At 36.6% G+C, this 72089-nt stretch overlaps 2 protein-coding genes across 2 annotated transcripts; both read left to right on the plus strand.

Moving 5' to 3' along the window:
• The first annotated feature begins 36978 nt into the window (after positions 1–36978).
• Positions 36979–38908, plus strand: LOC149233016 (caffeoyl-CoA O-methyltransferase-like). The gene is made up of 5 exons (XM_089376630.1): positions 36979–37270; positions 37447–37526; positions 37608–37752; positions 37881–38012; positions 38228–38908. The coding sequence occupies exons 1-5, from the start codon at positions 37217–37219 to the stop codon at positions 38519–38521; spliced, it is 705 nt and encodes a 234-aa protein (XP_089232756.1). The 5' UTR covers positions 36979–37216; the 3' UTR covers positions 38522–38908.
• A 9446-nt stretch (positions 38909–48354) lies between these two features.
• On the plus strand, positions 48355–50247 carry LOC149233017 (caffeoyl-CoA O-methyltransferase-like). The gene is made up of 5 exons (XM_089376631.1): positions 48355–48652; positions 48831–48910; positions 48992–49136; positions 49265–49396; positions 49568–50247. The coding sequence occupies exons 1-5, from the start codon at positions 48599–48601 to the stop codon at positions 49859–49861; spliced, it is 705 nt and encodes a 234-aa protein (XP_089232757.1). The 5' UTR covers positions 48355–48598; the 3' UTR covers positions 49862–50247.
• The last annotated feature ends 21842 nt before the right edge of the window (positions 50248–72089 follow it).

Raw genomic sequence — 72089 nt, forward strand, 5'->3', positions numbered from 1 at the left:
AGATCTTGAAGAAGAGGCTACTCCCCAAGAGCAAGCCGCAACTGCGGAACCAATGGAAGACACAGGAGTTGACATAGAAAGACCCACTAGTACCACGTCCGAGGCTGTTCCACAAGAACCAGCCTCGACTGTGGAGATAGCAAAGCAAATTGATAACATGACAATGACAGAGGAAGTACCACAACAAGCAAGGACAAGAGAAATGGTCGATATTGCAAGGACCTCCTGCCACCGTGGAGCCGATGGAGGAGACAACCCGAATGAAGAAGAGGTCATGACCACCTCGACCATAGAACCAATGGAAGAGGAGGAACCAGGGCAAGAAGAGCTCGGAGCTGGGAAAACTATGGAACCTATGGAGGAAGCTCTGTGGGAACTAGGGCATGAGGTTGACGCTGCCCCACAAGAACCAGCGTCAACCTTGGGACCGAACACTGAAGATCCCTACCAGTTCTCCTTTTTCTCTTCTATCCCAAGAGCAGCAAGGGTATCTCGTTCCCCTTGGCGCACAGAAGAAGATCTCTCCATTCCTCTTGCTTTAAATTTATCACAAAGACCACAACCGGGTGGGACAGATGCTGCCTAGGTAACAAACACTTCGGAGCTTGAAAGGAGAGAAGAGGCAGGGTAACCGGAAGGGGTTCCAGCAGACACATTAACAGAAGAGCATCTCACAAGGGCACCACCAGTGATGGTGAGCACACAACAAAGGGAAGCAGTTGTTGGTGAAGAGGAGGGACCAAGCAAAGCGGTCCTAACAAATGAGCCCGTGGTAAGGCCAGGCAAGAAGACCATGAAGCAAGAAATAATCAAGGAAGAACGGGTAGTGGAGGAAAACCCAACAGTCGACATAGCAGAAGCTGTCCCGATGGATTTACCTCCAGCTGCCGGAACTGAGGAAGTTTTGGTTAAGCAAGAATGGGTGGATTTGTGTAAACAGCAAAGACTCCCTGTAAAACAAAGATACTAGCTGCAATTTAAAGAAACAATGCGACTTAAGATGGAGGTCAGGAAACTAAGGAAACAGGTACACAATTTGCAAAAGCGGATGAAGAAATACAAGCAATAGGCCAAAAATTCCAAGGCAACAGTAGTAGAAGTAGAGACTCGGGTGGACCAGATAGCCACAACTTCTGCTGCCACTCAAACAAACCCAGTCGAGCGACTGTTTGAAGACTGGGAATATGTCCTAACGGCCGAAGTGCAGACTTGGAAATCCATTGTAGCTTGGTATCAAAGCGAGGTCAGAAGAACTCAGGAACGAGCCTCCACAACCATTTTTGAATATGTGGAGCGCATAGATGTCATGAGATTGAGGCATGTGAAGCAATAGCTCAAGATGGAGCAACTGGAAAAGCAAGTGGCAGAGTTGAAAACTGATAAGGAGCAGATGTTTAACTTGGCGCAAGAGGTGATGGCATGTCGTCCCCCTGCTTCTTGTTATTCTTTATTCTTGCATGAACGTTTTATTTTATTCTACATGGAGAGCATCAAGAACGAGATTAGTTATGAAATAAAGGATGGTGTACAATTCCTCCACATAATGAGGAACCATGACGTGCCAACTCAGCATTTGATGTGTGAGTTTTACAAGCATGGGTATTTACCTCGCATGGATAGAGAATTTAACCCGGTCCCATATGTGGGGGACATTCATTTAAGGGCTCTCACCTCTTACACTTTTAATCAGATCAGCTAGTAGAAGGCTTTTAACACATTTGAGTCCAATCAGGTTACAAAGCCAATTACAATAAGAGGAGAACATGAAAGGTCAATCACCATGTTCACTAAACACAACACATTTTTGGGAATTGAGGGAAACAAGGAAAGAATGCTAAGGACACAAAAATGGTGCCTTGATCTTTGTGTCAAACAATTAGTCACATTTCAAGATGAAGCCCTTGATTGTTGTCAAAAAAGGTGGATGATGTCATTTACAGCTGTCCGAAACAGGGAACCGTTTGGAGCACCGAATTTTGCACGAGCACTCACCAGAGTGCCTAGGTATGTGGCATGTGTCCGAACATGCGGGGTTTGGTGGATGGGGATCTAGTTCTAGTTCCCCACTATCTGGTTTCCAGTGGAAAATTACACCCTAGCATATAATGTTCCGGGTTATTTGTGAAAAGAAGTCCTCCTCTCAGATGGTTTTAATGTTCCAGGGACAGATATGGCCGAAGAGTATGATCTCGCTCAGCTCCAGGAAACCAACAATCTGCAAAACCCAGACCTGCGGAGGTGACAAACTACATGAGGACATGCAAAATTCTAGTTGGGGGGAGATGTTGGGCACCAAATCGAGCTATCTTTCTGTTGCATTTCCATCCCTCTTTTTGACCTCTTTGCATTTATTCACCTATGTTTACTATGCTAAATCCGCAAGGTAATTACCCCTTTCCTGTCTATTGGAATATTTTATTAATGAAGTAAAGTTGTGGGGTTTGCCTATTCACATCACTAAAACGTATGTTTGACCGTAGCTTCAAGAGAATAGGTACCAATCTTGTAGCTTCCCGCAACAAATCCGCAATTCACAGCAACGACCAGCCATGAGGAAGCTGAATAGCTAGAGTCGCAGATCCCTGAACCATTCTTGGACCATTTGTTGATCTTGTTTATCTGATGTTGGTGCGGTTCCAAACTAATGTATATTTCTGGGTATACAGTTACCAAGTTTTGGGGAAAGATGTTGTTCTCCCTTGCTGTGTATAAAAGACAGGTTATTCCTGTAATTGGGGGACTCCCCATTGAGATTGTAATAGCTCTTTCCAGATTAATAAAATATCATCTCTTTTGTTGCTCCATTCTTCGTTGTGATTAACGCAGCCCTGATCAGAGAGTTGGGCTCACTATTATAATCAGGTGTTGCGTATTTCTATGTGTGTTGTTATTATTTCATAAGTGTTGTTACAACTTGTTAATTCCTGTAATTGCTTTTCCTGAGTACTATAGCTAGTTCAGTTTTATAGCAATGTTTTGAATATTAATCCCAACCCCTTGGTCGGTAGCGGATGGTAACCTTTCCCCTACATATACCTTGCACATTTCCTTGAAAGGATATGCACCTGGATTGATAAATTAATGTATAAAAAAGGGTGAATAGATTGTTCATACCTGGACACCAATAGGTGACTCATGATGGAGAGAGCAATTGTTATAAGTTCAAAAAGGATGGCATCAAGCACACTCTTGTACCATTAAAAGAGGAAGGTACAGCTAAAACAAGCAACCCAAAAGCATTGCGGCTTAGTGGAAAGGAATTTCTACAATAGATGGAAAAAGAAGAGGTAAGTTATGTAATGGTTTGCAAGCCAAAGGTAGTACTTCTGCACATTGAAATTGTAGATTTACCTATTGAAGTTCAGGAGTTTTTGCATGAGTTGCATGATATTGTAGTCGTTGAATTTCCAAGTGAATTTCCACCCAAAAGAAGCATCAGTCATCACATAGACGATACCAGGATCAAGTCTTCCGAACAAGGCTGCATATCGAATGACACCCAAAGAGAATGAGGAAGTGAGGAAGAAATTCCAAGAATTGTTGGACAAAGGACTAATAAGAGAAAGTTTGAGTCCATGTTCCATATCTACAATACTAAGTCCAAAGAAGGGTGGAGAATGGAGAATGTGCACTAACTCTAAAGAAATCAACAAGATCACCATTCGTTATAGGTTTCGATTGCCACGGATGGATGATATGATAGATTGCTTGGGTGGGGCAACTTACTTCTCAAAGATTGACCTGAAAAGTGGTTATCAACAAATTCAGATCAGAGAGGGAGACGAGTGGAAGACAGCTTTCAAGACCAATGAAGGCTTGTACGAGTGGATGGTCATGCCATTTGGCCTGTCAAATGCACCCAGTACATTTATGCAGCTGATGAATGAATTCTTGAAGGAGTTCATTGGTAAGTTTGTCATTGTTTACTTGGATGACATTTTAATTTTCAGTCAAACTAAAGAAGAGCACTTGAGACATTTGAAGTATGTTTTAGAGAGATTGTAGCAAGAAAAGTTGTTGATTAACATGAAGAAGTGTTCTTTTATGAAGAGTGAGCTTGTATACTTGGGTTTTGTCATTTCTAAGGATGGCTTGAAAATGGATCTGGAGAAGATAGAGGCAATTGTAAATTAGCCCTCACCTAAGAACATTTTTGAGGTGAGAAGTTTTCATGGCTTAGCTAGCTTCTACAGAAAATTTATCAGGAATTTTAGTGGCATTTGTGCACCTATCATTGACACCATCAAGAAGAATAGGAAACCATTTTATTGGACAGTAGCAGCAAAGAAAAAAAAATCAACTATTGAAGAAGAAGATCATTGAGAAGCTGGTGTTGAAGTTGCCAGACTTCAATCAACCCTTTCAAGTGAGATGTGATGCTAGTGGGACAACCATTGGAGCTGTACTGAGCCAAGAAGATAAGCCCATTGCATATTTCAGCAAGAAGCTAAATGAGTCAAAACATAAATACTATTCCTACGACAAAGAATTTTATGAGGTGGTTCAAGCTTTGAAGCATTGGAGGCATTAAATGATTCCTAACGAGTTTTTTCTATACATGGATAATTCTACCTTACAATACAATATGCAGCAACATAAGTTAAATCATAAATATGCAAAGTGGGTGGAGTTCCTTCAAAATTTCACTTTTGTTTTTAAGCACATTATTGGGAAGGAAAATAAAGTTTTCGATGCCTTGAGTAGGAGATGCTTAATCATGCAAGAAAGTCAAACACAAATTTTAGGCTTTGATTATTTGAAGGACTTGTATGACATTAATGCTAATTTTAAAGAATCTTTTGCAGCGTGTAAAAAGCGAGTCAATAGGGACAACAGTCCATGGAAAGAGTTTATTGTTTAGGATGGGCTATTGTTCAAGAACAATCAGCTATGTATTCCCAATTGCTCAATGAGGGAGAACCTGGTCCAAGAAAAGCATAATGACAGGTTGGCTGGACAGTTTGGTGTTGAGAAAACACTTGGACAGCTGAGTCACTTCTATTTTTGGCCTAAGATGAAGGTAGATGTACAAAGGTACGTGAGTAAGTGCAGGGTATGTCAACATGTAAAAGGGAGAAGTCAGAATGTTGGACTATGCATGCCATTACCCATTCCCAACAAAACTTGGGATTCGGTGAGTATGGAATTTTCTCTCGGTTTACCAAGAACTCAACGAGGTAATGATTCAATCCTTGTAGTTCTGGATAGATTTACTAGGATGGCTCATTTACTTCTATGTTCCAAAACTACTAATGCTACCCATGTGGCTAATTTGTTTTTTTATGAGATTATTTGGTTGCATGGTTTGCCAAAAAGTATAATCTCTGACAGGGACACAAGATTCACTGGACATTTATGGAGGACCTTGTGGAAGAAACTTGGCACTAAGATAAATTTTAGCTCAGCTTATCATCCACAGTCTAATGGTCAAACAGAGGTTGTAAACAAGAGTTTGGGTAATTTGTTGAGGAGTTTAGTAGGTGACCAACCAAAGCAATGGGATCATGTGCTAGCCTAGGCTGAGTTTGCATATAATGACTCACCAAATAAGAGCACAGGAAAAATACCATTTCGAAACTTGTATAACATGCATCCAAGGGGAATTTGTGAGCTAAGAGACTTGGGAAATCTTGAGCATAGAAGTGTTGATGGAGAGGATTTTGCAACAACCATGAGTGAGCTACATGAGCAAGTAAAACAAAGATTACAAGATACAAGCAACAACTACAAGCAACGAGCAAATTTACACAAGAAAGAGGTAAACTTTGAAGTGGGAGATGTGGTCCTAGCTCACCTAAGAAAAGAGAGGTTTCCAAGGAGAGAATATAACAAATTGAAAATGAAGAAGATAGGACCTTGTAAGATCCTCCACAAGTTTTCAGCAAATGCCTATGAGTTGGAGTTACCTCCAAGAATTGGCATTTCACCCATTTTTATTGTAGCAGATTTGTATCCCTACACAGTTGGTGACACAGATCAAGCTTCTGGGAATGTTGAACAAGATGAAAGAAAGGAACAACAGTGGTTGAAGCAAATTCCTGTGGAAAAGAATTTAGAGGCTGAACAGATTTTGGATATGTGTGTTGCCAAGAAGACCAAAAAGAAAGAATACTTGGAATATCTTGTGACATAGAAAGACCGTCCGATGGAGGATTCTACTCGGATGGATGAAGCAACACTACAGAAAGAAGGTCATTCTATAGAAGATCTTATGAGCAGGAGCTCATAAATTTTTTTTTTCTTGGGGAGTCTGATGCAGGTGCATTAGGTCGAGCACATAAAAAATGATAAGTTATTAAAGTCAGACCAAGAGCCTAACAATGTGATGGATTGGTCACATGCCAAGGCTAGAACATTTTAAAGTTTATTTGTGAAAAGTTTTTTATATTTAGTTAATATTAGTTAGGAATATCTAGTTAAAAGAAATGATTTTACAGCTAGTAGGTAGTTAGGGCTAAGGGAAATTGGTTCACATCCATGAACTCATTTCTTGGACAGTTTCTTTTAGTTTTTGAGAGAGGAGGAACATTTTGGCTGGAAGTTTTTGGTGTGGGAGAGATGTACGTTGTTTTTTTTCTCTGTGTGAGATTGAACTAAACAACATTTCTTAGACCAGTGGGCTTTTTTATCAGCAAATCAAATTTGTAAGTGTGTGTGAGATAGTTATTTGCATATGCGCTTGTGAGGTTTGTGAACCATAATATTAATATCTGGAGATTGAAATTGGTTTGGTCTTTAAATTGTTGTGTTGAATGAGGAATTCATGCATTGTATTTTCTCTTTTATTTACATTTAAATGAGAACCTGGAGAATCACATTTCAGTTAATATTCTAATCCAGTGTTTTTTCATCCAATATCGTGTATTGGAAAGAGTCATTTACATTACAAATTCGAGAATACAGAGCACTCTCTATCAAGCCAACAAAAGAAAGAAAATTCGTAAGGGAAAATTGTCATCAAATTTGCGGGTTAATTTCTAATCAAAGGAAGATGAAATTCGAAATTTTGGCATCTGGGTTTTGTGCAGAGCAGGGTCTATTTGGTAACTTGCAAGTGATTTTCCAAAAAGATCCTTGGTTGGGGAGTTACAAAGGGATATTTAAACTATGTTTTTACAGACTACGTGGCTGGGAAAAATGACTTGTTGCTCCCTTGCACCAACGCCTGTGTTTGCAGAAGTTGGAACTGGAAAAACAATTTTTGTTCCCTTGTAGCAACACCTGTGTTTGTAGACATTGAAACTGGGGAAAAATGATTTGTTGTTCCCTTGTACCAGCACTATGGTTTGCTGAGATAGCAATGATTTGTTGTTCCCTTGTACCAGCACTGTGGTTTGCTAAGATAGCAACGATTTGTTGTTCCCTTGTACCAACGTTGTGGTTTGTTGAGATAACAACCATAATTTGTGTGGCATTCACAAGGTTGTCCCTTATTGCCTTTTCTTTCTTTACTCATCATTGAAGGGTTGCGTAGATTAATTATGGAGGAAAAATCTCAGGGCAGAATAAAAGGAGTAGACTTTGGTCACGAGATGACAATAAATCACACTTTATTTGTAAATGATGGTTTGTTCTTCGGTTTAGGGACTATTGAGGAATGAAAAAGCTTCAAAGGTATTTCACATTTCTTTTGTGTGGCATTGGGCGTGGAGGTGAATTTGATCCAAGAAATATTTCCACTTAGGTTTGGTTATTTAAATCATGGCTTTAAATGCCTTGGGTTTTTCTTAAATCCTAACAAGTATTGAATCACATATAGGTCTTGGCTTGTTAAAAACGTGGAAAAATTCATTTTTCATTGGTGCAATTGATGCCTTTTCTTTATATGTCATCTAATATTAATCAAATTGGTCTTGGAAAGATTCTCAGTCTTTTGGTTGACTTTAACGAAATTCCTAGAAGTATTTTAGGTGTTATCAAAAATTTATATATTCATTTTCTTTGGAATGGTAAGAAGCAAGGGAGAGGAATGGCTTTGGTGTCTTGGAACAATCTAGCGCTACCGAAGTCTCTAAGGAGTTGGGGCTTACATAATATGGAGAAATTTCCAATAGCACTTGCAGCCAAGGGTTGTTGGTATTTTCTTTTTCACAATAGTTTATGGATTCTGGAAATGAGGATGAAATATTGGAAATCCATGTCAGTTTTAGATTGGTTCAAGTTACTAAGAGGCAAAGTGACTAGGGGAGGTTCTGTGATTTGGATAAATTCGGTAAGTGGTCTGCAAGTTCTGGAGAAATAGATTTTGTGGAATATTTCCCAGAATAGGGTTAAATTTCTTCTTATTCATGACCTGTGGATAAGATGTAATGGTTGTCATAAACTCTCTAATAGGTTGATGGAATTTTAAAATCATTCAGGCTATATTACTATCGTTGATGTTTTTAGGTGGGTAGATGTAGCTTCAAATAGTCAAGAGTGGTTTTCAACTCAAGATTTAGGCCTTTCTCATGTTTATGTAAGTGAATGGAGCTCTTTTGTATTGAATTTGGGTAAAGCTAATATTGTAATTAATAGGGAGGAGGAAGACATCATTAGGTGGTCTAAGAATAAACAAAGTGGAATTATAATAGCTAGATCTTGGATATGATGAGTTGATTCAAGACAATAATCTTGCTTCTTCAAAATGGTGGCACATATTAGTATGGAAGGGACAAGAACCCTTAATGCAGGTTGTTCCTTTGGTTGTTTTTGGAAGGAAAAATATTGACTTGGGATTGTCTTGTTAAGCGAGGATGGATAAGTCCTGGATTTTGTGGTCTATGTCAGATGAATGAGGAGTTTATTGCTCTTTTATTTATTCACTATCTTTTTTGTAATTTCTAATTGGAATGCAGTTTTCTCTTGTTTTAACCTTAATGTTTGGTGGAAAGGAAGCTCAGTTGAAGAGTTTCTTTGTACTTGGAATCAAAGGTTTATTTCCTCTTCCCTTAAATTCCTTCTGATCTTTGTATTGTGGGGAATTTGGCTAGGGTGATATCATTATCTGTTTGAAGATTATGGTTTTCTCTGAAGTTATTGCACATAATGCAAGATTGTATTATCTTGACCAAGTGAAACTGCAAAAAGGGAAGAAGATCGGGCATATCAGACATGTGGAGTTGTCGACTAGTATAGTACTAGGTTTCTATGGTGGGGCCAGTAAGAGGGATGTTTGTGGTGTGGGTATAGTCATTTTCTTCTCCTATAATTTGATGATTAAATGAAAACTAGGTATTGGCCAAGGCACAAATTTTACAGTTGAACTCCTTTCTATGTGATGTGCCATGAGGATATCCCTTTAGAAGTAGATAAAAGTATTCACATTGTATAGGGATTCAAAAGTCCTTGTGAATTGGTTCAATGGAAGAGTTGACTTAAGGTTCTTTCATTTAGAACCATGTCAAAAGAAAATCCATCAGCTATAGGAGCAATATGATGATGTGCAAGTTCTTTATACATACAGGGAAAATAATGCCATGGTGGATATGTTATCCTAGGAAGCTATGATATCGGATGTTGGGTTAGTATCCATCTTAGAGGTGTCTAATGGTAATGTGTTGTCTATTTTGTCCTTTAATTTGTTTGATCCTATTTAATAAGGATTTAGTTAAGCTTAAAAAATGTTTAAGGTCTAATAGTATTTTTCTTACACTTGCACCAGAAAAAGCCAATTTAGAGGACCCTAGTGGTTTTTTACGTATTTCCCTTTGTGACACTATCTACAAATTTATATCTAAAGTCATTGTCAATCGTTTGAAACCCCTTCTTCCATTATTCATCTCTCTACAGAAGATAAACTATGTTGAAGGAAGACAATTTTTGGATGGGATAATAATGGTTTGAGAGCTAGTTCATTCCCTTCATCATTCATAAAAAGCAGATATGCTCATCAAGCTCGATCTGTCTAAGTATTTTGATAAACTTAGTTGGTCTTACATTTCACAAACTCTCAAATTGTTTGGTTTCTTGGAAGTTGGACCTCCTTGATTCCTTCCCCTCATTTCCTCGACCTTCTTGTCTATCTTAGTTAATTGCTCTCCCTCTAAGGCCTTCAACCCTTCTTCAGGAATGCATTAAGGCAAAATCTTCCCCCTTTATCTTCATCATTGTAGCCGAAAGGCTAGGGTGGGACTTATAATAAAGTGTTATAATTAGTGCGATTAAGGGTCTATGTTTCTCCAACTATAATGAGAAATCTTCGCACCATGGATGATACAATGCTCAAGGGTGTTCCAACTATTCGAGAACCATAAGCCTTTTGCAAAGTCCTGAATGGTTTCATGGTTATTTCGGGCATGGACATAATTCTCAAAACTCCGAGATCTTCTTCAATACTCCCCACACCATTTGACGTCAGCTCACTAATCTCTTGGGCTTTAAGAAAAGCACCTCACCCACCACCTAACTAGGTGCCCCTTTAGTTACCAATTCCTTATTTACTAAAATTTGGCCTAAAATCATTCAAAATTTTACCAATCGATTGGATAGTTCGACTTTTTGTTCACTCAATATAGCTAGTAGAACTATCATCCTTAAATTTGTGTTACATGCCTTACCCATGTATATTTTCTCTACCCTTGCTTCCAAAAGCATACCTCATCAAATCAAAGTCCTATGATGAACAATCTTACGAGGAGGAGCGAAAAAAGAGAAAAAATGGACACTCATTTCTTGGGATAAATTATGTCACCCCAAAAAATTGGGAGGTTTAGACCTCTAGGATCCAGAAACTCTAAACATTATCCAAGGAGCCAAACTTTGGTGGTGTTGGCTACAAGAAGGTAAAGACTTATGGAAGAAAATATGGTCTAGTAAATACAACAATCACGTTCTGACGCCAGCCTAAGCCGAATTTACCCACAGTATGATATAAAATGCATAATCTCATTTGTCCCGGGAATTTCAATTACCGTGTCTAGTGAAATCTTCATGAATTAAGATTTAAGGCCCCTTAATTAAATCTCATGCGGAACGATTTGATAACTAACCATAGTTAAACCTTAATCAATCCTTTCCATCGGGACTCCATACACCCTCATAAACTTTCATTAGTCTTTATGCCCGCACATATAAGCGAACCCCACACTTTTAACCTCAGTTATAATTGAACTTACCCCATAAACCTTTAATCGCTTTATTTCTATTATAATCCTTTTATAATAGAAATATTCCACAAAGCATACATAAACTTACCTTTATCGCTATCGCGAGATTCAAGGGACTCTTAAGAACCCGACATTCAGAACTTCCTATCTGTGGGATGCAATTGCTCTTCCTCCATTCCATGACCTCTGTATATTTCCCGACGCTCCACCTTTATCGCTCAAATCACTTCTCTCGTGTTGATAAAATTTTCGGTCTCGCTCAGCATCATACATCGCAAAACTTCTCGATCCGTTCTAGCCCAAGCATTATCGGCCTCAATCTCCATCGTCGATCTTACGTTTAATCTGACGGTTGATGTCTTCCCCAATCAAATAGAGCTGCTTGGTGGTCCTGCACCATAGATCAAAGCCCAATTGATCCGACGGTCCACAACGATATCACAATCGCAAATTGAAATTGCTTAGGGCCAAGGTACATCCACCATGAAATATTGCGATGCGAACTAGTCACCGATCACATCGGACATCACACATCGCATTTTCTTAAGGCCCAAGGTGCATTCACTCACAAAAGAAATATTACGATGCGGTGAAAATCGGCGGTCCTCTACCGTTTGATCAAGCGTGCTTGATCCAATGGTTAGCAATGATATCGCACGTCGCAAAATGCAATCGCTTAAGGCTAGGGTTCACTCATTCCTGAGATATGCGATGCAATTCTAATTGGCTCCATTCTATGTGACTTAATCTTGGCTACTTATCACAAACAATATTGTCCGTTGATCATATAGATCCAACGACTCCTTTGCATCGACACTTCATTCCTTCATCCTTCTCTTTACTTCGGCTTCATGTTGTTCAATATTCTTCTGTGGTTTCAGATTACTTTAGAGTTTCTAGTTCTTTTACTGTTCTGCCACGCAACTCCTCCTGAGCTTAACTCTGCATGCTCTTTAATCACTGTCACTCCTGTACTGTTGGTATGTGTAAAGCCTTAACCCCTCTTTGTTACTCTTCTTTGTATTTTGCCTTCGAATTCTGCACCTGCAACTTATGTTACACAGAATACTCAAGATCATACACAATCTATATCTCAATTACTCAATACAACATATGAACTTAAAATCGAGTTGTTTGTAATAATAAACAAGTATTTACATAAGAGTCTCTCTCTCTTTGGCCTGATCTTCTAATTAGTGGCCTCTGTCTTCCTACCTGCCCGTAGGCTTATAATCAAACCTCTAACTCACACCCTCTAATTAGCTAACTATCTAACTTGACTAACTTGATTAACTCTTTTCTCTGCCTTTTTGGCTTATATTTATACAAAGGGATTCTACAACCAATTTCTGGTTTAGATCCATAAACTTCTCAACAAAATCCTAAAATCTCTTCCTTATCTCTAAGGATCCTCTCTAATCCACAAAATCATGAACTAACTGCTAATCTAAGTTTTACAATTAATTCTCAAATCTCTCAATCTCTCAACTATCCTAAATCTCTCATGTTCTCCTACATTTGAGAACATTTACAAATATGCCTCACTATTCTTAATTAAATCCCTATTCTAGCTTCTCTCATTAAAATCACTCAAAACCCTTAATAATTACATTAATTCAACACTTAGGAAACCAACTTCCTTGAAAACACAAGACCCCCTATGTCTACTAAAATACAATGATTTTTCTTGAGCTGAATGCTCTTGCATCAGACTCCCAAAGTAGAAAATATTCATGATCTCCTAATCATGTGTCTTCATATGTTGATAGAAAACCTCCAAGGTCCCAAACTTTAGTTTGTAACTGTCTTAATGCTCTACACCTTTGATGTTGTTGTATGTTTGTTGTCTTCTGTTTCATCTTCCTCTCCTTGTCAATCAAGTTCAAACTCTGATTGATCATCCTTCCGGTTGTTATCAATCTCCTCCATATGGATTGTTTCATCATTAACTGCCATAATTCTTCAATCTCCATTTCTAGCACATCCTTGGACTAGTCCATACTCTGCCACTTACTTCTACCTCTTTCTCTTTGTTTCAGGTTGTTGTTGTTGTCCACTAACTCTTCAAACTATTGTTCTTCTCTTTGAAGTTGTCGAATTCTATCACTTACTCCTACTCTTTTTTCGCTTATTCTTACTGCCTCCCTTTCATCCTTACTCTCTTTCATGGTTATCTCTTTCTGCATTGAATCCTGACTTTCCAACATTCTCTCCAGCAATTGAACATCTCTATTCCATGGATTAAATTCTTCCACAGAATCCTCTTCTACCATCTTTACTTGGCTGCTCATCTGTGCCAAATTTCCTCCAGCATCTGCAACTAAACCTGCACTCACAAAACAATTATTAAAATAAAAAACATAAGGCCTCAATGCCTCTTCTTCCTTTGGCAACACTTCAATATGCTGCTCTGATTTCTCCTCTTCTATCAGCACATCAGTATGCTTATTCAACTTCTTTAAAGAAATCTCTAAAGAACTCTCTAATGTACTCTCAAAACTATCAGTTAGTCTTCCCTCCACATCACCTGCTCTAATGATGTCTTTCTAATCTTGTCCACTGTAGTGAAATCCTTCCTCTGCAATCACACTTTCATACTTTGAATTTCCCAGCAAATACTCCAACAACTCAATTTCTCTGTGACATTTCATAAGTACTTCATCATTACTTATGATTCCTGCATTTATACACAAATTATCAATTTGAAAATTACAAGGTTCAACAATCTCAACTGTTGCTTCACATATCAGTTCTTCAAACTAAATTTCATCTCCTTTCACAAGAAATTTTTCCTATGTTGTCACAGCTTCAAACATCAATATATTACTAAATTCTTTCTGCTGCAATAATTCACTGCTTTTCTCACTCAAGAGACATTATCCATCATTATTTACTTCAAAGTTTTTATCTTCTGAAAGATACTCTTCCATACTTTTTATAGCTTCAAAATATTTTTCATCCTCTGCAAAAACTGTAATCATATCAAAATTATTAGATTTAACAAAATAAGGTTTTACATTCTCCTGCTGGTCTAAATTTACCCAATAGTTCAAAAAATCATCAATAATTCCATCTTGTTCACCCAGAACTTCACCCCGCTCTGGTTCACAAATGGATACTTCCATTCCCAACTCAACTTCTCTGAGTTTTTCCATCAACCACTTTACTTGCCTCTGTTGTAGCCTTCTCTGTATCTTATGCCACTTCACTGGCTTCTTTTTTAAGACCCAGCCTTGTCTCTGGATTTCCTCTAGTATCCTTCTTAACACATCAAGTTGTTCTTTTATCTCAGTAATCTCTTTATCAATTTCCTCTTGACTCATTCTCTTGCCATTTGCCTTGGCATCCTCCTTCTTCACCTTTCTTCTGTTGTGGTTTTCTTCAAAACCTCTACTATGACTATCAGTAGTCATCTTCTTCTCCATCTCTATGAGTTCTTCACTCACTCACTATGAGTTGCATTAAAGCCTCTGCAATAGCATGTCCTCCCTGCTGCCACTTACCTCACCAAGCTTTCCTCTGTACTTGGTCTTTTGGCAAGCACTTGGTTCTCTATCTCTGGAACCTCTTTTGATCACTTCTCTCTGCTCCTTCTAGGCTTCAACTCATCTGCATCTTCTAAGAACACAACTGTCCTTTTGTATTTCAATCACAATGAAATACTTGGTTCTAACCACCTCTTCTTTCACTTAGAAAGTCTTAATAGTGTCCTTCATTACTTAGCAATTCTACCCACATCCTTTGTGGAATTTCCTTTGTGAACTACAACAATACCTCTGCAGTAACAAGTCTCCTTCTTGCTACATATGCCTCACTAAGCGTCCTTCCTCTTAGCTCAGTTTGTTAGCATTTCTCTAGTTCTTTTCTCTGGAACCAATTGAGCACTCCTTGCTCTAGGTTGCTGCAATCTTCTCACCTTCTTTTGTTGTTACCTGTGCATCAATATAAAAACCACAACTCTCCAATCTTCAAATCAAATTAAAACAAAACATATCATCTCACCTTCAAGATCTCTGCATGATCTTGTTCCACCATTCTCCTGCACTTTGAATGGATTGTCCTCTGTTCCCTTGCATCTACAAGTTCTGCTACACATTATCCTTGTGTGCCTATTGTTTGTCAGATTAGAATCTGATCTCCTCTTGCCTGCATACACATCTTAACACATAACTCTGTTCTAAATTATTTTCAAAGAAATTTTCACACAGAATTTCTTTGTGCTACTTTGATACCAAATGTTTCAACCACAATTCTGCTCAGATACCAAAAATGACTCCAGCCTAAGCCGACTTTACCCATAGTATGATATAAAATGCATAATCTCATTTGTCCCAGGAATTTCAATTACCGTGTCTAGTCAAATCTTCATGAATTAAGGTTTAAGGCCCCCTTAATTAAATCTCATGTGGAACAATTTGGTAACTAACCACAGTTGACCCTTAATCAATCCTTTCCATCAGGACTCTATACACCCTCATAAACTTTCGTTAGTCTTTATGCCTGCACATATAACCGAACCCCACACTTTTAACCTTGGTTATAATTGAACTTACCCCATAAACCTTTAATTGCTTTATTTCTATTAAAACCCTTTTATAATAGAAATATTCCCCAAAGCATACATAAACTTACCTTTATTGCTATCGCAGGATTCAAGGGACTCTTAAGAACCCGGCATTTAGAACCTCCTATCTGCAGGATGTAATTACTCTTCCTCCATTCCACGACCTCTGTATATTTCCCGACACTCCACCTTTATCGCTCAAATCACTTCTCTAATGTTGATAAAATTCTCGGTCCTGCTCAGCATCGTACATCGCAAAACTTCTAGGTCCACTCTGGCCCAAGAATTAGCGACCTCAATCTCCACCATCGATCTTACCTTTAATCCTACAATTAATGTCTTCCCAGATCAAACAGAGCTTCTCGGTGGTCCTGCGCCGTAGATCAAAACCCAATTGATCCGGCGGTCCATAATGATATCGCAATCGCAAATCGCAATTTCTTAGGCCAAGATACATCCACCATGAAATATTGCGATGCGAACAAGTCGCCGATCACATCGGACATCGCACATCGCATTTTCTTAAGGCCCAAGGTGCATTCACTCACAAAAGAAATATTGCGATGCGGGGAAAATCGGCGGTCCTCTACCGTTTGATCAAGCGTGCTTGATCCAATGGTTAGCAACGATATCGTACATCGCAAATCGCAATTTCTTAAGGCTAGGGTTCACTCACTCCTAAGATATGCGATGTGATTCTAATTAGCTCCATTCTATGCGACTTAATCCTGGCCACTTATCACAAACAATCTCGTCTATTGATCATATAGATCCAATGACTCCCATGCATTGACACTTCATTCCTTCATCCTTCTCTTTACTTCGGTTTCATGTCGTTTCTTCAATGTTATTCTGTGGTTTTAGATTACTTCAGGGTCTCTAGTTCTTTCATTGTTCTGTTGCTCAACTCCTCCTGAGCTTAACTCTGCGTGCTCTTTAATCACTGTCACTCATGTACTGTCGATATGTGTAAAGCCTTAATCCCTCTCTGTTACTTTTCTCTGTATTTCGCCTTTGGATTCTACACCTGCAACTTATGTTATGCAGAATACTCAAGATCATACACAATCTATATCTCAATTACTCAATACACACATATGAACTTAAAATCGATTTGTTTGTAATAATAAACAAGTATTTACATAAGAGTCTCTCTCTCTTTGGCCTAATCTTCTAATCAATGGCCTCTGTCTTCCTACCTGCCCGTAGGCTTATAATCAAATCTCTAAATCACACCCTCTAATTAGCTAACCAGCTAACTATCTAACTTGACTAACTTGACTAACTCTTTTCTCTGCCTTTTTGGCTTATATTTATACAAAGGGATTCTACAACCAATTTCTGGTTAAGATCTATAAACTTCTCAACAAAATCCTAAAATCTCTTCCTTATCTCTAAGGATCCTCTCTAATCCACAAAATCATGAACTAACTCCTAATCTAAGTTTTACAATTAATTCTCAAATCTCTCAATCTCTCAACTATCCTAAATCTCTCATGTTCTCCTACATTCGAGAACATTTACAAATATGCCTCACTATTCTTAATTAAATCCCTATTCTAGCTTCTCTCATTAAAATCACTCAAAACCCTTAATAATTACATTAATTCAACACTTAGGAAACCAACTTCCTTGGAAACACAAGACCCCCTATGTCTACTAAAATACAATGATTTTTCTTGAGCTGAATGCTCCTACATCAGACTCCCAAAGTAGAAAATATTCATGATCTCCTGATCATGTGTCTTCATATGTTGATAGAAAACCTCCAGGGTCCCAAACTTTAGTTTGTAATTGTCTGAATGCTCTGCACCTTTGTTGTTGTTGTATGTATGTTGTCTTCTGTTTCATCTTCCTCTCCTTGTCAATTAGGTTCAAACTTTGATTGATCATCCTTCCCACTATTATCAATCTCCTCCATATGGATTGTTTCATCATTAACTGCCATAATTCTTCAATCTCCATTTCCAGCACATCCTTGGACTGGTCCATATTCTGCCACTTACTTCTACCTCTTTCTCTTTGTTTCAGGTTGTTGTTGTTGTCCACTAACTCTTCAAACTGTTGTTCTTCTCTTTGAAGTTGTCGAATTCTATCACTTACTCTTACTCTTTTTCCGCTTATTCTTACTACCTCCCTTTCATCCTTACTCTCTTTCATGGTTATCTCTTTTTGCATTGAATCCTGACTTTCCAGCATTCTCTCCAGCAATTGAACATCTTTGTTCCATGGATTAAATTCTTCCACAGAATCCTCTTCTACCATCTTTACTTGGCTGCTCATCTGTGCCAAATTTCCTCCAGCATCTGCAACTAAACATGCACTCACAAAACAATTATTAAAATAAAAAACATAAGGCCTCAATGCCTCTTCTTCCTTTGGCAACACTTCAGTATGCTGCTCTGATTTCTCCTCTTCTATCAGCACATCAGTATGTTGATTCAACTTCTTTAAAGAATTCTCTAAAGAACTCTCTAATGTACTCTCAAGACTAGCAATTAGTCTTCCCTATGCATCACCTGCTCTAATGATGTCTTTATGATCTTATCCACTGTAGTGAACTCCTTCCTCTGCAATCACACTTTCATACTCTGAATTTCCCAGCAAATACTCCAGCAACTCAATTTCTCTGTGACACTTCATAAGTACTTTATCATTATTTATGATTCTAGCATTTATACACAAATTATCAATTTGAAAATTACAAGGTTCAACCATCTCAACTGTTCCTTCACATATCAGTTCTTCAGACTAAATTTCACCTCCTTTCACAAGAAATTTTTCCTGTGTTGTCACAACTTCAAACATCAATATATTACTAAATTCTTTCTGGTGCAATAATTCACTGCTTTTCTCATTCAAGAGACATTCTCCATCATTTTTTACTTCAGAGTTTTTATCTTCTGAAAGATACTCTTCCATACTTTTGATAGCTTCAAAAGATTGCTCATCCTCTGCAAAACCTGTAATCACATCAAAATGATTAAATTTAAGAATATAAGGTTTTACATTCTCCTGCTGGTATGCATTTGTCCAATAGTTCAGAAAATCATCAATAATTCCTTCTTGTTCACCCAGAACTTCACCCTACTCTGTTCACAAATGGATACTTCCATTCCCAACTAAGCTTCTCTGATTTTTTTTCCATCATCCACTTTACTTGCCTCTTTTGTAGCCTTCTCTGTAACTTATGCCACTTCACTGGCTTCTCTTTTAAGACCCAACCTTGTCTCTAGCTTTCCTTCAGTATCCTTCTTAATGCATCAAGTTGTTATTTTATCTCAGTAATCTCTTTATCAATTTCCTTTTGACTCATTATCTTTCCATTTGCCTTGGCATCCTCCTTCTTCACCTTTCTTCTGTTGTGGTTTTCTTCAGAACCTCTACTATGACTATCAGTAGTCATCTTCTTCTCCATCTCTATGAGTTCTTCACTCACTCACTATGAGTTTCATTAAAGCCTCTACAAAAACAAGTCTTCCCTGTTTCCACTTACCTCACCAAGCTTTCCTCTGTACTTGTTCTTTTGGCAAGCACTTGGTTCTCTATCTCTGGAGCCTCTTTTGAGCCCTTCCCTCTGCTCCTTCTAGGCTTCAACTCATCTGCATCTTCTAAGAACACAACTGTCCTTTTGTATTTCAATCACAATGAAATACTTGGTTCTGACCACCTCTTCTTTCACTTAGAAAGTCTTATCAGCTTCCTTCATTACTTAGCAATTCTACCCACATCCTTTGTGGAATTGCCTTTGTGAACTACAACAATACCTTTGCACTAACAAGTCTCCTTCTTGCTACATACGCCTCACTAAGCGTCCTTCCTTTGAGCTCAGTCTGTTAGCATTTCTCTGGTTCTTTTCTCTTGAACCAATTGAGCACTGCTTGCTCTAGGTTGCTGCAATCTTCTCACCTTATTTTGTTGTTACCTGTGCATCAATATAAAAACCACAACTCTCCAATCTTTAAATCAAATTACAACAAAACATATCATCTCACCTTCAAGATCTCTGCATGATCATATTCTACCATTCTCTGGTACTTTGAATGGATTGTCCTCTGTTCCCTTGCACCTACAAGTTCTGCTACACATTATCCCTGTGTGCCAACTGTTTGTCAGATTAGAATCTGATCTTCTCTTGCCTGCATACACATCTTAACACATAACTCTGTTCTAAATTCTTTTCAAAGTAATTTTCACACAAAATTTCTTTGTGCTGCTTTGATACCAATGGTTCAACCAAAATTCTGCTCAGATACCAAAAATGATGCTAGCCTAAGCCGACCTTACCCATAATATGATATAAAATGCATAATCTCATTTTTCCCAAGAATTTCAACTACCCTGTCTAGTCAAATCTTCATGAATTAAGGTATAAGGCCCCTTAATTAAATCTCATGTAGAACGATTTGATAACTAACCACAGTTGACCCTTAATCAATCCTTTCCATCGAGACTCTATACACCCTCATAAACTTTCGTTAGTCTTTATGCCCGCACATATAACCAAACCCCACGCTTTTAACCTTGGTTATAATTGAACTTACCCCATAAACCTTTAATCACTTTATTTCTATTATATTCCTTTTATAATAGAAATATTCCAAAAAGCATTCATAAACTTACCTTTATCCCTATCGCGGGATTCAAGGGACTCTTAAGAACCTGGCATTCAGAACTTCCTATCTACGGGATGCGATTGCTCTTCCTCCATTCCACGACCTCTGTATATTTCCCGATGCTCCCACCTTTATCGCTCAAATCACTTATCTCGTGTTGATAAAATTCTCAGTCCTGCTCAGCATCATACATCACAAAACTTCTCAGTCCGCTCTGGCCCAAGCATTATCGGCCTCAATCTCCATGTCAATATTACCTTTAATCTGACGGTTGATGTCTTCCCCGATCAAATAGAGCTGCTCGGTGGTCTTGTGTCGTAGATTCAAACCCAATTGATCTGACAGTCCACAGCGATATCACAATCGTAAATCGCAATTGATTAAGGCCAAGGTACATCCACCATGAAATATTGCGATGCGAACTAGTCGCTGATCGCATCGGACATCGCACATCGCATTTTCTTAAGGCCCAAGGTGCATTCACTCACAAAAGAAATATTGCGATGCAGGGAAAATCGGCGGTCCTCTACCGTTTGACAAGCGTGCTTGATCCAACAGTTAGCAACGATATCGCACGTCGCAAATTGCAATCTCTTAAGGCTAGGGTTCACTCACTCCTTAGATATGCGATGTGATTCTAATTGGCTCCATTCTATGCGACTTAATCCTGGCCACTTATCACAAACAATCTCGTCCGTTGATCATATAGATCCAACAACTCCTGTGCATCGACACTTCATTCCTTCATCCTTCTCTTTACTTTGGTTTCATGTCGTTTCTTCAATGTTCTTCTGTGGTTTTAGATTACTTCAGGGTTTCTGGTTCTTTCGCTATTCTGTCGCACAACTCCTCCTGAGCTTAACTATGCTTGCTCTTTATTCACTGTCACTCCTATACTATCGGTATGTGTAAAGCCTTAACCCCTCTTTGTTACTCTTCTCTGTATTTCACCTTCGGATTCTGCACTTGCAACTTATGTTATGCAGAATACTCAAGATCATACACAATCTATATCTCAATTACTCAATACACACATATGAACTTAAAATCAAGTTGTTTGTAATAATAAACAAGTATTTACATAAGAGTCTCTCTCTCTTTGGCCTGATCTTCTAATCAATGGCCTCTGTATTCCTACCTGCTCGTAGGCTTACAATCAAACCTCTAACTCACACCCTCTAATTAGCTAACCAGCTAACTATCTAACTTGACTAACTTGACTAACTCTTTTCTCTGTCTTTTTGGCTTATATTTATACAAAGGGATTCTACAACCAATTTCTGGTTTAAATCCATAAACTTCTCAACAAAATCCTAAAATCTCTTCCTTATCTTTAAGGATCCTCTCTAATCCACAAAATCATGAACTAACTGCTAATCTAAGTTTTACAATTAATTCTGAAATCTCTCAATCTCTCAACTATCCTAAATCTCTCAAGTTCTCCTACATTCGAGAACATTTACAAATATGCCTCATTATTCTTAATTAAATCCCTATTCTAGCTTCTCTCATTAAAATCACTCAAAACCCTTAATAATTACATTAGTTCAACACTTAGGAAACCAACTTCCTTGGAAATACAAGACCCCCTATGTCTACTAAAATACAATGATTTTTCTTGAGCTGAATGCTCTTGCATCACGTTGCTACTAAACAACGCATCTGCATAGCTATCTTTCCAATAGGTTCAGTTATCTCGAATATGGTAGTAAATACAACAATCACATTTCTACTAAACAATGCATCCACAAAAACTATCTTTCCAACACACTCATCTTTCTAGAATATGTCTTGTAAAGGAAAAATTTTAGTACAGGAAAATTTCTTTTGGGAAGTCAAGGATGGAAAAACTGCTCGCTTCTATGATGATCCTTGGCATCAATTTCCCAAACTCTCTAGTCAAGGACAAATTCAAGAGACACTATGCTATGTAAACTTGGGGGGAAACTATTGTGTTTGATTTCTAGGAAAGCGTTTCTTCAAAGACCAATTATCATTGATGGAAATCTCCCTCTTCCCTAGACATCCCCTTATCAGGTCAAGCTCTTGAACATTTCTAGGAAACATTTCTACATCGACAAATCCACTTTATCTAAATATTCGAAAAAACTCTGTTGGGGATATTGACCACAGGTTTCTTTGACCATCAAAGTAGACTACTTCCTAGCCGCCATTCATACTCACACTCTAAATCAGTAGGTATGGTCCTAAATTTGGCATCAAAAGCTTTAGCCCAAGAATACTTATTTTCTCTGGTTTCTCCTCCATAGAAAAACATTTTCTCTAGAGGTTATGCTAGTCCCTCACTTTTTTTCTTATGTCGAGCTAGTGAAGAAAATTGTGAACATCTTTTCCACTCTTGTCCACTATCCTAGGATCTTTGGAACCAATTATTCAATCTCTTTAGAAAACTTTCGCGACCAAAGTCTTGCCCCCTAGGTTTGATGAATAATTGGCTTATTTCCCCATTTTGTAGTACCATCCTCAATAGGGTTTGGAGTCTTGCACCTGGCTTTGTACTCTGGATTCTCCAGAAGGAATGAAATCATTGTATCTTCCACAACTCGCAAGACTCCAACCTCTCTCTCTAGAACCCCTTTCTTTGTAATATCAAAGAAATTAATTGGTCGGCCTTAAATTAGAAAGTTGAAGACTCTATGGTGCCTATTCTCATTGCTCTTAATTTTCCCTCTTCCCTTGCCCAACCCTCGTCTCCCCCTCCCTTATTAACTCCCTCCTCCCCCTTGCACTAGTCTCCCATTCCCTTAATTTTATCAAATTGAACTTTGATGGTGCCTCCAAAGGCAACCTTGGTCTTGCAAGCTACAAATTAGTCTTTCGCTTAGACATAGGAGACCTTATTCATATGTATTTTAGTTACATTGGCCACAATAAAAATAATGCAGTGGAACTCAAAGCTCTAGAAATAGGTCTAAGAATTTCCTCCATGCTAAATTTCTCTCGCCTAATCCTCGAAGGTGACTTTAATATTGTTATTTCTCTAATCACCAAGCTCTTCTATGGATCTTCCTATATTAAAATTGCTAATAGCTAGATACTAGAAAACACCTTGAACCTCATTGAGCAACTCCTACCTCGAATTGTTGTTGCCATTCCCTGACATATTTGCAAATGAACTAATCGATTCTCAAATCAATTATCCAACAAAGGTTGTGTCACACTCTCTATATTCACCCACTCTTTTTGGTCTTTGCTCCGCCTTCCTCTTTAAAACAAGAATGTCAAGATATTGCTCCTGAGGATATTAGTACCCCAATGGGGGTAGCAAGCATTGAAGTACAAACATGGGCCCTTGATAGAGAACATAATCGTGTATCCACGAAGAACACCCTTGTAGAATGAAGGTCAACGAGGCACCACCATACAACAACAATTGATTTTTTAATAGTCTTTTTTATCATTTTTAGTGTAAACTTGGTTTGCCATATAACACTTTGTGTAATTTTTTTGTTATTAAACTTTCAAGTTAAAAATAGGATGAACAAAAAAAATTGTGCCTATAATATCGGTTTAGTTTCTCAAGTACACTATTTTTATAACAATATAACTATTATAATCTTACCAAAAAGAAATTATCAATTAAGAAATATTTAAATATAAAATATAAAGTTTATAACTTCCAACTTAGAAATAAAAAATTAAGAATAACATTGAATAATGCTTTGTACTTGTATGTAGAAATCATATTCAATTTCAAATTGCAAAAAAAAATGGAGTGCTTTGTACTTGTATGTAGAAATCATATTCAATTTCAAATTGCAAAAAAAAAATGGAGTAGTCTAACGACGCAGAGGAATTGCCCAAACGGCCAGAAGTAGCCCGAATCTGAGTAAAAAAATTTCAATAAATCTTGTAGAGGAAGTGTTTGAATCATGTTTTTGATGGTGGAAATGGATTCAGCACCATCAAAAACGTTTAGGGGACCTAAAATTTTGAAGTTTAACAACTATACCTTAGATTTACAAAAATCCTTGCCGAATTTTCTCTAAATATGACCGGAATTTCCATAAATTTCTAGGCAACTCCTTCGCCTCATTAGACTACGCGAAAATAAATAAATAAAATAAAAAATCACATTTATTTATATGTATTTTTTATATTTTTTTCGTGGTTATATCTCTTAAAAAAACACCCGAATGTAAAAAAATGTGAAAAAAACTTCTAATAATAGTGAAGAAGCATAATGTAAAGAATATAAAAATGAAATATTATTTTGTTTTATTATCCGTGCAAGGGAGTGGATATTCCAATGGGTTTTTGGTTAAACCCATATTAGTTTGGGTTAGACCGAAAAAAATTGCAAAAAAATTCTATAATGTAACATTACACATTGAAATATATGATTTTTTAAAAATAATTTAATTTATTTATATTCAATTTGATTGGCTATCAAATTGAACATGTTAATGCCCTTTGCCTCTATTAATGTGTCCATTACCTTTATTAATTAACTAGAAGTACATACATCACATATAATCAATGGCTAATGATTAATATAATCTAATAAAAAATATATTATTATTGCGTGCCGCAGAGTAATAATGCATTAAAAAATACATTGATATTGACATTAAATCCAAGTTGACTAAAAATTAAAATAAGTTTTGCAATTAAAAAAAAATTTGAAATTTTAAAATTTATTTTTTCCTCGATTTTGATTGGATAATTTGGTTGGGCTCTTATTTTACCATCAATATATATACTTTAGTACAGTACTTTTCTGTTAAAAACATCATACCCATCATTAAAAAAATTGAAATATCTCTGCAACAAACCCATTAAAATGTCCAGATTGTAACTGAAATGCCCACTGAATTGAATGCGGAACTTGGGAACCTTGGGAGACCAAAGGCCTGCCCGTGTCTCGCTCCCTGCACGACGATGGCTAAACGACGGTCTGGGAATGGGAATGAAATGCACAAACTGTCGTTTCATATATTTTTTAAAATATTTTTAAATCCTTTTGTAATGCAGAAAATGAAGGGGCTCATTAAATCACAGTTCTCGAAGGCTCTATATGACCAAGCATACTAGGGCATGGCGAGTCTTATTTCAGACCCCATTGAAACATAAATGCAGTCCCAGCTATATGACAAAGCATACTAGGGCATGGCGAGTCTTATTTCAGACCCCATTGAAACATAAATGCAGTCTGACATGCTGGGAGTATAGCAGTTTGTTTGCATTTATATTTCCTTCAAAATTAACTTTGGAGTTTTAACAGCAAGAAAACTGTTATTTCCCTTGCATCTTAGAAGCATTTATGTTTCAATGCGGTCTGAAATAGGACTCGCCCTAGGCCATTAGGAAATCTAGTTCGTACATTTTGAAAAAAATAAAAAAGTCAACATGACTAGATGAACCTAGAAATAAAAAAGTCAACATGACTCGATGAACCTAGAATTGAAATATATACACTTATTGGTGAAATATCTATAATTTTAATATTTTGTTTATATTTTTCAATTAAATTAAAAAAAATGTAGTTAAAAATATGATAATAAAATATTTTTCTAAATTATAAAAATATTTTTTTAAATAAATTATTTTACTTAAATATAAATTTTAATATTCTAACATAAATATATAACATTTTTTTAGATTATCTCACAACTAAATAGAAAAATATTAAAAATTATAAAAAAATCTAAATGTCTGGTTGATCATTGATCATTTCTCATGATTATCATGGATAAATAAAAATACAATAAAAAAAATATTTTAAAAATAAATTAAAAAATATTTTTAAAATAAAAAGACAAATTATCCTAATTATATTTAATAATATATTCAACCAAAATTACATAAAATGAAAAAAATAAACTTTTATCATAAACAAACAAATCCCATACTATCATTGTAGGGTTATCCTAATTATATTTTTTAATAATCGTGTTTGGTTACCTGTTTACAAATATTTACAAATTGGAATACCTCAAATATTAAACTGTAGTTTTTTTAATATTTTTAATTTAATTTAACTCACACAATTTAATCATGTTTGGTTACCTGTTTACAAATATTTACAATTGAAATATTTATCTCAAATATTAAACTGTAGTTTTTTTAATATTTTTAATTTAATTTAACTCACACAATTTAAATAGTGAACGTTTATATATGTTTATATTTGAAATTACACATTTCTAAAATATTTCAGAATTTAGAATAAAATTAAACTAATATCACAAGTAACCATAACCACTACTACTTCATACAAACATTGTTACATCAATAACCACTACTACTTCATACAAACATCGTTACATCAATAGACAACACACCTCCAATCAGGCCTGATCATCTTTTATAGTGTTAAATCCATAGACAACACACCTCCAATCAGGTCTAATCATCTTTTACGAACTTCAAAATTTTAGGTGTTTTGATAGTGCTGAATTTATTTCCACCATCAAAAACACTTTTCAAACACTGCCTCTACAAAAAAATTTACTAAAAATTAAAATAGGTTTTTTCATATTAATATTAAAATTTAAAAAAAAAAAATATATATATATATATATATATATTCTGTTTTTTATATTAATATTAAAATATATATATATATTTCCTATATTTTGACAGCACTTTTATGTTAAAAACATCATACAAATCATTAAAAAATTGAAATATCTCTGCAACAAACACATTGAAATTTTTTTGTTGGAGTAGTGCAGACTTTGGATTGATGAATACAATGAATGGAGAGCCCAAATTAATAAAACAGTGAATGTCATTTGCGAGTTTTCGGCATACAAACTTCAAAGTGAAGACTGCATCATACGGAAGTTTGCAAAGAAATGGCCCATCAGTGATGGTTGTTTTAATAAAAATATATTTTTTAATTATTAAATTATATTTTTAATATAGGTAATAATAATTAAATTATATTTTTAAATTCTAAAATATTTATAAATACAAATTATTTATTTTCTAATATATTAATAAGTATAAAATTAAGTAATTTAATTAGAGAATTAATAATAACTTAATTTCAATGACAGTGAATTTTTATAGACTAAACTATTAAAATTTATAATTTTATTTTTTTAGATTAAAAAAAAAATTGTTTTCTTTATCTATAATATTTTTATAATCATTTAATTTTTCAAAATAATTTAATAAGATATAGAAAATAATATATTTTAAAAAAACAACTATAGCTATTGAAAATGTCTATAGAAATAGATTTTTATATTATGTGAGGGACTCATAAGACTATTGTTGTGGTTCAGTAGGACTAGATTCTCCACTATCACAATGAAGTATTACAATTAACAAAATATATCAATTTACCAATTAGTAAAGGCCTACTCTAACTTATAGATGAAATGATTTTTTTTAGGATGGTTAATTTTAATCAAAATCCCACAATTTTTTTAAAAACTTGAGTTTAAATTGTTTAATCTACATAATTGGAGTGCCCCGGGCCATTAGTAAAACCTAAATTGACTAAATTCTAAATTTTAACACTAACATGAATTCAACTTTTTTACTTTAACTTAACTAATCCATTAGTAAACCTAAATTGACTAAATTCTAAATTTTAACACTAACATGAATTCAGTGTTTTTACTTTAATTTAGCTATAACATTTGTTTTAATTAAATTTCAAGTAAATTTTAGCTTGTAACTTTTCAATAAGCATCCAATTATAAAACAATGATGAGTGTAGTATTAAAAGAATACATTGATGTGCTTCTTTTTAACAAAAAATCATCAAATACAAATTTCCAATTATATTTGCAAAAAATAGTAAAGTTGCACATGGGAGAACATGCTAAGCATATATAAATTTACATTAATAATAAAGAACATGAAATAGTACTTGGTAAATTTACATTAATAATAAAGAACATGAAATAGTACTTGGTTCATATCTTTCAAAATTCAATAATTAAACTAACCGACAGGGGAACGCTAGTTATGCAGCGTAGTTTAAAATTACATATATAATTTAAAATGATTATTTAAAATCACATATGTAATTTAAAAAGATTTATTAATGGTATATGAGAGATATATTCTTATTTTTACATTATATTTTTGTGTAAAGGTCAATTAGGTTTTTGTGTCAATTTAACCACATATGATAGATTTTACACTATTAATGAAAGATTAATATTCAAAATGATAAGATGTTTGTAATACGAATAAATATAAAATTTCTCATATTTTTTTTTTTTGTAAGCTAATGTAGGACCTTTGATTTTCTATTTAACCGGGTTGAAAAAAATACAAACGTTTGGTGACCTCAACCCGCCCGGAAGGGAAACCGGGTCTGTTGGCCACCTTAAGTCTTTATACGCCGACCAAAAACAAAAAAGGCTAAGTCTGCAAATCCATGCCAAATACACTTCATTTTCAAAATTGTTGATCTGGTTTCCTATCGACATAATCAACTTAAAACAGAACAAAAAGGAGAACTAGTTCTCAGAGGACTAACAAAGAAAACCATTTGCATAATCTGGAAGGTTTAGTCTACCATGATCTCAGGCTTGATCTCTTCTTCTCGGGGCGTTGTTGCTATCTTCTTCAGTTGTTGTTGTATATCTTCCAGCTTACTGTCCTACATCAACAAAGTAATTTGGAGGTTTTTCATCTCCCTCCTCAGATTTGGTATTCCCTGAGCCATTTCTGCGATCTCCACTGCTACCTGCTCCATTGCCTTTGCCAATAACCACTTCACCACCCAGTATACCTAAAGGGCCTGTTTGTATAAGGACATGCGTCCCCTTGTATTGCCTGGGTCAGGGATCAGGTGACCCCAATCCTCCATCTCCGGGTCCGACTCATCCTGCATAGCATTGTTTTCCAATTCCTGAATAAGTCTACGTATGTCTGCATCGGTGCCTTTGTTATAGGCCTTCTTTGCCTCCTGCACCATACGCTTCATTGTTTTTCGACCCTGTCTGTAACGTCCTGCATTCTACCCGGAGTGCGAGAGCGTTCGAGCGATGTGCGACCATGGGCAAGCGACCGGTTAGAGGGCGAGCTGTGGTTGTGCGACGGTATGCGACGATAGCTGCGGTTGTGCGAGCTCTTCCAAATGTGCGATGACACTTATGCGCACATATGAGGAGAGCGTTGAGTACATATATGCACCTTGGAGCGTGGAGCAAAGTGTTGGAGGCCGACATGGTTATGGGCGTTCTAAGGGGTGTGCACAAGGCGTTGGGCAAGTCGGCTGGGCGCCAGACTTAGCCCCAAGCCTTGGTATATATTGCTGAGCGTATGGAGTCATTCAAACATCGAACAATCACTTGATAACTTCGCACAAGAAGGAAGTGCGTAGTTCTAGTGCGCAGAAGACAAGAAGTGAAGGTGCACATCTCATGCGCCGTTCTTGGGTGAGTCGCATGGTGAAAGAAGTCGCACTTGGTGTTAGGCGAAGGTGTGGGCGAAGGTGCGCCCGGTGGTTGGGTGAGGCGCGCACGGTGAACGTGTGGCGCCCGATTTGTGCGAAGGCTTGGCGTGGGTGTCTTGGTGGCTCGGGTGAGCGCCCGCCCATCGTGCAAGTGTGCACGAAGTCTTGTTGGTGTGTTGGGTTGTAAACGAGAGTGTGTCTCGGGTAGAGGCGCCCGTGTGTGGCGACTTGGAGGCGCGCCCAAGTTGGGCAAACAACACGATTGTGCGACGAGGTGAACGAAGGGTTGGAGAGTCGTGTGGCGACCATGCGGAGGTGCCGACGAGCTGGGCAACCGAGTTTGCCGAAGTTGTGAAAATTGACTAAGTGTAAATTTGGGGTTTCCCAAGATTTAACTTGTACATTGTAAAAGTGAAGATTGTATAATATATTGATTCGGGCAGACTCATAGTGCAGGGAGTTGCCCCTCCCTTTATATTGTTGTGCATTTCTCTTGTATAATGCTATTGATAATGAATGTGTATGGGTATTCATTGGTATAAAGGATAAACATAATAATACTTGGTTGCGAAACACAAACTAAGTAGGAAAAGTTGAATGTTAGGCGTAGTCCACGAACATAAGTATTGGTGAAAAGAAAGTGTTCGGTGGTGCCGCACCTCGCTATAAGCAGTTGGAAGACTACCGCAGGTGTAGGGGCGTGACAGTTGGTATCAGAGCTCGGTTGGAGCTGGTGAGCAAGGTTGCTCGTGATGAAGTGACAGTGGAAGCAGGTACTTGCAGGTGAAGGAAGCTAGTTTCACATACAAGTGGAACAAGGGCCGGTTCATGGTTGCAGGGAACTTGGTGAAGCTGGTGAATGGTGAAACAGGTTTAGCAGAGGTGAAGCTTAGTGCTTGGACCAAGCTGAACGACAAGGCATGGCATGTTTGGAAAAATGCAAATGGAAGCTCTTGCTTACCTTATACATGTTGAAGCGGATGAAAGAAGAGAATACCCGGATTCGAAAGGAGCTTGAAGTCTTGGAAAAAAATGTTGAAGACGAACTTCTTCAACTTGGTTGGACAATGGAGCAAGATGAAGTTGCAAATTGTGCTAACAAGGAAGAGGAAGTCGTGATGATTGAGGATGTTGCAAATGTGACAATGATGGAGGATGAACTTGAGATTGATTAAGTTGGACCAGGATCGTGCAATTTGCAGACATGGATGGATGAGGATACTCACATGGAGGAACCTCATGGTGATGATGAAGTAAGTATTGATACTTGTGTTTCACTTGAGCATTTGGTAGATGGACCGTATGCAGATAAGGGCAAAATCAATTTGCCGATGCTAAGGAGGATCTTACCATGGATGTCTATGATGAGACTTTGTATGGAGAAGCAAGGATTGTTGACTATTGCAAGACTTGTTGGGGTTGTTTGTGACCTTGTGGTATAAGGTACAAAGGCCCATGATAAGGGAGGAACATGATGATCGTTGTGGAGGATTGGGTCATGCTCTAGCCACATGAAGAATTGGCTAAGTGCCCGGCATGAATCATGGACAGATTGAAGGGCATACACGTGGGTACGATGATGCTTGGGTGGACTTCTCATGGTCGAGACCAAGAGATAGTCTTGGTGGAACCTTCAGTGGAGGAGCTATGATGGAGAGACTCATGTGATGATGATATGGTTGGGTGACCGAGTTCACTAGACCGAAGATGCAGACTTGGATGAAGATGACCGATTGTTGTGATGGGTCTACTTGGTTGGACTACATGGGCAACTTAGTCATGGACATCAGGTTGGAGACATGGAGCATGGCAGTCTTATGCAGGGACATTGTGCAGGAGCACTTGTAGAGGTGTCACTTATGGGCATCCAATGAGGAGTGCCAAGGCAGGGATGTTGTGCAGATGGATTTGCTGATGTGACATGGAGATGTTTTGCTTATGAGCCGATGGAGAGGTTGTGCACTCTTGTACAACAAGGCCATGGACTTGGATGGAGTTGTGAGCAGACTATGGAGCATTCTTACTACATGGAGAGCTGAGGCATCTTGCAGAGACCTTTGGGCCGAGACTTGTATGCTTGCTAGGATGTTGGTTGGGGATGGTTTATGGAGCTCATGATGACATGAGATTGTTGTGACTTCTAGAGGGACTTCATATATGGTGGACTTGGAGGATCTAATGCATTGAGGAGCTGAGGTCAGGGACTTTGATGCAGGTGCATACTTTCAAGTACATGCATAGGTATGGCTTGAAAGAGTGACTTGATGTGGAGGATCGATATGAGACACTTTGGAGTGATGGAGTTACAACGTTGATGATGCCTTGGTGGCTACACTTGGGCATGGGTTGAGCCGAGACTCAACCACTTTTGACACATGGGAGCTGATTGATCTATGATCATGGGCAGCACATGGATAGATGAGACAGGTGCATACTTGTTTCTATGGCAGACTTGAGGGATGGCACATTGCAGATATGATGGAGGTTGCTTCATGGACTTGGATGTGCCACATCGAGAATCGAAGATTGATGAGATGGTCTCTTCATATGGAGATACACACATGGATGATGTTGGGATAGATGTGGTTGATTTCATGTAGCACATTGACACCAAACATCATGGACAACATGTTGCAGATGAGATGAGGACTACTTCATGGACCTGAGCATGGCTTACTTATATGGAGATGGATTCTTGATCGAGTTGAGGATGTGACATGATGTTTTGAGAAACGACTGATGGTGGCATGAGGATGTGCATTCTCATGGTTTGGGCGTGACGATTGGATTAGCTACCCAACTAGTTCAGACATGGGGGTTAACAGTGTGCAGAGATGTGTTAGCATTTGTTGGAGTATCATGGCAGCAGTTCACATGATGACACATGATGAGGTCGACACAAGATGTTGCAGTGGGCATGTAGCTTGGATGGAGGGACCAGCCTTCCATGATGGAGAGCAGCATGTGGAGATTGTGACAGGGTGATCGATGGTCATGGATTGAGATGATCTCTGATGTATGACATACCGATGAGGTGTATACCTTGGTATGGTGATCTTGGTGACAGATGGTTGCCGAGGCAAGACATGGTGGAGACAGTGGTTCTACATATGTTGCAGAGATGTTTACAGTATGTGGAGGAGTTGACATCATGGATATTGATGATCTTGGTGGATGGCTACCAGCTTGATATGTTGTCGAGGACGACAACGACTTCAGGTGGAGGAGGATGTAACGTCCTGCGTTCTACCCGGAGTGCGAGTGCGTTCGAGCGATGTGCGACCATGGACGAGCGACCGGTTAGAGGGCGAGCTGCGGTTGTGCGAGCTCTTCCAAATGTGCGATGACACTTATGCGCACATATGAGGAGAGCGTTGAGTACATATATGCACCTTGGAGCGTGGAGCAAAGTGTTGGAGGCCGACATGGTTATGGGCGTTCTAAGGGGTGTGCACAGGGCGTTGGGCAAGTCGACTAGGTGCCAGACTTAGCCCCAAGCCTTGGTATATATTGCTAAGGGTATGGAGTCATTCAAACATCGAACAATCACTTGATAACTTCGCACAAGAAGGAAGTGCGCAGTTCTAGTGCGCAGAAGACAAGAAGTGAAGGCGCACATCTCATGCGCCGTTCTTGGGTGAGTCGCACGGTGAAAGAAGTCGCACTTGGTGTTGGGCGAAGGTGCGCCCGATGGTTGGGTGAGGCGCGCACGGTGAACGTGTGGCGCCCGATTTGTGCGAAGGCTTGGCGTGGGTGTCTTGGTGGCTCGGGTGAGCGCCCGCCCATCGTGCAAGTGTGCACGAAGTCTTGTTGGTGTGTTGGGTTGTGAACGGAAGTGTGTCTCGGGTAGAGGCGCCCGTGTGTGGCGACTTGGAGGCGCACCCAAGTTGGGCAAACAACACGATTGTGCGACGAGGTGAACGAAGGGTTGGAGAGTCGTGCGGCGACCGTGCGGAGGTGCCGACGAGCTAGGCAACCGAGTTTGCCGAAGTTGTGAAAATTGACTAAGTGTAAATTTGGGGTTTCCCAAGATTTAACTTGTACATTGTAAAAGTGAAGATTGTATAATATATTGATTCGGGCAGACTCATATTGCAGGGAGTTGCCCCTCCCTTTATACTGTTGTGCATTTCTCTTGTATAACGCTATTGATAATGAATATGTATGGGTATTCATTGGTATAAAGGATAAACATAATAATACTTGGTTGCAAAACACAAACTAAGTAGGAAAAGTTGAATGTTAGGCGTAGTCCATGAACATAAGTATTGGTGAAAAGAAAGTGTTCGGTGGTGCTGCACCTCGCTATAAGCGGTTGGAAGACTACCGCAGGTGTAGGGGCGTGACACTGTCTCTGTCATGTTGGCGAGGGTGCTTTAGAATCTTGATTGTCGGGTTGTCGTGCTCTCCCTCTGCCCCTGCGACCTGTTCCTCTGCCTGAGCGAAGCTATCTGCCCCTGGTAGCTGCCTGGCTCCCCTGCCCAACCTCGAATGAGACGTTCCCTGTGAATTCCTCTCTGTCGGACTCCTTAACTTTCCTATCCTGATCTATTCCTTCTCCCTGTTGCTCTTTCTCAGGCGTTTTGGCCATCCCCACTCCTCCTTTCCTGGAAAGAAATTGGTCTTTATGCGCAGGGGGTCTCTCTTCCTCCCAGGCCCTCAGATTTTCTGTCTCCAACTGACCCTTCTCTGTGTTGACCTATGATCCTTGCATGCCTTTATCTTGTCTCATCTGCCTACCTGTCTTATTCACGTCGACTACAGCCCTTCTCATTCTCCCTGCCATTGCCTTCTGCCGCTTTCTAAAACGAATAGCAGGGATTACCTGCGAGCTGCTCACTTCCTTCATCGCCCTCCTTTGCATCATACTGCCTTCATCTCTGCCCTTACCTGCTTTTATTGTTCTGTTGCCACTTACCCGACGTCCCATCATCTGAACGCCGTTGATCCCTACTCCTTCTTCTTTCATTATTCTGCAGCGTCCTCGCCTTGGGTTTCTATCATACCTGCAAGCCGTCTCAGCGTCCTGTGGGATGATTAAATTGAGAGGTGGGTTATATTGCCACCTTCCCACCTCCATCATAATCCCACGCTTCACCCTTCTGTCCACCCTGATCCGGGGCTCCATAAAATTTCTCATATTTACAAACCAAGGTATAATAGAAATTTATGATAGGACTTCTATACCAAAGTCTAATAATAAGATTTTCATAAGATCATATCCACAAATTATAAAAAACCAAATGTAAACTATTAATGATTATTTCTATGTTGAAATACAAATAATGTTAATTTACAAAATTTAATAATACATTTAATTACAATTTAAAATTAATCTAATTATAACATTTTAAAATTTAATCTTTGTGTTTTTATTGTTTTTTACTTTAATTTAGCGATATTTAAACTAATGACTAGTTACTATATAGCCTTTGTTTAATTTCAATTTTAATTTTATTTGATCTTAAATTTTTTATTTTTTTATTTCAAATATTAAACCAAAAAATCAATGATGAAAAGCAACCGTCAAATTGCCTACATAATCAAACACGCTGATAAATATCCCAAATAAATATAACATTAAGTACTCATGCTGACAAATATCCTAATAAATATTGAATTAAATTAAAAATAAAAATAAAATAAATTTAAGGGACCTAGATATGGCGTGGTCTTGTGAGGTGGAGAAATTGCTCGAACAATGAAAAGTGGTCAGGCAAAAAATTTCAAAAAATATTGTATAGGTAGTGTTTGAATCGTGTTTTTTATGGTGGAAATGGATTCAACACCATCAAAAACATTTAAAACACCTAAAATCTTGAAGTTTAACAAATATAACTTGGATTTACAAAAATCCTGACCAGATTTTCTTTAAATATGATTGGAATTTCCATAACTTTCTTGACCATTTTTCCAGCGAATTAGACTACTGCCAGCCATAGGTATCCAACCCACAAAACCTCATTCACTGAAGTTTTTTTTTTTATAACCAATGGTGGAGTTTTGTGGCAGGGCGCTTCGCATTTGCCGGGGAACATCGCGCGAGTAAAGGCAGGGAAATTGGAACCCGTGACCACGTGAAGTTAAATTCATATCTAATTGATGGGGTTGGCACCGGTGACCACGTGAAATTAAATTCACATCTAATTGATGGACAAAATTACAATGATAAACTTCCAACAATGAAGTTTTTTTTATAACAGCTTTTTTATAACCAATGGTGGAGTTTTGTGGCAGGGCGCTTCGCATTTTCCGGGGAACATCGCGCGAGTAAAGGCAGGGGAATTGGAACCCGTGACCACGTGAAGTTAAATTCACATATAATTGATGGGGTTGGCGCCTGTGACCACGTGAAGTTAAATTCACATCTAATTGATGGACAAAATTACAATGATAAACTTCCAACGATGCACCACCTGCTACGTTCACAGGTTAAAAAACCGTGATTTGCTACGCGTAAGTTACAACTTTTCAATATCTTATTTTCATCTCTGTGGATGCAGCTTTTGCCTGGTGGGGTGCCAAAAATCTCTCCGATCCATTCTGCCCATCACCATCTGGTCACTTTGGAGGTGGCGGAATCTGAAAATTTTTGAAGACTCTTCTCTTCCTGCTAAATTTGTCCTATCATCTGTGTCTGCTCTTTACCTCCCGATCAGCTGAATGTTTCCTATGGGTTTTGGTTTTCTTCTCAAAATACTGTAAAACAGGTTCATGTTTTCATAAAGGTTATCTGCTACATGGTTTTTCAGATGCTATCTACCGGAACTATAAGGTGGTTTTGGTTTTTCTTCACAAAATACTGTTAAACAGGTTCATGTTTTCATGATGGTTATCTGCCACATGGTTTTTCAGATGCTACAGGACCATCTGAACTTTTTGTCTGTATATCTCCTCAATATAATATCAAAATTTTCTTTCTAGAAAAAAAACCTTTGCATTCATATTAAAAATATTTTCCTGCCTCCAAGACTTTTGGTACCTTTCTGCCGTTTACCTATTTCGAGAGGGCAACACAGTGTGCGCAAAGGGGCAAGTTTTATTTATTATGTTATTGAGTCATAAATGAGTAGGGTAGTATACGATAGTACTTTGATAAAAGCTTACTTTCTCTCACACTTATTACAATTCATACTACGCTAGAAATTTAAGCCAATTTTATTTACTATGCTATCAATCCATAAATATTCGGACCACCAAATAAACAAATATATTATCCAGCTGTAACCCTACACAATTATAACTTAATAACATAATCCCACACGTCCTACACAATTATAACTTAATAACATATATGTAGGTAGAGGTTGAATGGAACGCTTTACACATGTAAGGCAACAACCCTTCCCGGTTAGGGTTTGGTGGTCTAGACTACGCTGAACTTTCTAATCCTTGACACCTTTATCTACACCATCTCCATTCGACAAAAGTTGACCCTGCCAAATTTTTCTTCTTGTTCTCGCATTTGTGGATCTGCTATGGTTTTCAGTCAGCTGTAGTAAAGGTGAAGGCGGACTCATCCCAGGTACAGGAGCAGAGTAAGGTTGCCCTCCATCACAAAATGGACCATAAAATGGGCCATAAAAGTATTTTGCAGAGTGATGCGCTTTATCAGGTTAGTCTCACCATCAAGGGCCTTTTTGGTTTTCATAGAGTTTTCATGGTGTAGTCTATTTCTGTAACTATGTTTTTTGGGTTAGTTTTGAGATGTATACCTTAGAATTTGCTCCAAGTAAAAAAATTTAGTTGAAAAAAAAACCAACTTAAATGTTTATTGGGCTAATAATGCAGTATATATTGGAAACGAGCGTGTACCCTCGTGAGCCCGAGCCATTGAAAGAGCTTCGGCAGGCGACTGCAAAAATTCCCTGGTAAAACCCACCTATCTCTCTGTGTCTTAGGATTTCTCGAGATGGATGAACTGCAAATAATCACTTTTCATGGTGTCACAGGAACTTTATGGCCATTCCTCCCGATGAGGGTCAATTTCTGAGCCTTCTGCTGAAGCTGATAAATGCCAAGAACACCATAGAGATTGGGGTGTACACCGGGTACTCACTTCTCAGCACAGCCCTTGCTTTACCTGATGACGGGAAGGTAAGGTACACAGACTCCATGTAATCAAGGAGAGAACTCAGAAGTATTAATTTAATAAGTGGATTTGCCCAACAATAAACCTTATACTTCTATGGGGGAGAATTAATTGATGAATGTTAGCGTGACAGATACTAGCGATGGATACTGATAGAGCGACTTATGAGATCGGGCGACCTATCATTGAAAAAGCTGGAGTTGCCCACAAAATTGACTTCAGAGAGGGCCCTGCTCTGCCATTTTTGGATGAAATGATTAAAAATGTATGTAGTATGGTTTTTTTTTTTAATATTTTAAAATTTTTGATGATTTTGAGAATATTTTGGAATTTGATAGTAAAAAAATAATAATAAATCTTTGTTTATTCTAATTTTCACATTCTAAAATATTCCCTAATCTACTATAGTTCGAAAAAAAAAAAGTTCTGGGCATGAAAAATTTAGCCTAATCAATTGAGTGAGCATGTGCTGTTGTGCAGGTTGGGATGCACGGATCGTTTGATTTTGCGTTTGTGGACGCGGACAAAGGGAACTATCTGAACTACCATGAGCGGCTGATCGATCTGGTGAAGATCGGGGGAGTGATTGCGTATGACAATACTCTGTGGAAAGGAACCGTTGCGGGTCCCCCCGAAGATGAGATGAATGAAGGGTTCAAAAAAGTGAGAGTTTTCACATTGGAAGTGAACAAGGTGCTTGCCGCTGATCCCCGCGTCGAGATTGCCCAAATCCCAGTCGCCGATGGAATCACACTGTGCAGGCGTCTCTCCTGAAGTTTATTCAGCGATCAGCTCTCAGTATGCTGTGGATGTTGGGCTAAAAGTCTTGAGCCCTGACAGTCAGAAATTCTATCCATAGAAATTGTTTTCTAAATTTTGTGGTATAATTTGTTTGCTAAATTAGTAAGTGTAATATTTAATGTAGTATTTATTTTGATATTTGTCAGCGAACAGACAATTTGTTAAAGAAGTCTTATTATTAATTTTGGCTTTTCGAGTTTAGAATCAATTTGCATAATCTCACAAGTATTCAAATCTCCAGAGGTGTTACTCACAAACCATCTAGTGTAAGAGGAACAGCGTCTAGAATTTTAACGTATGGAATTGATTTGCAGCAATCCCATCAATATCCAGATTAAGTTTTTAATGCTATAATGTTTAGAATGGATTTGCAATAATCTCACTAATATTTGATTTAAATACTTAATGCTATATTTATTGAGATATTTGGCAACTTGTGCGTATGTAATCTCCGAGTTGCTTCCCATCATCGACTCTTTGATTTAATATTTGAAATAAAAATAGAAAATTTCAAAGTTGCTTTCCATTATCGACACTTTGATTTAATATTTGAAATAAAAAATAAAAAAATTAAGATCAGAAGAAAATCAAATTGAAATTAAATCAACCAAAATAACATTTCATATTTATATTTGTTTTCACTATTAGATTTTTTTTATCATAAAGATGTTTTTTTAAAGAAATATAACTACTAAACATTTTTTATCTATAAAGAAAATGAAAAAATATAAAAATACCTATAAATAAATAAATGTGATATTATTATTTCTTATGCAATTTGAAATTGAATATGATTTCTATATACAAGTACGAGGCATTATTCAATGTTATTTTCATTTTTTTATTTTTAAGTTGGAAGTTATAATCTTTATATTTTATATTTAATTTTTTTTATTGATAATTTTTTTGGTAAGTTTATAATAGTTATATTGTTATCAAAAATATTGTACTAAGTTACAATTTTTTTTCATGTTTTTAACTTGAAAGTTTGATAGCAAAGTGTTATATGGCAATCTAAGTTTACACTGAAAATGATAAAAAGACTATTAAAAATTAATTTGTTATTGTATGGTGGTGTCTCATTGACCTTCATTCTACATGGGTGTTCTTGGTGGATTGGTGATTATGTTCTTTATCAAGGGCCCATGTTTGTACTTCAATGCTTGCCACCCCCATTGGGGTACTAATATCCTGACATTCTTGTTTTAAAGAGGAAGTGGGGAGCAAAGACCAAAAAGAGTGGGTGAATATAGAAAGTGTGACACAACCTTTATTGGCTAATTGATCTGAGAATTGATCAAATATGTCAGGGAATGGCAACTGCAATTCGAGGTAGGAGTTGTTCAATGACATTCAAGGTGCTTTCTAGTATCTAGCTATTAGCAATTTTAAGATAGGAGGATCCATACAAGAGCTTGGTGATTAGGGACATAACAAGATGAAAGTCACTTTCAAGGATTAGGTGAGAGAATTTTAGGGTGGAGGAAATTCTTAGCCCCATTTCAAGCTCTTTGAGTTCCACTGCATTATTTTTCTTGTGGCCAATGTAACTAGAAAACAAATGAATAAGCTCTCCTATGTCTAAGCGAAAGACTCCTTTGTAGCTTGCAGGACCATGCTTTCCTTTGTAGGCACCATCAAAGTTCAAATTGATAAAATTAAGGGAATGGGAGACTAGTGCAAGGGGGAGGAGGGAGTTAATAAGTGAGAGGGAGATGAGGGTTGGGTAGGGGAAGAGGGAAAATTAAGGCCAATGAGGATAGACACCTTAAAGTCTTCGAATTTCTAGTTTAAGGCCAACCAATTAGTTTCTTTGGTATTGCAAAGGAAGGGTTCCAGAGAGAGAGGCTGGAGTCTTGAGAGTTGCAGAAGATACATTGATTTCATTCTTTCTAGAGAATCTAGAGTACAAAGCCAGGTGCAAGACTCCAAGCCCTATTGAGCATGGTACTGCAAAATGAGGAAATAGGCCAATTATTGATCAAACCCAGGGGGCAAGACTCTGGTCGACAAAGTTTTCTAAAGAGATTGAAGAATTGGTTCTAAAGATCCTAGGCTAGTGGACAAGAGTGGAAAATATGTTCACAATTTTCTTCACTAGCTTGGCATAAGAAACAAAGTGAGGGACTAGCATAACCTCTAGAGAAAATATTATCCTAGGTTAATGTTTTTCTATGGAGGAGAAACCAGAGAAAATAAATATTCTTGTGCTAAAGCTTTTAATGCCAAATTTAGGACCATACATGCTGATTCAGAGTGTGAGTGTGAATGACGACTAGGAAGTAGGTTTCTTTGATGGTCAAAGAACCCTGTGGTCAATATCCCCAATGGAGTTTGTTCGAATCTTTAGATAAAGTGGATTTTCCGATGTAGAAATATTGCCTAAAAATGTTCAAGAGCTTGGCCTGATAAGAGGATGTCTTAGGAAGAGGGAGATTTCCATCAATGATAATTGGTATTTGGCGAAGCGCTTTCCTAGTAATCAAACACAATAATTTCCCCTCGAGATTACATAGCATAGTGTCTCTTGAATTTGTTTTTGGGTACTAGAGAGTTTAGGAAATTGATGCCGAGAATCATCATAGAAGCAAGCAGTTTTTCCATCCTTGACTTCCCAAAAGAAATGTTCTTGTACTATGCGTTTTCCTTTACAAGACATATTCTAGAAAGATGAACCTATTGGAAAGATAATATTTGTGGATGCGTTGTTCAATAGGAACATGATTGTTGTATTTACTACCATATTCTAGATAGATGAACCTATTGGAAAGATAGCTATGCAGATGCATTGTTTAGTAGGAATGTAATTGTTGTATTTACTAAACCATATTTTCTTCTATAAGTTTTGACCTTCTTGTAGCCAACACCACCAAAGTTTGGATCCTAGGATAGTGTTTAGAGTTTCTGGATCCTAGAGGTCCGAACCCCCCATTTTTTTGCAGTGACATAATATATCCCGAAATATGAGCGTCCATTTTTTCTCTTTTTTCTCTCCTCCCCATAGGATTGTTCATGAGAGGACTTTGATTTGATGAGGGATGCTTTTGGTAGCAAGGGTGGAGAGAATATACATGGGTAAGGCATGTAAGACGGATTTAAGGATGATATTTCTGCTAGCTATATTGAGTGAACAAAAAGTCCAACTATCTAATCGATTGGTAAAATTTTGAATGATTTTAGGCCAAATTTTAGTAAATAAGGAATTGGTAACTAAAGGGGCACCTAGTTAGGTGGTGGGTGAGGTGCTTTTCTTGAAGCCCAAGAGATTAGTGAGATGACATCAAATGGTGAGGGGAGTATTGAAGAAGATCTTGGACTTTTGAGAATTATGTCCATGCCCAAAATAGCCATGAAACCATTCAGGACTTCGCAAAGGGCTAACGGTTCTCGAATAGTTGGAACACCGTTGAGCATTGTATCATCCACAAATTGATGGTGCGAGGCTTTCTCATTATAGTTGGAGAAACATAGACCCTTAATGGCACTAATTATAACAATTTATTATAAGTCCCATCCTAGCCTTTCGGCTACAATGATGAAGATAAAGGGGGAAGAGTTTTCCTTAATGCATTCCTGAAGAAGGGTTGAAGGCCTTAGAGGGAGAGCCATTAACTAAGATAGACAAGAAGGTAGAGGAAATGAGGGGAAGGAATCAAGGAGATCCAAGCATCCAAGAAACCAAACACTTTGAGATTTTGTGAAATGTAAGACCAACTAAGTTTATCAAAATACTTAGATAGATCGAGCTTGATGAGCATATCCACCTTTTATGAACGATGAAGGGAGTGAACTAGCCCTCAAACCATTATTATCCCATCCAAAAATTGTCTTCCTTCAACATAGTTTATCTTCTCTAGAGAGATGAATAATGGAAGAAGGGGTTTCAAACGATTGACAATGACTTTAGATATAAATTTGTAGATAGTGTTACAAAGGGCAATACGTCAAAAACCACTAGAGTCCTCTAAATTGGCTTTTTTTGTGCAAGTGTAAGAAAAGTAGTATTGAGGGCTAGTAGAATAGTCCTTATTGATAAAGATTCCTCCACAACTTTCTAGACATCATCTTTTATGAATGACCAACATGCTTGATAAAAATTAGAGGTAAAGCCATCAGACTTGGTGCTTTGTTTTCAACATATCAAAAATCACAACTTTCCCTTCATCTATGTTAACAAGGTGAAGGAGAGCCTCATTTTGCTCCAAATTGACTAAAGCATAGATGCAATAGATGATTTTAGTAATGAATCGATGAATTCAACTCTGGGAAGGGAAATTTTATATTAATTTTATTTAAAATGTTTGTAAATTTTAAAATTATAACTTTATACGGTTAATTTATAAAATTCAAATCTTTAAATTTTTAATTTTTAATTTATTTTTATATTGAAATACGTTTAAATAAAAAGTAAAGTACCACCGAGATCATACCATAAAAAATTATCCAAACTCCTTAAAAGCCCTATTTAAGGCTTACCTCCATGATCCAAGTACGTAGGAATTGGGAATGGCGTTGGCTATGGAGTATACGAGAAATCCCAAGCCAGCATGCTCCGAACAAATTTTCACTGAGAGCTCCTGCTGTCACCTTTCACAAAATCTAGAGGTTGCTATTCGAATATAGAGAAAATGGGCGATAGCAAATTGTAAAAATATAAGTAGGATGAATTGAAAGTTCAGATATTTTGTAAAAATATTTAAATTTTTGTAATTTTGTACGGTATTTATAAAATTTGGATAGTTTTGAGGTATACAATAATTTTATACTATAAAATTGGGCTTAATTATTTTTAAAAGAAATAGAAATTAGTGAATTTATTTTTGAAAAAAATATGAAAATTAATAATAATATTTTAATTTTAAGCTCAGCGTTATATTAAACACTAACACAATTATATAAATTTAATGGGCCGTAAAATCCATGATAAATATTAAAACAATTTTTTCACTTTACATTTCATATTACTAAAATTAGAAGAAAAAAAATCATAAAATTAACTAAATTATAAATTTATTTTAAATTATTATTATTGTTAATTATAAAAGAATTAATATATGAGTTAAACATAAATATATTTAAAAAATGTAACAATATTCTTAATTATGGAGATTCACCCCCACTTTGTCTTGGGATTCTTCAACTATATATAATACTTGTTACAATACCACGACCTATCAATACCATATGTCAAAAATCTATAATTCATTTCATATAACATTTTTTTATTAATCAATTTATTTAAAAGGGTGTCTACTTTTGATATAAATCTCAAATTTTTTATTTATGACATTAAAAAAAAAAACTTTTGATATTTCAAAAAGTACAATCTCTTGGTTGCGTAGCACCACACTTGATAATTTAAAAACCCATGCTAAGAATAAAATCCCAGATATTTCTTAGACCTTAAACATTTTTGAAGCTTAACTAAATCCTTATTAAATATGATCAAACAAATTAAAAGACAAAACAGACAACACATTACCATTAGACACCTCTAAGATGGAAACTAACCAAACATCTAATAGCAGAGCTTCCTTGGATAACATATCCACCATGGCATTATTTTCCCTGTATGTATGAAGAACTTGCACATCATCATATTGCTCCTGTAGCTGGTGGATTTTCCTTTGCCATGATTCTAAATGAAGGACCCTTAAGTCAACTCTTCCATTGAACCAGTCCACAAGGAATTTTGAATCCCCATACAATATGAATACTTTCATCTACTTACAAAGGGAAATCCTCATGGCACACCACATATCAAGGAGTTTAGCTGTAAAATTTGAGTCTTGGCCAATACCTTGTTTGCATTTAATCATCAAATTCTAGAAGAAGAAAATGATTATACCCACACCACAAACATCCCTTTGATTGGACCTATAAAATAAACCTCGTAGTATACTAGTCGATAAATCCACATATCTGATATGCATGATCTTCTTCCCTTTTAACAGTTTCACTTGCTCAAGATAAGACAATCTTGCATTATGTGCAATAACTTCAGAGAAAACCATAGTCTTCAAACAGACAACCGTTTCACCCTAGCCAAATTCCCCACAATACAAAGATCGAAAGGAATTTAAGGGAAGAGGAAATAAACCTTTGATTCCAAGTCCAGAGACACTCTTCAATTGAGCTTCCATTCCACCAGGCATCAAGGTTAAAACAAGAGAAAACTGCCTTCCAAACAGAAATTACAAAAGGATAATGAATAAATAAATGAGCAATAGACTCCTCATTCATCTGACATAGAACAAAAAATCCAAGACCTACCCATCCTCGCTTAACAAGAATATCCCAAGTCAATATTTTTCCTTCCAACAACAACCAAAGGAACTACTTGCATTAAGGTGGTCTTGTCCCTTCCATACTAATTTGTGCCACAATTTTGAAGAAGTAAGACGATTGTCTTGAATCAATGCATCATATCGAGATCTAGCTATTATTATTCCACTTTATTTATTCTTAGACCACCTAATGGTGCCTTCCTCATCCCGATTAGTTACAATACTAGCTTTACCCAAATTCAATACAAAAGAGCCCCATGCACTTACATAAACATGAGAAATGCCTAAATATTGAGTTGAAAACCACTCTTGACTATCTGAAGTTGCATCTACCCACCCGACGACATCAACGATAGTAATATAGCTTGAATGATTTAAAAACTCCACCAACCTATTAGAGATTTTATGGAAACCATTACATCTTATCCATGGGTCATGACTAAGAAGATATTTGTCCCTATTCTGGGAAATATTACATAAAGGACATTTCTCCAAAGCTTGTAGACCACTTAGCGAATTTATCTAAATTACAGAACCTCCCCTAGTCACTTTGGCTCTTACCTGAGCCAATTTAAAACTGACATGCATTTCAAATATTTCATCCTTGTTACCAGACTCCACAATTTATTGTGAAAAAGTAAATACCAACAACTCTTGGCTCCAAGTGCTAGTGTAAATTTATCCATATTATGTAAGCCCCAACTCCCTAGAGACTTCAGTAGTGTTGAAAATAGCAACAAGAAATGCTAAAAATAGCATTGTTATAGATAGCATTTCAAGATACATTCCAATTTTAATTAGTCCTTAAATTAAAATTGAGAATTAAAATTCGAATTTGATCTCAGCAGTTGTTTGTAAAATAATTAATTAATTCATCTTGAGTTAATTAGTTGGAGAAAATCAAACATGAAGTCTATGTGAATACATGCAACAGTTATCCCCTTGATTGAGGAATTTATCCCTTAATTAAGGAGATCAAGATGAGTTGTACTTTGAGTTGTAACTAGTTAGCCCAGTTAACTGAGTTAAGTCTAGTTAGATTAGTTCCAACAGTTTGTGGAACTGATTGTGAGTTCAGTTGGTCAATGCATGCATGTATGCAAGTACTGCACTTTAGATAACTGAATATTCTCTCATAAATAACTCATGCATGTCAGTTCAGACAGAGACCCAGTTGAGATCAAAGGATGGGACAGTGTACTATCAGTTGCAGGAATATTCCCATGAGGATATCTCTTGCATGCAGAGGGAATTCATTCCTTGAGGATTGCGCAGTTATTTCGGAGGTTAGAGTAGTGTGTGAGGACTTTCCTACATAATTACAAGCATAGAATTGTGACAATTCCTCCAAGCTGGAGTGAGTGGTGATTCCAAAGCAAGAACATTACAGGTAATCAATCAAACTGGCTACCGTTTTCGAAGAAGCTTGATTCTAATATAGCAACAAAGTGAGGAAGGCCAACTAGAGATTTTTATTGTTTAGGTATGGTGTAAAATCAGACGGAGCACTAATGGGACATGTTTGGAGTATTTGTCGGCTCATCACCCAAGTGCTCAATATATTAGTTAAGTTAAATATATAATATAGCTGTAGTCTAATTAACGAGGAATTGTCTAGAAAGTTATGGAAATTCCAGTTAAATTTAGAGAAAATCCAACAAAGATTTTTGTAAATCCAAGTTATAGTTTTTAAACTTCAAAATTTTAGGTGTTTTCGATAGTGCTTAATCCATTTCCACCATCAAAAACACGATTCAAATACTACCTCTACAAAAAAATTTGTCCAGATTCCGACCACTTTTCACTATCCAAAATTCCTCTGCCTCGATAGAGGACTCCTATACCATCACAAACAAGGCGTCGAAGATGTGATAGAAATCACTGTTATTAATTATGCAAGTACACGCAATCTTGTCGATCTGTCAGATATCTCTACGGAGATTTCTTGATACTAACAATCTCGTTATGTTACGACGAAAGGTTCTATACAAGTTGTCATGACCCTCCAAAACAAATAAATAAAAATATTCATAACCCATAAATCAATATTAACTTTTAGTATTAAGGGTTGGAAAATAGAGAAGTATTGCTTTCAACTATGTGCAGGTATAACATTGAATGTATTCTAGACTACTGCCGGCCATAGGTATCCAACCCACAAAACCTCATTCACTGAAGTTTTTTTTTATAACCAATGGTGGAGTTTTGTGGCAGGGCGCTTCGCATTTGCCGGGGAACATCGCGCGAGTAAAGGCAGGGAAACTGGAACCCGTGACCACGTGAAGTTAAATTCACATCTAATTGATGGGGTTGGCACCGGTGACCACGTGAAATTAAATTCACATCTAATTGATGGACAAAATTACAATGATAAACTTCCAAACAACGAAGTTTTTTTTATAACAGCTTTTTTATAACCAATGGTGGAGTTTTGTGGCAGGGCGCTTCGCATTTTCCGGGGAACATCGCGCGAGTAAAGGCAGGGGAATTGGAACCCGTGACCACGTGAAGTTAAATTCACATGTAATTGATGGGGTTGGCACCTGTGACCACGTGAAATTAAATTCACATCTAATTGATGGACAAAATTACAATGATAAACTTCCAACGATGCACCACCTGCTACGTTCACAAGTTAAAAAATCGTGATTTGCTACGCGTAAGTTACAACTTTTCAACATCTAAATTTCATCTGTGGATGCAGCTTTTGCATGGTGGGGGCCCCAAAAATTTCTCGGACCTATTCTGCCCATCACCATCTGGTCACTTTGGAGGTGGCGGAATCTGAACATTTTTGAAGACTCTTCTCTTCCTGCTAAATTTGTCCTATCATCTTTGTCTGCTCTTTACCTCCCGATCAGCTAAATGTTTCCTATGGGTTTTGGTTTTCTTCTCAAAATATTGTAAAACAGGTTCATGTTTTCATAAAGGTTGTCTGCTGCATGGTTTTTCAGATGCTATCTTCAGGAACTACTAGGTGGTTTTGGTTTTTTCTTCACAAAATACTGTTAAACAGATCATGTTTTCATGATGGTTATCTGCCACATGGTTTTTCAGATGCTACAGGACCATCTGAACTTTTTGTCTGTATATCTCCTCAATATAATATCAAGATTTTCTTTCTAGAAAAAAAAAAACTTTGCATTCATATTAAAAATATTTTCATGCCTCCAAGACTTTTGGTACCTTTCTGCCGTTTACCTATTTCGAGAGGGCAACACAGTGGGCAAAGGGGCCAGTTTTATTTATTATGTTATTGAGTCATAAATTAGTAGGGTAGTATACGATAGTACTTTGATAAAAGCTTACTTTCTCTCACACTTATTACAATTCATACTACGCTAGAAATTTAAGCCAATTTTATTTACTATGCTATCAATCCATAAATAGGCGGACCACCAAATAAACAAATATATTATCCAGCTGTAACCCTACACAATTATAACTTAATAACATAACCCCACACGTCCTACACAATTATAACTTAATAACATATATGTAGGTAGAGGTTGAATGGAACGCTTTACACATGTAAGGCAACAACCCTTCCCGGTTAGGGTTTGGTGGTCTAGACTACGCTGAACTTTCTAATCCTTGACACCTTTATCTACACCATCTCCATTCGACAAAAGTTGACCCTGCCAAATTTTTCTTCTTGTTCTCGCATTTGTGGATCTGCTATGGTTTTCAGTCAGCTATAGTAAAGGTGAAGGCGGACTCATCCCAGGTACAGGAGCAGAGTAAGGTTGCCCTCCATCACAAAATGGACCATAAAATGGACCATAAAAGTGTTTTGCAGAGTGATGCGCTTTATCAGGTTAGTCTCACCATCAAGGGCCTTTTTGGTTTTCATAGAGTTTTCATGGTGTAGTCTATTTCTGTAACTATGTTTTTTGGGTTAGTTTTGAGATGTATACCTTAGAATTTGCTCCAAGTAAAATTTTTTAGTTGAAAAAAAAAAACCAACTTAAATGTTTATTGGGCTAATAATGCAGTATATATTGGAAACGAGCGTATACCCTCGTGAGCCCGAGCCATTGAAAGAGCTTCGGCAGGCGACTGCAAAAGTTCCCTGGTAAAACCCACCTATCTCTCTGTGTCTTAGGATTTCTCGAGATGGGTGAACTGCAAATAATCACTTTTCATGGTGTAACAGGAACTTTATGGCCATTCCTCCCGATGAGGGTCAATTTCTGAGCCTTCTGCTGAAGCTGATAAATGCCAAGAACACCATAGAGATTGGGGTGTACACCGGGTACTCACTTCTCAGCACAGCCCTTGCTTTACCTGATGACGGGAAGGTAAGGCACACAGACTCCATGTAATCAAGGAGAGAACTCAGAAGTATTAATTTAATGAGTGGATTTGCCCAACAATAAACCTTATACTTGTATGGGGGAGAATTAATTGATGAAAGTTAGCGTGACAGATAATAGCGATGGATACTGATAGAGCGACTTATGAGATCGGGCGACCTATCATTGAAAAAGCTGGAGTTGCCCACAAAATTGACTTCAGAGAGGGCCCTGCTCTGCCATTTTTGGATGAGATGATTAAAAATGTATGTAATTTGGGGTATTTTTTTTAATATTTTAAAATTTGGTGATGAAAAATTCTAACTTTCACATTCTAAAATATTCCCTAATCTACGGTAGTTAGAAAAAAAAGGTTTAATGATTTGGTGATGAAAAATTTAGCCTAATCAATTGAGTGAGCGTGTGCTGTTGTGCAGGTTGGGATGCACGGATCGTTTGATTTTGCGTTTGTGGACGCGGACAAAGGGAACTATCTGAACTACCATGAGCGGCTGATCGATCTGGTGAAGATCGGGGGAGTGATTGCGTATGACAATACTCTGTGGAAAGGAACCGTTGCGGGTCCCCCCGAAGATGAGATGAATGAAGGGTTCAAAAAAGTGAGAGTTTTCACATTGGAAGTGAACAAGGTGCTTGCCGCTGATCCCCGCGTCGAGATTGCCCAAATCCCAGTCGCCGATGGAATCACACTGTGTAGGCGTCTCTCCTGAAGTTTATTCAGCGATCAGCTCTCAGTATGCTGTGGATGTTTGGCTAAAAGTCTTGAGCCCTGACAGTCAGAAATTATATCCATAGAAATTGTTCTCTAAATTTTGTGGTATAATTTGTTTGCTAAATTAGTAAGTGGTTAGGATATTTGTCAGCATAGGTCTTAGTGTGGGAGGAAACAAACCATTTGAAAATAAGTTTTATTATTAATTGTGGTTTTTGGAGTTTAGAATTGATTTCTAGTAGCTTTACAGGTGTTCAAATCTCTGGAGGCGTTACCCATACGCCCTTAAGAGAAACTGTCTAGAGAATTTTGATGTATGGAATTGATTTGTAGCAATCTCGAGCATTCAGAGTAAATATTTAATGCTATAATGTTTAGAATCGATTTGCAATAATCTCACTAATATTTAATTTAAATACTTAATACTATATTTATGGAGATATTTGATGTATGGAATTGATTTGTTGTAATCTCGAGTATTTAGATTAAATATTTAATGCTATAATGTTTAGAATTGATTTGCAATAATCTCATTAATATTTAATTTAAATACTTAATACTATATTTATGGAGATATTTGGCAACTTGTGTGTATGTAATCTCGGTTGCTTTCCATCATCGACTCTTTGATTTAATATTTGAAATAAAAAATAAAAAATTTCAGAGTTGCTTTCAATTATGGACACTTTGATTTAATATTTGAAATTAATAAAAAAAAAAAAAAATTAAGATTGGGAAAAATTAAAATTGAAATTAAATCAAACAAAATAACATTTCATTTTTATATTTTTTTTTCACAAAGATGTATTTTTATAAGAAATATAACTACTAAACATTTTATCATAAGGATGTATTTTTTAAGAAATATAACTATTAAACATTTTTATCTATAAAGAAAATGAAAAAATATAAAAATACATATAAATAAATAAATGTGATATATATATATATATATATATATATGCAATTTGAAATTGAATATGATTTCTACATACAAGTACGAGACATTATTCAATATTATTTTCATTTTTTTATTTCCAAGTTGGAACTTACAATCTTTAAATTATATATATATAATTTCTTTTTGGTAAGATTATAATAGTTATATTGTTATCAAAAATATTGTACTAAAGTACAATTTTTTTAGTTCATGTTATTTTTAACTTGAAAGTTTGATAACAAAGTGCTATATGACAAACCAAGTTTACACTGAAAATGATAAAAAGACTATTAAAAATTAAATTGTTGTTGTATGGTGGTGCCTAGTTGACCTTCATTCTACATGAGTGTTCTTGGTGGATTGGTGATTATGTTCTTTATCAAGGGCCCATTTTTGTACTTCAATGCTTGCCACCCCCATTGGGGTACTAATATCCTAACATTCTTGTTTTAAAGAGGAAGGGGGGCAGCAAAGACCAAAAAGAGTGGGTGAATATAGAAAGTGTGACACAACCTTTGTTGGCTAATTGATTTGAGAATCGATTAGTTCATTTGCAAATATGTCAAGGAATGGCAAGTGCAATTCGAGGTAGGATTTGTTCAATGAGATTCAAGGTGCTTTCTAGTATCTAGCTATTAGCGATTTTAAGATAGGGGGATCCATAGAAGAGCTTGGTGATTAGGGAAATAACAAGATGAAAGTGACATTTGAGGATTAGGTAAGAGAATTTTAGGGTGGAGGAAATTCTTAGACCCATTTCAAGGTATTTGAGTTCCACTACATTATTTTTATTGTGGCCAATGTAACTAAAAAACAAATGAATAAGGTCTCCTATGTCTAAGCTAAAGACTCCTTTGTAGCTAGCAAGACCATTCTTTCCTTTGTAGGCACCATCAAAGTTCAAATTGATAAAATTAAGGGAATGGGAGACTAGTGCAAGGGGGAGGAGGGAGTTAATAAGGGAAGGGGAGATGAGGGTTGGGCATGGGAAGAGGGAAAATTAAGACCAATGAGAATAAGCACCTTAGAGTCTTCGAATTTCTAGTTTAAGGCCAACCAATTAGTTTTTTTGATATTGCAAAGGAAGGGTTCCAAAGAGAGGCTAGAGTCTTGAGAGTTGCAGAAGATACACTGATTTCATTCTTTCTAGAGAAACTAGAGTACAAAGCCAGGTGCAAGACTCCAAGCCCTATTGAGGATGGTACTGCAAAATGAGGAAATAGGCCAATTATTGATCAAACCCAGAGGGCAAGACTCTGGTCGAGAAAGTTTTCTAAAGAGATTGAAGAATTGGTTCTAAAGATCCTACGCTAGTGGACAAGAGTGGAAAAGATGTTCACAATTTTCTTCACTAACTCAACATAAGAAACAAATTGAGGGACTAGCATAACCTCTAGAGAAAAGATTATCCTCGGTTAATGTTTTTCTATGCAGGATAAACCAGAGAAAATAAGTATTCTTGGGCTAAAGCTTTTGATGCCAAATTCAGAACCATACCTACTGATTCAGAGTGTGAGCGTGAATGACGGCTAGGAAGTAGGCTTCTTTGATGGTCAAATAACCCTGTGGTCAATATCCCCAATGGATTTTGTTCAAATCTTTAGATAAAGTGGATTTTCCGATGTAGAAATGTTGCTTAGAAATGTTCAAGAGCTTGGCTTGATAAGAGGATGTCTTGGGAAGAGGGAGATTTCCATCGATGATAATTGGTCTTTGGCAAAACGCGTTCCCACTAATCAAACACAATAATTTCCCCTCGAGATTACATAGCATAGTGTCCCTTGAAGTTGTTTTTGGGTATTAGAGAGTTTGGGAAATTGATGTCGAGAATCATCATAGAAGCGAGCAGTTTTTCCATCCTTGGCTTCCCAAAAGAAATGTTCTTGTACTAAACATTTTCCTTTACAAGACATATTCTAAATAGATGAGCCTGTTGGAAAGATAATATTTGTGGATGCGTTGTTCAGTGGGAACATGATTGTTGTATTTACTACCATATTCCAGATAGATGAACCTATTGGAAAGATAGCTACGCAAATGCATTGTTTAGTAGGAACGTGATTGTTATATTTACTAGACCATATTTTCTTCCACAAGTCTTGACCTTCTTGTAGCCAACACCACCAAAGTTTGGATCCTAGAATAGTGTTTAGAGTTTCTGGATCCTAGAGGTCCAAACCCCCCATTTTTTTGCAGTGGATGATAGTTCTGCTAGCTATATTGAGTGAACAAAAAGTCCAACTATCCAATCAATTGGTAAAATTTTGAATGATTTTAGGCCAAATTTTAGTAAATAAGGAATTGGTAACTAAAGGGGCACCTAGTTAGGTGGTGGGTGAGGTGCTTTTCTTGAAGCCCAAGAGATTAATGAGATGACATCAAATGGTGAGGGGAGTATTGAAGAAGATCTTGGACTTTTGAGAATTATGTCCATGCCCGAAATAGCCATGAAACCATTCAAGACTTTGCAAAAGGGCAATGGTTCTCGAATAGTTGGAACACCCTTGAGCATTGTATCATCCACAAACTGATGGTGCGAGGCTTTCTCATTATAGTTGGAGAAACATAGACCCTTAATGACACTAATTATAACAATTTATTATAAGTCCCATCCTAACCTTCGGCTACAATGATGAAGATAAAGGGGGAAGAGTTTTCCTTAACACATTCCTGAAGAAGGGTTGAAGGCCTTAGAGGGAGAGCAATTAACTAAGATAGACAAGAAGGTCGAGGAAATGAGGGGAAGGAATCAAGGAGATCCAAGCTTCCAAGAAACCAAACACTTTGAGAGTTTGTGAAATGTAAGACCAACTAAGTTTATCAAAATACTTAGATAGATCAAGCTTGATGAGCATATCCACTTTTTATGAACGATGAAGGGAATGCACTAGCTCTCGAACCATTATTATCCCATCCAAAAATTGTCTTCCTTCAACATAGTTTATCTTCTGTAGAGAGATGAATAATGGAAGAAGGGGTTTCAAACGATTGACAATGACTTTAGATATAAATTTGTAGATAGTGTTACAAAGGGCAATACGTCAAAAACCACTAGGGTCCTCTAAATTGGCTTTTTTTGGTGCAAGTGTAAGAAAAGTAGTATTGAGGGTAATAGGATAGTCCTTATTCATAAAGATTCCTCCACAACGTTCTAGACATCATCTTTTATGAATGACCAACATGCTTGATAAAAATTAGAGGTAAAGCCATTAGACTTGGTGCTTTGTTTTCAATGTTATCAAGGTGAAGGAGAGCCTCATTTTGCTCCAAATTGACTAAAACATGGATGCAATAAATGATTTTAGTAATGAATCGATGAATTCAACTTTGGGAAGGGAAATTTTATATTACTTTTATTTAAAATTTAATCAATAATTAAATTTAGTTTGTAAATTCTAAAATTATAACTTTACATGTTTAATTTATAAAATTCAAATCGTTAACTTTTTAATATTAAATTTATTTTTATATTGAAATACATTTAAATAAAAAGTAAAGTACCACCGAGATCATACCATAAAAAATTATCCAAACTCCTTAAAAGCCCTATTTAAGGCTTACCTCCGTGATCCAAGTACGTGGGAATTGGGAATGGCGTTGGCTCTGGAGTATACGAGAAATCCCACGTCACCATGCTCCGAACAAATTTTCACTGAGAGCTCCTGCTGTCACCTTTCACAAAATCTAGAGATTGCTATTCGAATATAGAGAAAATGGGCGATAGCAAATTGTAAGAAAATATAAGTATAATAAATATTCAAAGTTCAGATATTTTCTAAAAATATTTAAATTTTTTATAATTTTGTATGGTATTTATAAAATTTGGATAGTTTTGAAGTATACAATAATTTTATACTGTAAAATAGGGCTTAATTATTTTTAAAAGAAATAGAAATTAGTGAATTTATTTTTAAAAAGATATGTAAATTAATAATAATATTTTAATTTTAAGCTTAGCTTTATATTAAACACTAGTACAATTATATAAATTTAATGGGTGGTAAAATCCATGATAAATATTAAAACAATTTTTTCACTCTACATTTCATATTACCAAAATTAAGAAGAAAAAAAATCATAAAAATTAACTAAGTTATAAATTTATTTTAAATTATTATTATTGTTAATTATAAAAGAATTAATATATGAGTTAAACATAAATATATTTAAAAAATGTAACAATATTCTTAATTATGGAGATTCACCCCCACTTTGTCTTGGGATTCTTCAACTATATATAATACTTGTTACAATACCATGACTTATCAATACCATATGTCAAAAAACTATAATTCATTTCATATGACACTTGTTTATATAACATTTTTTTATTAATCAATTTATTTAAAAGGGTGTCTACTTTTGATATAAATCTCAACTTTTTTTATTTATGATATTAAAAAAAAAAACAACAAAACAAACAAAACTTTTGATATTTCAAAAAGTACAATCTCTTGGTTGCGTAGCAGCACACTTGTAATTTAAAAACCCATACTAAGAATAAAATCCCAGATATTTCTTAGACCTTAAACATTTTTGAAGCTTAACTAAATCCTTATTAAATATGATCAAACAAATTAAAGGACAAAACAGACAACATATTACCATTAGACACCTCTAAGATGGAAACTAACCAAACATCCAATATCAGAGCTTCCTAGGATAACATATCCACCATGGCATTATTTTCCCTGTATGTATGAAGAACTTGCACATCATCATATTGCTCCTGTAGCTGATGGATTTTCCTTTGTCATGATTCTAATGAAAGAACCTTAAGTCAACTCTTCCATTCAACCAGTCCACAAGGAATTTTGAATCCCCATACAATTTGAATACTTTTACCTACTTCCAAAGGGAAATCCTCATGGCACACCACATATCAAGGAGTTCAGCTGTAAAATTTGTGCCTTGGCCAATACCTAGTTTGCATTTAATCATCAAATTCTAGAAGAAGAAAATGATTATACCCACACCACAAACATCCCTTTGATTGGACCCATAAAATAAACCCCGTAGTATACCAGTCGATAAATCCACATATCTGATATGCATGATCTTCTTCCCTTTTAGCAGTTTCACTTGGTCAAAATAAGACAATATTGCATTATGTGCAATAACTTCAGAGAAAACCATAGTCTTCAAACAGACAACAGTTTCACCCTAGCCAAATTCCCCAAAATACAAAGATCGAAAAGAATTTAAGGGAAGAGGAAATAAACCTTTGATTCCAAGTCCATAGGCACTCTTCAATTTAGCTTCCATTCCACCAAACATCAAGGTTAAAACAAGAGAAAACTGCCTTCCAATTAGAAATTACAAAAGGATAATGAATAAATAAAAGAGAAATAGACTCCTCACTCATTTGACATAGACCAAAAAATCCAAGACCTATCCATCCTCGCTTAACAAGATAATCCCAAGTCAATATTTTTCCTTCCAACAACAACCAAAGGAACAACTTGCATTAAGGTGGTCTTGTCCCTTCCATACTAATTTGTGCCACAATTTTGAAGAAGCAAGATGATTGTCTTGAATCAATGCATCATATCGAGATCTAGCTATTATTATTCCACTTTATTTATTCTTAGACCACCTAATGGTGCCTTCCTCCTCCTGATTAATTACAGTACTAGCTTTACCCAAATTCAATACAAAAGAGCCCCATGCACTTACATAAACATAAGAAATGCCTAAATATTGAGTTGAAAACCACTCTTGACTATCTGAAGTTGCATCTACCCACCCGACAACATCAACGATAGTAATATAGCTTGAATGATTTAAAAACTCCACCAACCTATTAGAGATTTAATGGAAACCATCACATCTTATCCATGGGTCATGACTAAGAAGATATTTGTCCCTATTCTGGGAAATATTACATAAAAGACATTTCTCCAAAGCTTGTAGACCACTTAGTGAATTTCTCTAAATTACAGAACCTCCCCTAGTCACTTTGGCTCTTACCCGAGCCAATTTAAAACCGACATGCATTTCAAATATTTCATCCTTGTTACCAGACTCCACAGTTTATTGTGAAAAAGTAAATACCAACAACTCTTGGCTCCAAGTGCTAGTGTAAATTTATCCATATTATGTAAGCCCCAACTCCCTAGAGACTTCAGTAGTGTTGAAAATAGCAACAAGAAATGCTAAAAATAGCATTGCTATAGATAGCATTTCGAGATACATTCCAATTTTAATTAGTCCTTAAATTAAAATTCAAATTTGATCTCAGCGATTGTTTGTAAAATAATTAATTAATTCATCTTGAGTTAATTAGTTGGAGAAAATCAAACATGAAGTCTATGTGAATACATGCAACAGTTATCCCCTTGATTGAGGAAGTTATCCCTTAATTGAGGAGATCAAGATGAGTTGTACTTTGAGTTGTAATTAGTTAGCTCAGTTAACTGAGTTAAGTCTAGTTAGATTAGTTCCAATAGTTTGTGGAACTGATTGTGAGTTCAGTTGGTCAATGCATGCATGTATGCAACTAGTGTACTTCAGATAACTGAATATTCTCTCATAAATAACTCACGCATGTCAGTTCAGACAGAGACCCAGTTGAGATCAAAGGATGGGACAGTGTACTATCAGTTGCAGTAATATTCCCATGAGGATATCTCTTGCATGCAGAAGGAATTCATTCCTTGAGGATTGCGCAATTATTTTAGAGGTTAGAGCAGTGTGTGAGGAATTATTACACACAGGTGGCAGCTTGAGGACCCAAGAGAAACTACACAAGGAAATAGGAGGCTTGGAGGGTAGAGGAAAGGCATATGTGTTGTCTATTTTGTCTATGAGCAGCAGTGAGGGATTGTACTGAGAGCTGAATAGCTTGTGAGCTAAAACTTTGTGTAATCCTGAGATATTTCCACTTGTATGATAATACAGATAGCGGGGTTTTTAGTTGAGGCTTTCCCCAGGGTATTCTTTTGTGTTCATGTGTGATTAATTTCTTCTTCATCTGTTATATGTGTTCTATTTGATCTTCCTCAAAATCGATTAAGCTTCCACAAGTTTGTTTGTAGAAGTAGATCAAGTATTTTTCTTTAGTTACATTGCATTATCAAGTGATCTACAATGAGAATTTCTACAAGTAGCACTAGATTGTTCCAAGACAACAGATCCATTCCTCGCCCTTGCTTCTTACCATTCCAAATAAAATGAATATATAATTTTTTGATAACACCTAAAATACTTCTAGAAATTTTCGTTAAAGTCAACCAAAAGATTGAGATTCCTTCCAAGACCAATTTGATTAAGATTAGATGACATCTGAAGAAAAGGCATCAATTGCACCAATGACAAATGGGTTTTTCCACCTTTTTAACAAGCCAAGACCAGTTTGTGGTTCAAAAATTGTTAGGATTTAAGAAAAATCCAAGGCATTTAAAGCCATGATTTAAAGAACCAAACCTAATAGGAAATATTTCTTGGATCAAATTCACCTCCATGCCCAATGCAACACAAAAGAAATGCAAAATACCTTTGAAGCTTTATCATTCCTCAATAGTTCCTAAGCCGAATAATAAAAAATCATTTACAAATAAAGTGTGAGTTATTTTCATCTCCTAACCAAAGTCTACTCCTTTTATTCTACCCTTAGATTTTTCCTCCATAATTAATCTACTCAACCCTTCATCATAAAAAGAAAAGGTGACAAGGGACAACCTTGATGAATTCCACACAAAGCTCTGAAAAACTCTAATGCCTCACCATTAACTAGAATATCATAATTGGTCGATCTCACACAACCCATTATCCAGGAAACCACATCAAACTTCAAACCATTCGGAAGTAAGACTAGCTCGATTATCATAAGCTTTCCTCAAGTCAATTTTTATCACAATAGCTAGAATATTTCTGCATTTAATGGAGTGCATGGCTTCTTGAGCCAACCCAATAGCATCATGGATCTATCTATTGAATAAAAAACTAAATTGGGCCAAAGGCATATTATTTGATAAGCTAATATTTGACCTGTTAGCTAGCACCTTTGAAATGATTTTATATAAAGAGTTGCACAACGCTATTGTCCAATAATCACTGAAAGTATTGGGCTCCGATGATTTTGGTATTAATGCAATGAAATTTGGATTGATATTACCAAAATCAAACTCCCTCCTCCTGGATTCCTTAACCACCTCCACAATGTCTCTTCCCATAAGATTGAAAAAAGCCAAAAACCACTTATTATTGTATCGAGGCACATTCTACAACCCAATATGAGAATTACATCCATACTCACATGGATTTGACATGTCTTCCTCTTAAAATAAAAGTTAAATATTCTCTAAATTGGAAAAATAATTTTGCTTGTAAAAAAAACAAAAATGAATATAAGTGGTTGGTATGAAGGAGATGTGGAAAAAACAATTTACTCCCATTGTCAGTTTGTTGATGGAGTTGGATACCGCAAATATACAGGGGGTCTCCTCGATGTGAGGTCCCAATTAGACCTCACACCATTTGGTATAGGAGTCTCATTCAGATATAAGGCCCGAACACCACTACAAGCGATTTAAAGGAATGCCTTGCCTAAAAAACATACACAAGAAGTCATATGCATGACTTTTGGGTAGAAAGTGTGTAAGCTTTATGAGACACTAATTGTGAGGTGTAAATGGAGTTTCCACCAAAGGGAAATAAAGAGGGGACTCTAGTATAAAAGTATTAGTACTATCCTAGAGATTCATGTGAGAGAAGGCGGGAAAGAATCATTGAGTAACCTACAAATTAGTTCACAAGAAAAAAAAATATCATGTAAACACATAACCACACCCATTCAATAAGATTCATATCTAAAGCAATGAAGTAGTTCATTATATTTAGTATGGATAACATAAACATATACCACAAACATCTAAAGAATAATCTCACAATATTCACAATACATGCATGAAAGAGTGTTGGCTCCAACAACTTCTGATAATTAATGAATTATCATAGTACACTACTACATCAATGAATCACTATCCCCAATAATGGAACATGAAGCTACCACTTGTTTCTCAAAAGAATGGTCTTCTCCCTTATGCACAACTAGAGAAGCCAAGGCCAAATATCTAAAAGTCCAAGCCCTTTGTTTGAGTTATGAGGGCTTATTTATAACAAATGATAATGGTTTTTGAGATTCCTCATCACTCTTTGACTTATACAACCTATGGACTTTGATGTGACTCTTCATATTCCACATGTGTCTCTTAGACTTATTTTACATTAAATTTCTTATTCATAAAAGACAAATTACATCAAAATGGTGGCTACATAAGACAAAACTATAATAAGACAAAACTCCTCATGTAGGAGAAAAAGACAAATTAATGGCTTGAGAATGGAGTTTGTTTGTGATGTAAGAGTGCCATGCTCTGAATTCCGTTGTGATAAATTTAACTATGACTAGTAACTCTACAATATACCACATCTTTACCTCTAATGCATCTGACAATATAGATTTGGAGTTTGATTGTATACTACTCCACAACATAAATAACTTCATGCGAATCATGGTTGTCTCAGTTGCATATTGTAGAACAACATTCTTGGTCACCTCCAAGCTTTCCTAATTTACTACTCACCTGATTTTTTCAATAAACTCTTTTAACTCTTGCGTCACTGCATCCTTACTCCTTATTTCTCCAAGAGAACCCACATAAGATATTCCATGTTTTCGTATCTGGGACTCCAAACTACTATGCAGTCGAACATAAGTAGCTATGGTGTTGGTCACCTATTCACCAAGGTGGGTGTAATTTTGAATATGTATCCTTAATTGCGCTCTTTCCACCTTAATCGTTATCCGATCTTTCCTTGCTAACAACTCAGGATTGTTAAGATACTTTATGCCCCAATCCTACATCCAATCGACAATTGTGCTTGTAACCTTCAAAACCTTTAGGATCTCTTAAGATTTCTATTGAATTTGGACCAAGGGAACCACCATTTCATGTAGGAGAACCATCTCAATGTATAACTACTTCATGGTGTCTTCCATCTGCTTCAATTCTTAAAGCATGACCATTTGTAGCTCTATTGTGCTGATGCTGGTGGAAGACAACCTCTGATTTTTTGCATCAAGATGATCAAACTAGTTTTTTGGGACAACCAACTCCTTTCACATTTGTGCATTTTCACTCAAAACATGCTCTATATTGTCTTATGTTGTTGTCACAAAAGCCACATTTACTTCCATGAATGCTCAAGGATTCCTCCTGGTATTGGATGTTATCACCCATTCTGTGGCTATGGAGAGTGGATGATGAGGGTCATGGGGAAAGTACCTCTGCCTTTCTTATATAATTCTCTTATTTAACTGGTCAAAGGTGAAATTAGATATATCCATAACCCTTTCATTAGGTGGAGGAAAAACTCACAGTTTGTTGAATGGGTGATGGACACTAGCGAGAGGAGGATCTAAGTAACTGCTTGGCTCATTTGTAATTGGTTCAATGTTTTCATCCTCTTCCATTTATGCTTTTGTATCACGGGCCACTTTTTCTTCCTTTGTTTCATATGTAGGTTCCTATTCTTGTTTATTCTTCAACTTCTCTTCTTGCAGCCGCTTCTGTTGTTCCTCTTCTTCTGCTCTTTTCCTTTCTTCTTCTTATTTATGCTTCTGCAAGAGTTCTTCTTGTTGTCTCCTTAGTAGCTCCTATGCTTTCCTTTTCTTCATTTCTTCTCTCTTCTTCAGCAAGTCATCTTGCTTGTTATTTTCTTGTTCTTCTTTCTATCTTTGTTCTTCCTCTCTCTTACATTCTTCTTCTTGATACTTTTCTTCTTCTAACCTCATCTTCTCCTCCTTCCTCTGCTTCTTTTGTTGTTTTGCCTCAATTGCACCTTTCAACAATGAATCAACCTTGAAATTTCTACTACTTTCTATTGTTGGATCATGCTTTAGCCTCTTTCTGGATGGTACGATATCCACCTGGGTAGTTTCTTCCTATTGAATCTCCAACATCTATACATCTGGTACGTGTGGAACATGGGAGAGTCTTGCCTCATCTCTTGGCCAATTCTTGTTTAATGACTTGTACCAGTTCTTGATTTTCTCATCTTCTGGAACAGTCATAGGTCCATATGGCTAGTTGTATCATATCTTATCAGAATGTTGTCTTCATATTTTTCTAGGATCATATCTATGAAAACTCATTGTTCAAAAATGAAGATGTTTGAGTTCTTCAATTTCAACATCAACCGCCTCGAGGCTCTTAAGCTCATACAAACCAATCCATAAAGGAAAAGATAGTCAAGGGGCTTTCTTCTTCCTTTGGAGTTGTGTAAACAAACCATTTTTCAACTGATAAGCTACCTCCTGCAACACCACCTTTTTGGTCACATACCCCGACATAAGGTGAGGAGGAGTCTGGCACCCAAAAACTCTGATATATGTGCCCTGTGGTGAAGCGAACCAATCATAAATATCATAAAGTACCTCCTTCACTTGATCTGTCATGTGGGGAGGCTCTATTTGAAATATTGTCTTATAAACAACTTTAAATAATTTCTCATCCAATTCTATATACATTCCCCAGAAACTAATTTCTAACAACAATCTGTAATGGAAATAGACAGACAAATTCCCCTGAGGGGTCCAGTTCCACTTCATTATTATGAACTCATAGTGGGCATAGATTCCATCTAGTGGATAGGAAGACATGTAGAACTCTGGTGATTGTTTTTCTTGTAAAGTTGTCTTGGTTTGTTGTATGTTATGTTGCAGTTCATGAGAGAGAATACCAACCCAGTTGAAGACTTTGCCTCTAGAAACAACTAGATTGAGCAAGTAGATCCAAGGTATTCAAAGTATTCAACATTCTTCCTTCCATGAAATTTGAAACACATTGCCAGAAGATACTGATAAACATTTCTCAATGATTTGTGTACAGTGCACTTATTTTTTGGTAGAATTTTGCAAGCCCTTGCCACCAAAAATTGATGATCTCCTTGGTATTCAAATTAGCCCAGGTTGCATAAAATTGTGTGTTCAGATACTGCCTGGGATTTACCATCTTATAATAGGAATGAATGTCATGCAGATGGTAGGTGGAAATATCCTTGCCGCTTTCAATGCTAAGAATCAAATTCTTTCTATCCATATGTAACAAGATCCATGCGATAACTTCTACACAAAGTAATACTAGGAATGTAGAAATTCCTTGTAGATTCAAACTGTAGATTGTAATATGCTAAAAAAATTAACTTGAATCTACTCTACTCATCAGCGAAAATAATAGACGGTCAATGAAATCACGAAGCATAAAAGAGAAAGAGTTCAATCACACATAACACAATAATTCTATGGGGAAAGCCACAGCTAAAAACCCCTGCTATCTATAAATTTCATTAATAAAAAAATATGAGAAGATTACAATTCTTTGCTCAATCACGAGAAACCATTGCACTATCTCTATCTATCTCATTGCTTCCTAGATAAGCTCAATCCAATACTTAGCCAATTGTGCTTCCTACCAAGCTCCTATTTCCTTGCACAATTTCCTTAAGAATTAACACATATTTAATTTGGAAATTCCAAAAATATGAATTGCGCAATCCTCATAGGCCTTTCTCTGATTTCATGCACCAACTATACAATTCAGATGATTATACAACATATAGTGCATTGTCCCTGAACTCCAATCTCAATTGGGTCTTTCTCTGATCTGACATGCATGAGTTAATTATGAGAGAATCTTTAGTTTACTAGTTGATCACTATTGGTTACACCCCACTACTAAATCTCTTGCTAATTCCTCCATCAGTTGGAACTAGTTTAACTAAATTTAACTCAGTTAGACTAAATTAAATACTTATAACTCAAAATAAACTCAACTAGGGCTCCTAAAAAGTAGGAGACACTCTACATGACTCTAGTTAGACCCTCAACTCAAATTAACTGAGCCAACTAAGTCAAATTAACCTAGTTAACTATTACAAGTTGTCATGAGATGTGGAATTACAATTTCATTCCAAATTTAATTCAAAGGAAAATTATATTAGGATTTTCTTATTGCATTTTTCAACAAGGAATTTGCATGCCACTCTATGTATCCTAGACCTCTTGATGTTTATATATAATTCCCTGTCCTCTAATTTTTTTGGGAATTTATTTTGCATGAAAGAATATTTTATGTCCTTCCATGAGACCTTGATAGATTTTTCAATGAAGCACTCTATATCTGATAAGATGGGAACAATTGGCTTAGTGCACTTCACTACCTCCTTGCTACTATTCTTTGAAGTTTCCTTTGATGTAGCTTATCGAGTGGTAGGAGGCATTGTTTCTATAGAGGATGAAAGACAAATGTATTTTGTATCCTCAACACCTACAAGTGGAAAATCACTCATGGCGAACAAAGATCAGTTTCTAGAAATCCCCTAGCTATCACATGCAAACTATGCAAAATATAATGATCAAGGAAAGATCTGGGAAAACTAGGAACACGAGCCTATCAAGAATGAGACAGTGTGGCTTTACTAGCCACTGGAAGTGTGCATTGTGCCAAGGCAAGGAAGAGGGTGCATCTTGAGATCACAGTTGGTAGGCAGGTGTTTCTAGGAAAACTAGTATTCCTATAGAATGCTAGCCCTCTAGGTTTGACAACTACCCTAGAAACAACAGTTTAAAGCAATCCAATGATTTGTTCTATGTGTAACAGATAAGAGAAAGATAATGGAACCAACCTGGAACTTCTGCTTAATCCCTTGCTTGCTCTCTCTCCCCTTTGATAGATCTTGCAACTCCTCCCCATACTTAACACGCTTGGAGAGTACCTGCACAAGTACAGCAACAAAGAACCGTCAAAGCATCGTGATCTATTACAACATAAAAATTACAGAATCCGATATATAATGAACACATGATAGCATTCACAAATGATAACATTCACAATTGCACAATCATATGGAAGAAAACTTGAAGAACTTTATTAATAGAAGGGAGATTACAACCCAGTTGTCTGATCTAGCATCATCATCTCAGCTTCAATCCCTCTTCACCTCATGAAATAACAAGATCACACCAACAATACAATGCTCTTTTCTCAATTACAAACTATCAGCACTTCCTTGCGATTCACAATATTCCAGCCTCTAGATCTCTTAGATGAGGGATCCATTTATAGATGTGTGCAAGGGTGTGAGTCATCCATGGGGTTTGATTAGTGTCATTCCACTTGTTACAATTGGTTCCATTTGGAGATTTCTTAGATCCCTTATTCATCCTTGGGCGAATTCAGAGAGGCAAGTGGCACATGAGAAGTTTCTAGAAGATTCCATGAGCAACCACCTAGCAAACTGTCTCGGACATTTGTCCATCCTCACCCATCACACCCTATAGAAGGCCTAAACAGTATGCATCGCACCCTAGCAGTGTACCACTCAGTATGCATCGCACTTTGCCAGTGTAGCAGTCAGTATGGTTCAATTTAGGCAATTTCTGGATGGTTTCTCAGATGGAAATTTTGGGGTATGAAACAACTCTTTTAGGGTTTGATGAGCCCTAGTTTATCGACATATAAGTTTGGGGTTTATGTGCCCAAATATGTCTATAACAGTTTCCCCCTAAAGCATGAAGTCGTAAATATTGATGTCGGGTGAAATGCTTTATCATGAGGATGAAGTTTCGAACTGGAAGGTGACCTGCATAAGTTACAACACAATACATCATCATAATATAATTTTCATGATCTAGCTGAGGGAGGCATTCCCATGCTCAGCTTTATAAATTCATTTCATTTACACAGATCAGATAGTCGTCTATAGATACAGACAAGTGATTCTTCAGATATAGAGTCATCATCCATGGTTAGGATGACCATCTGTGTAGAGCCTTTGTACATTTGATGTTTTTATATCCCTAAATATATCGCAGCCCGGATGGATGAAACTAGATCCAGGGTCTTTAAACTCGTTCAATCTTCGCTCGATGTACAAGTCAATCCATGTGAAGAAATGTTCTAAAGTCGAACATGGAAATACATCGCTTGATTACCAGCCCATGATGTAAGCTGTTAACAGATGCGGGAGGAATCACTGATAATGATAATGACCCTCAAGGTACTATAGTACAATTCACGTGGTGTGAATATATGATTCGATGTTGAACACCACGCAAAATATTTCAGTCGAAGGCCATTGATGTCAACCTGTCGCCGGAAGTGAGAAACTTGCCATTGATGTATGCAAGCTCCAAAGCACTGAAAGGGGTGTTTCTACGTCAACTTCTCGGATAATGAGCTGATGTCGACAAGAAGTGACTCGTCATAGGAGGGCCTTGATGTATCCCACATCTACGACACAAAAATGAAGCAAATGATTTCTAGAGGTGAAACTGGACTGACGACACAACGTTCAGGAATGGTGGTCATGAAAAAATGAAGGTTGGAGGTATTGTAGTGGATGAGACATTAACTGGATGGTGATTTCTCAACTAAATGACTTGTCTTGAACATGTTGGTGACACTGAGATGAATTGGTAGCGTTAAACCCAAAATATGGATGGTATGAAAGACCAATGGTGAGATGACCGGTGAAAGGAATAACCCAACCCAACTCAATAATGGAGATGAAGTGAAAGTGTCATGTTCAAGAGTGACCTACTACCATAAATTCTTCAAGTTTCTTCCCTTTTTCCCTAGTCATTGCTGACCAGTACCTCTTTATTTTTGTCAATCTTGAGGAGGATAACATATGCTTGTTCTATAATTTGCCCTTCGGGCAAACCTATCGCTATTTAATGTTTTAACGAGTCTAGCGACAGTGAAACTCGGTCTCGTCTAGATGGACAAGTTTGTTGCTATTGTTTTAACGAGTTTAACGACAAGGATAACTCGGTCCTTTTCATGTTTAGAGAGTTTGAAAAGGGATGAAAACAAAACTCCATAAGTTCTTTTTCATGAAGTAATCCCTCAGGTCCGAAAAAGGATAAAATAATACAGGAGGGATGACATTTCCAATACTTTAATGAGCTGGAAAAACCAAGCACTCGACAATCTTTTCATATTTAACGAGTTTGAAAAGGGTTTAAAGAGGACTCTGTTTTGAGGAACGAGTGGTGTCTAGGGTAGCAACTAGTTCCGGTGATTTTGGAACTTCTCAAAACATGTTGATTTCTTGTGAAGAGGCTGGCTAATAAGACCACTCATTGCGATTGTTCCTCAAAAGGGTAAAACAACCAAGTGAAAGCGTATGCTTGGATTCAGTTTCATTTTTACACAAGCTCGAAATTAAGAAACTATGCTTGAAAATGGGTTCATTTTTAGACAAGCTTGAACCATGGGAAACTATGCTTAGATTGGTTTGCATACCCCGAGCATGATGAAAGGGAAAGTCTCTTGGAACCAGATGGAAGTCACTGCGGTGAAGCAGGACAGTTATCCAACACCTCTTTGGCTTCGTCCAGAATAGACAAAGGTGAATGATATGATAGACCAATCATATAACCTACAGGGAAACTTATCTTTACTACTAGGTGCATGCCCCCTAAGCTTCATTACATTCACCGGACTACTCAGGGTTTTCAGGTGGATGGAATGAAGGTTCAAGTGATATTGTTGATGTAAATGGACCATTTAGGGATGATGATTAACTTGGAGCTATGTTTGGACCGGGAAATGAAAGCTGGTCAATAGTGAAAATCTTGCCTTCATGCGGGAAACACATCACTCGAAAGAGTGTTGAAATAATAGCTTGCATGTTATAAACATAGTCACGCCCAAGAAGTAAATTGTAATCTAACAACCTTGGGACTATCATCACGTTCAGATGAACGGTTTTCCCTCCCAAAGTGATAGGTAACTTAGGAAGGATCCCTAACGGTCAACTAGTTCCTTTGTTAAAGGTTAACAGATTCTGCGTAAAAGGCATAACCGGTGGCGAACCAAGTTCTTTCCAAGCAGTTGAGGAAAGGATACTCATTGATGCACCTTCATCTATAATAGTGCTAGACATGATCATTTTACAAACTTGTACTATGATCCGGAAAGGTACATAAGAAAGAAGAAGGGATCTTGCCAGTCGATTCCAATCAAAGGAAGTGACTAGACTACTTGGAGGGGGTACCGAAGGAACGGGAGAATTGACCCCTTGAGCTACGAGAACTGGAGGGTTTTACCCCTGTCTTGATGGAAGAGGTAGATTGCCTCCAAGGTCATTAGAATCTGAAGTAACGAAAAGAACTTGAACGGTATCATTCTCACTCTCTTCAGGAAAGGTACGATTAGTTGAAGGTGAAATTGGGTCAACTATTACCTCGACCTGTTGACTTTGGTCGGGTATAGACTCATAAGATTCACTTTCAGAGAGAGTGGTTTCGACCGATGGTTGATTTAAGTCAGTCGGTTTTTCAACTAGTGAAGGACTTAGGGAGAGTTTCTTGTAACCAGATGGAAGTTGCTACGGTGAAGCAGGACAGTTATCCAACACTCTTTTGGCTTCATCCAAAAAGGGACAAAGGTGAAGGGAATGATTACCTTCACATAACCTACATGGAATCCTGACCTTTCCCTTATGCCCATGAACTTTACTATCACTAGTTGATGGTGTGTTACCAACATGATTTCCAGAGGTTGATGACACTGGATGGTGTGAATGGGAAGACCATTTTTTCAAGATCCGAGGAAAGTAAATGTGGAGCGATAAAAAGGTGTCCTTTTAACTCCTAATTACCTTCACATTAATTGTCAACCCAGGGACGACTTTTTATTTCAAGAGTGTACTTAGTCTGAGGCGGCTATTTACTCAAGAGTAATGTTTTGCAGTATAGTGCTTAAAATGCAAAAGTAAATGAAAGTTGGAAACAAAATTTAATTAGAACAGTGAGAAACTCAAATGCTCTGTAATTAAATCATTCACTCAAACAACCATCAATTGAGGATACAATAGCAATAACTCATTCCTCTAGAGATTGATGCAATTGAAAAGGCACTCAAAAGAAAGATCATCAAACTGGGAACTAGACAGCATACGTCAATGTTCACTACAGTCTCAGACCTTCTGCACACCAAAGCAAAGATAATGAGAATAACAAGAAATGGAACATCGTCTACTTCTATAAATAGGATTGAACAGCAAAACTCTATCCTTGTTTAACTGATATAAATTAAATCAAGCATAAATAAGATCCACAATCTGAGAACTTAGGTAGTGATAGCCAATGTCCTTTACAGTTGTTGATCTCTCACACCATACTAAAGCAATAAATTGAAAATGATAAATCAATAATGCTGCTAACAGAAATGGAATAAACACACTTGTTGTAATAACATTTAAAAGGCAAAAACAAATCCCTGCGGAAAAGGAACAACAACTAAATCTATTGGAAAACTGAACAGCAAAGCTAATGAAATAGAAATACGCAGCAACTACAAATGTAATTGAATCAGCAACCTTAACCCAGCAAGATGAACATTAATCGCAGTTATTGAAGCAACAAAAATTGCAGTTATAATTGAATAGTAACATAATTGAACAACAATTGCAATTACAAATGAACAACAATTAAATGAACCACAGTCTTAATCAGACATCACAATATTATATTAGAATTAAGAGCAGGACAATTCAAGTTATGATTAATAATTTTGTCACTACGCAATCCAATTATGATTTCACAATTCTGCAAAATGTTCATAAACAAAAGATTGCTGAATAACACAATTTGAAGAAATGAGAAGGAAACCAAACCATCACACGGCAGAAATCAGAAAGATAAAATACAACAGCAACGTAGTCCACTAGAGGTTGGGCCCTTAGCCGCCAGCGGACGCTGCTGGGTTACTTCAGAATGAAAAGAATGAACAGCAACTCCCAAATCATGTATTACTCAGCAAATTGTGGAATCATTACAACATCAAAAGCTTGAGAATTACAGCATGCAACAATCCCTATCCTATCATGAATAATCCACCATCATTCTTCATCATTTTTCCATCATTTTTCATCCCCAAATCATCCCCATCTCCGATCTCTGTTTTCATTTAAATAGAGAGAGATCAGAGAGAAGTTACAATAAACATAAGTACAACATGATTTCTATTACAAAATTGGTTTGCTTCTAACCATTTGATCAACAAGAACAAGGCAAATTTGGCTTTGCAACTGAGATTTGGAGGACGGTCGCAACAACAAATCTGTGAAAATCGTGCTCAAAGAACCCTATATTTCTATCAGTACACGCTGAATTTGGGCAAACTGTTCTTCATCAAAGTTAATTGGGTCCATTCTGGACAAAACCCATGTTCCAGATTTTCCAAATTCTTCTTCATTTGCTCAGAATCTCAACCGCAAAACTGTCACCTCTTATTCCAGCGAATTTCTGAGTTGGCAATTTTAATAGTTAAATCTTCAATCTGGAAATTATCTTGGAGGCTAAAAATGGTGAATAATGTTATAACCAATTTATTAAACTTTCATTGATAAAATCATGCATAATCATCAATTTATTAGAAATAAAGGAGAAGAAATAATATTTTTACATAAGAGCATAAATCATCGTAAAATAGAATTATATGATAAATTATGACAAATGACGTGATAAAGAATGGTAGAAATGGGTGGAATAAGCGTTCAAAAGTGACAATAATAATGGTATATTAACGACCCAACATACCCCCACACTCAATATGTTGCATGTCCTCATGCAACCCGAAGACAAAAACCATGTGTTAACCAAGCAATAACAATTTGAGAACAAATTAATGCTTCCTTAATTAATGAATATTCAATTTTAGCAATCTTGATGAAGGCATAACATTTTTTACATTTGACATTCAACTATATGTATGAAGTTGCAGCAAAATATGATATAGATAACAGCAAACTTCATTAACCATTTTCTCAAAAACTACAAACCAGATTTTGTTGAAATGTTGCAAGTAAATTTACAATATATGAATGCCTCTATGATCCAAAAATCAGATCGTTTTGATGCACGGATCATGAGATATAAACAAAATGGTTGTAGGTGAGAGTGCATGATTTTCGAAATTTTGTGAACTAATTTATCTTGAAATTGTCTGGATTTGTATTAATGATACGTCTGTGTTTTCCAAAAATCACAAGAATTGAGTTCATATTATGGAAATCAATTTCTGCACTGTGTAAAAATGAAATTGTATGCCGTAAATGAGGAAGAAAGTAGAAAACATCCATCATGCGTAGCAATTCCTCCCCCTCTCTGAAGAATTAGCATGTCCTCATGCAATGCTAGAAGACAAATAGAGGTGGTTGCTACCAGCTGTTGAATTCTATGCTTGGTATAAAACAACATGGAATAAGGGAGGTGTTGAGAAGGAATAAAAATAGCAATGGATGATAAAGAATAAAAATAACATGGTTATAAGGAAGAAATGAATGAAAGCAACACTCCCCCAAACTGAAAGATGATATGTCGCTGAAAAATGGGAAGTGGTATAGATGTGGACTGAAGGATGATAAATAATGCTCAAAATGGATTTTTATGAAATTCTCCTAAATTCGTAATAAATCAGAAAATTATGCGATTCTACCTCAAGTTTTACCTCCAAAAATGTGGAATGACATATATGGACTGGAATTTGTTGAAGCTGATGTAAGCAGAGTTGGTGCTGAAAGTGATGCAAAAGGTGGAATCCAGGTAAGTACATCATGTCTGAAGAATTCTTCATGTTCGCGAGCCTCTTCTGTTAAGTGCAATAGTGTGGTCATGCTATGAATAGAATTCTGCCCATACTTGTTGTTTTCCTGTAAACAAAGCACTATTTGGCATACAATGTTCTTGAATCCATAGTGTTAGTTTTGAATAGCAACAGATAAGATGCATGCAAAAATTTCAATCAGAAAAACTTTTGTATACATGCAATACTGATATTTTGTTAAATCAACAAGTTATCGCAGAGTGCAGTACTCATATCGCATGCAATCCCATAATGCATACATTCCCCCCTCCAATTGAAAAAGGGATCCCATGACCATAAAGCATATGAAAGGTGTTGTTTTGATGACAAGGTAAGGGAATGAACAATACAACAGTAAATGAAGCAGAGTACATATCAATGATAGGATAGCAGGAGTTATGGTTATAGTGAGAGCAGAGTGTGTAAAGATAGTTATGAATAAGAGATAGGACGCTTTGGATTGATGATAAGTTATGAAAAAGAGAAAAATGACAACAATATGCCAAAAAAATGCTTGACTGACAACATTCTAGCTGAAAATGATGCGATTGATCTGAAAACAATTTCTCATGCATAAAGGTTCAAGGAAAATTAAGGAAATAACTTCTCTGATAAAAAGAAAAAAA

Source organism: Pinus tabuliformis, chromosome J (assembly GCF_031772625.1).
Source record: "Pinus tabuliformis cultivar Carrire ecotype Pingquan chromosome J, CPIR1, whole genome shotgun sequence".
NCBI classification, from domain to species: domain Eukaryota; kingdom Viridiplantae; phylum Streptophyta; class Pinopsida; order Pinales; family Pinaceae; genus Pinus; species Pinus tabuliformis.

Excerpts from the sequence above, each read along its gene's own strand:
- LOC149233017 (XM_089376631.1), top strand. The coding sequence starts at position 48,599 with ATGGACCATAAAATGGACCATAAAAGTGTTTTGCAGAGTGATGCGCTT. Across the intron at positions 48,911-48,991 it reads GCGACTGCAAAAGTTCCCTG|GAACTTTATGGCCATTCCTC; the intron begins GTAAAACCCACC and ends ATGGTGTAACAG. Across the intron at positions 49,397-49,567 it reads TGGATGAGATGATTAAAAAT|GTTGGGATGCACGGATCGTT; the intron begins GTATGTAATTTG and ends GCTGTTGTGCAG.
- LOC149233016 (XM_089376630.1), top strand. The coding sequence starts at position 37,217 with ATGGACCATAAAATGGGCCATAAAAGTATTTTGCAGAGTGATGCGCTT. Across the intron at positions 37,271-37,446 it reads AGAGTGATGCGCTTTATCAG|TATATATTGGAAACGAGCGT; the intron begins GTTAGTCTCACC and ends CTAATAATGCAG. Across the intron at positions 38,013-38,227 it reads TGGATGAAATGATTAAAAAT|GTTGGGATGCACGGATCGTT; the intron begins GTATGTAGTATG and ends GCTGTTGTGCAG.